A 59,156-nucleotide genomic window follows, 5' to 3' on the forward strand; every position below is an offset into this window, starting at 1 on the left:
CGAGACTGCAGAAGTCCCCACGGATGCGAACGTGGACGATGGGTCGACGTGGCCGGAAAGGTGGGGATTGATCAGGGAAGGAGAGGGTTTTGAGATGACTTTGAAAGAAGGGAGGATCATGGTTCACTGGCTGGCGGGGTGGGAGGAGGGACATGGAAAGGGGAGCTCTTAGCAGGACTGGGAGAGGTTGGAAGAGGCTGGGTCTCAGTATCGCTCAGCCAGAGCCCCAGAAGTGCATCCAGACTACTGTCGGTGGCCCTGCCCGCCCCCTGCCCCCGCCACCCCTTACTAGGACAATTACCTTCTCCCACTTAAAGGTTTATCGAAGGCTCACCTCTTCCAAGAGGCCTTCCCCGACTAAACCCTCATTTCCTTTTCTCCCACTCCCTGCTGTGACACCCTGATTTGCTCCCTTTATTCCCCTCTCCTCTCCCCCTCTTATGTACATATCAATAATTTATTTCTATTTCTATCTCCCTCTCTAGACTGTAAACTCGTCGTGGGCAGGGAATGCGTCTGTTTTATCGTTCTCTCCCAAGCACTTAGAACAGTGTTCTGCACAGAGTAAGCACTCAAGAAATACTTCTGAGTGATAGAGGGAAAGCAGCTTCTTTCAGCTTTCTCCTTGAACTGGAGGCATTCCATCGATTTGGAACGGAGCCCAAGGCATCCCCTTCCATGGGGAATCGGGAAGATCCGATCCACGAGCGGGTAGTGGCCTTTGTCGATTTGGGCAAAAACGGCTCGACGGCTCTTGTGCGTTTAAAGACTTCAGACTTTGGCAGCGGTAGGATTTTCCGTTTCCGGGAATGCAGTCGGGATTTGGGTTTTGTTGTCCCGTTAAGAAAATGGGGGTTTTGACCACATTGCTGTGCTGCGGATCTCCTCCTGGCTCGCTGCGCTCCGAGCCCCACGGGGACACGGCGGGCAGGGACGAGGAGAGTGAGTGGGGCCGCCCCACCCGTCGGCACCGGGGCCGTAGCCCCCGCGGGGGCTCGGTCCGGGAGACCTCGTGATGGGTCCGGGGCTCGTCCCAGAAGGCCCCATCCCCGCAGTTCGGCAGTGCCTGAGGGATTTCCCAGCATGGACACTGGGAGGCCCACAGGGCAAAGTTGTCCCTCGGCCCCCGAGGTGACAAAGTTACCTCCGTCAGGGGTTTTCTCTGGAAAAGGGAGGGGGCGACCCCCGGAGATGAGCTCTGTGGTCGCCGGGGACTAGAAGACTGACCCAAGGGAAGGGGAGAGGGTGTCCCCTGGAGATGTGCCGGGTGGCCGGCCGCTGGACACCGGAGAGAGGACCGATCCCTGGGAATTGGAGCCCTTTTGCTATCGGAGAAGGAAAGCATCGAAGGGAGACAGGCTAGAGGAGATCTGTCCGAGGGAAGCGGGTGAAAAGCAGGGACCCGGGACCCCCGGAGGATGAAGAACAGTGAAAGGAGAGTCAGGAGGAAAACTTTTCAGCTAATAATGAAAAAAAAAAAAAATGAAAAGTGGTTATGAAATTCAAGATGCGTCCCCCAGAACATTTAGTGGCCCGTTGGAGGGAATGGCTCCAAGCGTTTCCTCCACTGGACAAACCGTTACTGGCAGTCTCGAGCAATGCGGCTCGGTCTCCATCCGGTGCTCCCCGCCGTGCAGTTCACAGGGGTCCCTCACCCAGAGCGCCCAGCCGACGGGTGCAGCGGCTTCCCCGCCGCGGCTCTGAGGGGTTGAGGGGAAGGGGTTGAGGGGAAGGGGTTGAGGGGAAGCCCTCTGCGGGCAGAGCAGTGGAGACGCAGTCCACAGTTCATTCATTCATTCGATTGCATTTATTGAGTGCTTACTGTGGGCAAAGCACTGTACTAAGCGCTTGGGAAAGTACAATACAGCAATAAATGGAGACAATCCCTGCCCACAGTGAGCTCACAGTCTAGAGAGATCATTGCCCCCCCACCCCCCCCCCAGCGTCCCGCAGGCCACGAGCTGCCCCGGACAGACTGAAATGAGGTCCGGCACTGGGGCTTCCTTGAAATGAACAGACTCTAAGTGAAATGAAGACAAGACTACCCATTTCAGCTCAATGTCTCGGGGGGCAGTGTCCCCCACTGGGGATCGGGAGAGAAGCGGACGACGTCCGGGAACCCGTCCCAAGGCAAAGATCGTAGAGCTGGCTAGTTTCCGGCCACCTCTCGGCTGATCCGGGGCCGGCCCCGTCCTCTGGCTGAGGAGATTCTGCTGCTCTGGCCCCCCTTCCGAACCCCGAGCGGGGCGAGAAAAAATCGGAAGCCTCTCAAAGCGGCAGTTTCCGCGTCACCATGAGGCAACCGAATCCCCCGATGATGGGCCGGGCTATCGCATGTTTAAATCTACTGGGAATCGGAATGTCCAGCTGCAAAGGTTTTGCATTACCCTTGCAATTGGTGTGTCTGCCTTCAGAAGTCGCTAGTGTATACTATGCCTAGTACAGTAGCAGTCATCTTTCAGTTCCGAGACACGCAGCCGACACTGAGCCCGTGTCCGCGGGCGTGAGTGTCGTCGCAGAGTTGCCCGCCCACCATGCCCGTGAAAACACGGCCGTGCGCCTTTTCCGGCCTGTGGCCGTTTGGGTGTGCGTCGATCGGGCGCCGGGGGTCGAGCGGGGGAAGATGCGGGCGTGGCGATGGTGTGCACATCGTCTCCCCAGTATGGAGAATGGGTGCAGCCCTCAACCTCAGACCTGAGGGTCCCCGAGACCTCGGTGGCCGTGGGCACCGCCGGCACCACTGTGCCCTCAACCCATTCCGTCCGCCATCGTGGGGTGGAACGTTCAGAGCCGCTTACGGCTTGAAAAGCTTCTTTTCCGCTCTCTTGAAAAAGACGGGGGAGAAGCAGGAACAAAAACCCTGGAGTCGAGATAAATGATCAAGTCCGTCCAGATCGACACACCGTGTCTTTTATATCCAGTGGGATCGTTCTGTGGCACCGTTCCAGCCGAGTTCTGTGTTTTCAGCTCCAGCAGCAGGCACCAGAACTCTTCCTGGCTTTCTGGGCAGAAATGGCGGCGATAGATAAATCTTATCACTTTGTTTCATAGAGCTGGCGTCTGTGGAAGCAATGGGCGGTAAGGACTTGGGTGTATCTGGGCCACGTGTATGCGTGCGTGCCCGCAGGCGTGCATGTTGACCTCTGGTACTCAAAGAAGCTGTCACTAAAGGAGAAATATCCCACCCTCGGGAGGCGATAGGTCTGTGTCGTCTTTGCGGACTGGTGAAGGATTGCCCCAAGCCATTCACACTGTCCCACCCAATACTCCGGGGACTAACGGTACGTACTGGGGATCGGTTGTTTAGGGTACGGGTGCGGTCCGTGGCCGTCGACCCAGAATAGGTCTGGGTCCCTGCTCAGTAGCCAATCCTGCTGTGCCCCCGTCCTCTCGGTGGACGGTTGTTGAGCGAGACGACCCGGACTCCCAGACCGGAGCGACCGTTGGCTCCGAAGCGGTCGCCGACACGTTAATTCCCAGATGGGAATGATTAATAGGATTTATTTACAGTTTTCAGTTCTGACTCTCTCATCTTCCAGTGGCTCTAGGCATTAGGGAACGCTTTTCAAAACCAAACAAACCCCGAGCCTCTGCGAGTGATTGGTGGAGTGAAACTGGATGGGCCTCCCGGCCGTGTTCGGACACGAGGCTGTGTTTCTTTGAACTCGTTGACGTGGAAATTGTGGACGTGAAACCAAAACGCAAAGCAGGGACGCTCCGTTGACCGAGCGAGAGACCGGAAATACCGATCCCGAATTTTTAACGTTTTCTGAAGATAGCTTGGTGTGGGCGCAGATCACTTCGTCTCTCTGGACTAAAGCGGGCTCATCTAGAAAATGGAGGGGGAGCAGGGTGCCCGGTCCCGGGCTGCTGCCGGGACTTACCGATAATCATTCTGCTAGGCGTTTTCCCGGGGAAATGCTTCCCAACGAGAACACGGGCAGTGGCGGAGCGGAATCGGGCTCGGCCCCAGAACTGGACTCCAAGGAGCGGGATGAGAGGGAGGCTTTGAAAGCCCCGCACCGCGGGTGGACGGGGCGGTGTCCGCCACCTTCCAGGAAGCTCCGTCCGGTCCACGGCGTGGGAGAAGAGGTTTCGGGGCTCCTTGGAGGCTCCGTACGCAGAGGGGAGAGCGTGCGTAGTTCTCCTCCTCGGAATTCCCGAGTATTCTCGGGGAGCCTCTTTGAAATTTTTCAGAAACCCCTCCCTCGCCTCGTTTCGGACTGTGTCTGTACGAAGATCTCAGTCTGTATTAGGCTAACGAATGGCTCCTCCCCTTGCCCCTTACTAAATAAAGCCCGAGCACGGGGAGTCCTTGGAGCAGATCCCTCTCGCCTCGCCTCGGATCTCTTAAAATACCTCCTAGGGCCCCAGCCCCAGCCCCGGGCTGAACGACCGCGTGGCAGAAACGGGCTGAATCTCAGGGGCCGAAAACCCGAGGGAGACTCGGGAGTCTGAGTCACGGGTCCACGGGCGGGACGGAGGTAGAGAACAAGGGGCCGCTTATGCCGACGCGTCAGATCGTACTTAGAGGTGGGAGGCCTGAGGTGGCAGGGAGGTTTTACGAGTCAGATCCTATTTAGTGATTCACGAATGAAGGAGTTCCCAGCGGCGCACGGCCGGCCGTGGTGACGAGCGGGGCGTCCGACCTGAACGGAGCAGACGGCGGAGAGGCGGAGGCAGGGGAGAGGAGGGTCAGTGGGGATTAACCGGCCCAGGCCCCAGAAGGAACTTTCAAAATGGGAAGCAGTGTGGCCCAGTGGATAGAGTACGGGTCTGGGAGTCAGAAGGAACTGGGTTCTAATCCCTGTCTGCCACGCGTCTGCTGCGTGACTTGGGACGAGCACCTTCCCTTCTCTGGGCCTCGGTTACCTTTTCTGTAAAAAAAGGATTAAGACTGTGAGCTCCATGTGGCGCGTGGACTGTATCCAACCTGATTAGTTTGTATGTCCCCCAGCGCTTAGTACAGTACCTGGCACATAGGAAGTACTTACAGAATGCCATTAAAAAAAAAATTGGGCCTGGAAAGAGATGGATGCCAGATAGCAACCGCCAAAGCCATAGTGACCACAATCCCAGCCCGCTTTCAGGCAAGAGGAGTAAAGGAAAACTCCATCAGGGAATCAGAGGCTGGACGGTCCTGTCTGCTTCTGCAACGTGAGGAAAAGGAACGAGAGAGTGAGGGAGAGAGAATGAGCGTGTCTGCACGTGTGTGTGTTCTGGCAGGGGGAATAATGATGTTGATAATGTTGGTATTTGTTAAGCGCCTACTATGTGCCGAGCACCGTTCTAAGGGCTGGGGTAGATACAGGCTCATGAGGTTGTCCCACTTGAGGCTCACAGTCTTAATCCCCATTTTATTCATTCATTCAATAGTATTTATTGAGCGCTTACTATGTGCAGAGCACTGTACTAAGCGCTTGGGATGAACAAGTCGGCGACAGACAGAGACGGTCCCTGCCGTTTGACGGGCTTACGGTCTAATCGGGGGAGACGGACAGACGAGAACGATGGCGATAAACAGAGTCGAGAGGAAGAACATCTCGTAAGAACAATGGCAACTAAATAGAATCGAGGCGATGTACAATTCATTAACAGAATAAATAGGGTAACGAAAATATATACAGTTGAGCGGACGAGTACGGTGCCGTGGGGATGGGAAGGGAGAGGTGGAGGAGCAGAGGGAAAAGGGGAAAATGAGGGTTTAGCTGCGGAGAGGTAAAGGGGGGATGGCAGAGGGAGTAGAGGGGGAAGAGGAGCTCAGTCTGGGAAGGCCTCTTGGAGGAGGTGAGTTTTAAGTAGGGTTTTGAAGAGGGAAAGAGAATCAGTTTGGCGGAGGTGAGGAGGGAGGGCGTTCCGGGACCGCGGGAGGACGTGACCCGGGGGTCGACGGCGGGATGGGCGAGACCGAGGGACGGCGAGGAGGTGGGCGGCGGAGGAGCGGAGCGTGCGGGGTGGGCGGTAGAAAGAGAGAAGGGAGGAGAGGTAGGAAGCGGCAAGGTGATGGAGAGCCTTGAAGCCTAGAGTGAGGAGTTTTACAGATGAGGGAACCGAGGCACCGAGAAGTCAAGTGACTTGCCCAGAGTCACCCAGCTGACAGGTGGCGGAGCCGGGATTAGAACCCATGACCTCTGACTGCTAAACCCGGGCTCCTTCCGCTGAGCTGCGCTGCCTCTCCGCGGTCGGGAAGGAGTCTGTGGCCACGGCATTCACTCCCGCAACTGGGTGGGCCCTTCGTATCGTTTATTTTAATGCCTACCTCCCTCACTAGACCTTAAGCTCGTTGTGGGCAGGGAATGTGTCCGATCCGTTTTATCGTACTCTCTCAAGCGCTTAGCACAGTGCTGCGCGCACGGTAAGCACTCGATAGATGCGAATGAATGAAGGAACGGCGGATCCCGGAGAGCCTAGCCGTGGACATGGGCGAGAAGGCAAAGTTCACTGTACGAGCTGCAGTCGATGACCCGCCAGTCGCATGTAAAAACGGCGTGGCCTAGCGGAAGGAACACGGCCCTTGGAGTCCTCTGACCTGGGTTCCGATCCTGGCTCCACCAGTTGCTCGCTGCGCGCCCCACGCAGGACGGGAACTGTGCCCCGCTTACAGCAGTGCAGACGCATAGCAAGAGCTTAATGAATAAAATATGAAAAAAACAAACCCGCCTTTGCCGGGCCGATGCCTTTTCTGTTTCCGGCGGCCGTGGTGGTTTGGGAAGCTCTCCCTTGGCAGCCTGATCGTCCTTCGGACTCCGCTGGAGTAGAGCGCCCTTCTCCCGGCTGCAGCAGGCTGGGCTGTGGAGTTGTCCCCACAGCCTGCAGCTGGCCCGTACGGTCCAAGACCACGCATCATTATGCCTTTAGTGTGGCTGTTTGCGCCGTGCGGACCCGTTTCCATTCTCCATACGCAACCGCCGCCCATCCCGAATCCAGGCTGGCGGCGTGTGCCGGGAGCTAGGTCTCCCCTGCCTCCGCCCGACTGGGTCCCGGGCCCTCCCTAGGAGGGGCACGGGGGAACCCCGCCGGGTCATCCGACCCCGAGGGCGACGTCGACGAAGCCGTGTCGGCAGCCGGCACGTTTTCTGAGGTCGTTTCTGACCCCGTGACCTCGGAGAATCTTTGGAGACCTTCGGCAGCAGCTTGTCGCCTGGATCGTTGAGCCCCGACCCTCTCCCAAAGCGCACGCTGACCTCCTTGGTTCTGTTTTGGTGTCTGGACATCTGCGGGTGGTGACCTAGGTGGAGGGATTTGGGGACGCGTCTCCGGAGCACGGGGCCGACGCGTGCCCTCGGCCTTCGTAGGTTTGCCGGGAGCTGAGACTCTGTTTCAGAGTCGCCCCCCCCCCCCCCCGCCGTCCCCTCCGGCCCCAGTCGCCGGAGGCGGACGGCGGTTCCGGGTCACGGTCAAAGGCCTCCGTGACATTTTTGCCACCTGGCCGGTCGGAAAGCATCTCCCGGTCAGCAAAAAGCGTAATCCGATGCAGCTTCTGATCGCCTCTGCCAGCATGAGGTGTGGAGTCTCGAACGGGGCAGGGCGCAAGCGAGGCTCGGTCCCTCCCGCGCTCAAGGCAAGGGAGGGTTCGGTCGGCCGTGCCGGGGAACGGGGAGCAGCCTGAGAGTCTCAGTGACCCTCTCGGCACGGACCGGATGGCCTCACCTCATCGGGGCAGGAGCCCGGGCCTGATGACGGCTCCGGGGCCGTGGTGAGCTTGGGGTTGCCCCTCCTGGGGGCCGAGAGCTGCGGAGATCACGCCTGCCGAGCTGGGCTACGCTCGGACGCCATGTGGCCGCCCGTCCGGGGAGGGGCCGCCCGGCGATGTTCTTCCGCGGCCGGTCCAGAAAGACCCCCCCCGCCTGCGGCTCGCCGGCCGAAGGAAGCGGAGCACGCGGGCCCAGGGATCTGTTCGGTCTGCTTTTTTGAGGCCCTGTCGAAGCCAAGTTCCACCTCTAAATCTTTTCTTTTGGACCCGAGTCTCGGGGGATTTCACTCTCACAGTGAGCAGGGAGTTAATGTCAAAGGAGTCAGACTTTCAGAACAACTACAGACCCCCCAAATAAGTACAGAAAATAATAATGATAACTGCGGTCTTTGTGAAACGCTCACTCCGTGCCAAGCACTGACCGGCTCTAATTAAATATAAATTAATGACATTTATTAAGCGCTTACCGGCAGATGAAATATAGGCCGTCTGGACGCAGTCCCCGTCCCGCGTGGCGCATCCCGTTCCACCCTCAGCCCATACATACCCGTATCTGTGCTGGAGGAGCAGCATGGCCTAGTGGATAGAGCGTGAGCCTGGCAGTCGGAAGGACCTCGGCTCTAATCCTGGCTCTGCCACTCTGCTGGGTGACTTTGGGCAAGTCATTTCACTTCTCTGTGCCTCAGTTCCCTCATCTATAGAGTGGGGGTTAAGATTGTGAGCCCTCTGAGATACAGGAACCGTGTCCAACCTGATTAACTTTGCATCTGCCCCACCACTCAGTACAGTGCCCGGCACATAGTAAGTACTTAACAAATACTATTAAAAAATTATATGATCATTTACTCTAACATCCGTCTCCCCCTTTAGTCTGTAAGCTCCTTATGGGCAAGTAACGTATCTACAAACTCTGTACTGTTCTCTCCCAAATGCTTTGCCCACAGTAAGCATTCGGTAAATATCAATGATTAAGGGATTGATTTTTTTTCGGGTAAGGAAACTGAGACGATGAGAAAATGTCATTATTATTATTAATAATAATGGTATGTGAGAGACTTGCCCCAAATCATAGAGCTGGCAAGTGGCAGAGCCAGGATCAGAGTGCAGCCCTCCTGCCTCCCAGGCCCGGGTTCTTTCCACCAGGCTCGTGCTGCTTCTCTCACAGATCCGTGAGACGCCCATGTAGGGGTCATGCATGCTCACGAGGTTTTCAGGGCCGTCAGGTCTGGTTTGTCCAACGTAACTGGGGAGAGTCTGGAAAGGGGATCGGTATTGCCGTTTCAATCGCAGGGGAGCCCCTTCCGAGGTCCCCGTCGCCGGCCAGCTGGAGAGTAAAGGACCCGCTTCGTGAATCAGCCCGACTCTCGGCTTCGGGTTCAGGCTTCGAGATCCTCAGGTTGATCCAGAAGCTCCCCTCCCCCTTCCCCGCCCCGCCGGGGAGTCTCACGTGGCCGTTGCTGAGGTCCTGGGCTTTGAGAGGGCGGAGGACGGGGCCCTGGCCGTGGAGAACAAGCGGCTACCTCAGCACTGTTTCTCCACCCAGTCCCATAAACCAGAGGGAAAAAGTCATTAAAAATGGAGCCGGCTGGCTGGCTGCCATGGACGGTCTTCTGGGATCCTCCCCTGTCAATGATCAACGTGGCGGAGTGTGATTAGGGTCAGGAAGAGGGGAGTCGGGGAACCTACGTGTTCCTGCCGCTTCCCGTCCGGATCCCTGGAGGAGTGGCCACAGGAATGGGGTGGAAATTGACCCAAGGAAGGAAAGACTTCCTGCTTAATCAGTCGATCATGTTTATTGAGTGCTTATTGCGTGAGGGGGACTGTATTAAGCGCTTGGGAGAGTATAGGGTAACGGAGCTGATAGACACAGTCCTGAAGCAGCGTGGCCTTGTGGTTAGAGCGTGGGCTGGGAGTGAGAGGCCCTGGGCTCTAAACCCAGATCCGCCACTTGTCCGCTAGGTGACCTTGGGCGAATCGTTTCACCTCTCCGTGCCTCAGTCACCTCATCTGTAAAATGATGGGGATTACGACCGCGAGCCCCTTGGGGGACGTGGACCGAGTCCGGCCTGATTACCTCCTATCCACCCCATTGCTTAATACGGCAGTGGGGATTAAGAGTGTGAGCCCAGTGTGGGACAGGGACTGTGTCCAACCTGATTAATCTGTATCTACTCCAGTGCTTAGAACAGTGCTTGGCCCCTAGTAAGCGCTTAACAAGTATCATAACTATCGTTATTATTACGGTGCCTGGAACAGAGTAAGCGCTCAATAAATACCATTAAAAAAAGTAGCACCTCCATTTCTTAAATTCCGTGTTGATACTATTTCGAAACCAAAATGATGGTCTCGATCCCGTTCTTTTTGGACAGGCGGCCAGACCGTCCCAGCCTCCGACCACATTGGATTTCATTGGAAAATAGTAGTGGTGGGGATTGGGGCGGAAAGTAGTTAAATGCGCGTCTACTAGGTACAGCGCACTTACTAAGCACCGGGGAAGTCTGAGACAGAGAAGCGGCCTGTTCTCTGCCCACGAGGAACTTCCACTTTAAAGGCCGCTCCACCCTGGGAGACACCGGGAGACTGCGCGTATCCTCTCTCTGACGGCTTTTCTTGGCTGGTCCTCTGGGCCAAAAGGACCAGGAAGAGCAACTCATATTTAGGGAGTCTGGATGATGATGATGATGATGACTGTGTCATCTGTTAAGCGCTTACTATGTTCCAGGCACTGGGGAAGATACGAGCAAATTGGGTCTGGACACGGTTCGGTCCCACGTGAGGCTCACGATCTTAATCCACATTTTACAGATGAGGTAAATGAGGCACAGAAAAGTTAAGCGACTTGCCCAAGGCGACACAGCATACGACCCCGCGGACAGCCTCCTTGAGCTTATGTAGGGCCAACACGGAGTTCAGAAGGACTTGTGAATCTTGAGCTCCGTCTACTCGAAAGCGATCTTCGAGGCCCGTTCCGAAGATATTGACTTCAGCCAGCAGTCTGGGTCACGCGATGGTCATTTACCCTTAGTTTCGTAAGGACGGTCGGATCCAAGTCCGATAAATGATGCCCGAAGCTGACCGAGCAGCCCAAAATTATAAAATTAAATTTCATTCTTGTGAAGTGATTAGGACAAGAGGGAGAGACCCCCAAACAATCCCATTCTCAGTTGGGCCTCAGCTTCTGGCTTGGCTGGTGCTCATTTTCCCTCCTAATCCTCTTTCACAAGGAATTCATAGGACTTAATTAGGGATAGTAAAGTTCAATTTAACTAAAGGCACTGATGCAGACAATAGAATTTAAGGGCAAAAGATAATTCCGTAGATAAGTAGGAGCTCGATGCGTTAACCCTAAAAAAATCCTTTCACCATCCAGCAAGAAATGAAAGGTCATCAAAAGAGTGGAAGGTGAGGAAGGAGGAAGGAAGGAGTCAGAATGGATGGATTTGGGTAGTATTTCGTATCTCTTTGCTCTGAGATACTCAAGAGAGTTGACCTGACCTATGTTTGAGAGGTGAAGTCTTCCATCAACTTTGCTCACTGTTATAGGTGAGGATTTTTTTTTTTTCCCGAATCTGAGCGGATGAAAGAGTTGCATTTCATGAAGAGATTGCCCTGCTCCTGGCCTGGGTGAGAAATGTCTGTTTAACTTTGTGTGTCTGAGGGTTCTCATCTCTGTCGCTGACTGTCCGTGGCGGGAGGGCCAAATGATTTAGACTTGGTTTCTTCTTATTTTCTTTTGTCACACACAGAACATTTGCTCTCTGGTGTTTATGAAATTGGGGAGAAAGTTAAAGAGAAAACTGGCCTTGTGCTGGCCTTGTTTATGCTGCAGGAATGCAAGGGAGTGGACTTCCCTTCATTGACACAAAGCTGATTCTCAGAAGAAGTGGTCTCAGTGGGAGAGCAAACACTTAAACTAGAGGAAGATAAGGGGAAGGGGGAGCGAGTTTTTCCATCAATCAGTAAGTCAGTTGTAATGGAACTTGTTAATTGCTCGCTGTATCCCAAGCACTTCACTAAACACTGGGGCAGGTACAGGCTAATCGGGGTGAACTCAGTCCATCTCCCACATGGGGCGAAAGGTAGTCCGGGGGGGGTCATGGGTCACAAACAGCATCAGGTGTCATCATTGAGGAGCCAGGCTGTGCAGGGTTGGGGGTCCCGCTGGGAAGCGATAGGGAGCGAGCGAGCCCCCGGTCAGTTCGACCTTCAGGGGTCTGAGATGCTTTGTGACCCGGGTTCAAGTCAAACCGTGAAAATGCCGGGGGCTCCGGCATTTTAACTGCGTCGTATTGTACTCCCCGAGTGCTTAGTACGGTGCTCGCTAAATACGATGGATTGACCTCACTGACTCGGCTCACCTTGAGCTTTAGCAACATCGCGAGGCAACGGATTTCTGTCCGGTGGCCGCCGGGAGAGGACCGAGCGAGGACAGGAGCGGGGCCTCGCCTTAAGGCAGGAAGAGCATCCTCAAAGAAGGGAGGGTCCCCCCGCCCTCCCGCGCCGCTCTCCGGATCAGGGAGCGTCCGGGGAACGGACGTGAGCTCTGAATCCAGACGGGGAAATCCCCACCGAGGACGGACGGCCAGAGGTGTCCTCTCCTCCTTTCCCCGCCACCAGCCTCTCCGGCTTCCGCATACGCCCGAACAGGTTCGGAAGACTAGGTCTCTGGCAAGCAGAAACCTGCTGGGCAGCTGTTTCCAGAGCCTGAGAAATCCCTCGCCCCGAAAGGAAGGACGGAGCGACCGCGGTCAGAGAACGGGGAGCGGGAACCTGAGCGAGCGGCCGCCCCCTCCCCTCCGATTCCCTCTGTTATCGTTTCCTCCCAGCTGCCCGCGGCCCCCCTCCCCCAGCCCCACCACCGACGTCACAGAAGCTTTCCTAGGAACACGGGACTTGGCCGGAGCCGGGGAGCGGGAGCGGGCCTCGACCGGTGGTGTTTACAGCGCGCGTCTAGCGCCGACGGCGGTTTCCTGGGTCGGAGCCAAGTCGGGTAGGTGGCTCCCGGTGGTTGTGAAAGAACCGTTTGAGGCCGGGGGTTAGGGAAGGACAGGGACAGCAGAGATCCAGAGAGAAAATACCCGTCGTCGTCGTCGTTCCTGTTATCTGTTAAGGGCTTACTATGTGCCAGGCACTAAGCGTTATGGTAGATACAAGTAAATCAGGTTGGATTCAATCCCTCTCCCGCGGAGGGCTCACGGTCTTAATGCCCATCTGACGGATGAGGTAACCGAGGCATAGAGGAGTTGCGACTGGCCCAACGTCGCACAGCAGACGAGTGGCAGTCTCGGGATTAGAACCCAGGTCTCTCTGACTTCCAGACCCACGTTCTATCCACTAGGCCATGCCGCTTCTCCTATTTATGCATCTCTCCCATCTTGACACCCTCACGCTATCCTCATAAACATGACTGATTGACTGGTTGATTAACTGTTGTTCCCCGAATCTTCCTTCTGCTCCCTCCCTTTGTACATAATTGTATCTGTTCTGTCTCCCCCAGGAGACTCTATGCTCCTCTAGGGCAGGGAGCTCAAGAGAAGCAGCGCGGCTTAGGGGAAAGAGCACGGGCTTGGGGGTCAGAGGTCGTGGGTTCTAATCCCGCCTCTGCCACTCGTCTGCTGTGTGACCTTGGGCAAGTCACTTAACTTCTCTGTGCCTCAGTTATCTGTAAAATGGAGATTTAAACTGTGAGGCCCCCGTGGGAAAATCTGATCACCTTGAATCTACCCCAGCGCTTAGGACAGCGCTCGGCACATAGTAAGCGCTTCACAGATACCATCATCATTATTATTATTATCTTTCTTCTGTCGGTCTTTCCAAGTGATCAGTTGAAGTATTCCACACTCAGAAGGAATTCGTTTGGGCGTTTGACTGACGCATTGATCTGGTTGAGCCCAGAGACTGAACCCGAACTGATCTAAGGAGATGGGCAACATCTAGGCAGGGCTGGGGTGGCCTGGAGACCCTTTTCCCCACGCCCCTCCAGCCCTCAGGTCCATCGGGAACGTGCTGTCTTCTTTGGGTTCGGTCCTTGTCCCGAAGCAGTCGCCCTCACCTGTCCCTCCTCTCCGTCTCCTCCGCTTGCCCTGCGGGAGATGGGGAGGCCTGGCGGGGGGGGGGGGCGGCGGGCCAGGCCCGTGGGATGAGGCAGACTTGGCCGAAGGAGGTTTCTGTCCCGCTGCCGACTGCTGAGATTCCACTCCAGTGAGGACTTGCAGCTAATGCTCATATTTGCGCAGACAACAATGGGCGCACAGTGTTTATGGGCATACGTGCCGCACCCTCACGTTTACATATACACACTAACGCGCGCGCACGCACCGTCCGTGAACCGTTTATCGGTACCGGCCAGTCGCTGTATGCCGTGAACGTTTTTAGCGTCGGAAGAACTTTCAGAGGAGCAGCCTGGCCTAGTGGAAAGAGCAGGGGCCCGAGAGTCAGAGGGCCCGGGTTTGATTCCGGTCCTGCCATTTGCTTACTGCGTGACCTCGGACGAGTCACGTCGCTTCTTGGCGTCTCAGTTTCCCCATCGGCAAAATGAGGATTAATTATCTGCTCTCCCTTCTACCCGGACTGTGAGCCCCCTGTGGGACAGGGACCATTTCTAGCCTGCCAATCCTGTATCTACTATAGTTTAGTACAGCGCTTGGCACAGAGCAAGTGCTTAATGAATACTATATTATCATCGTCATTATTATCGTTACTACTGTGATAACGTACACCGGTGTACTGTCCTAAGACGGGCTGTCATGTTTTATTAACGTATTAATGTGACCGTGAATGTGTTGCTAGGTCACGGAAGGATGGTCACGTGTTCACATTTTGTGCAAAAACATTATCTAGGGTGTAAATAAATCCCGAAAGTATTAGTAGTTTTTGTTTACGCTTTTGAAGAACCAGACCCTAGAGATTGGGTCAGGCCGAGCGCTGGGCAGCTTCCGTAATCCCTAACCCCCGATTCATCTTCGCCCCGCAAAGCTTGCCGTCAGTAGGTCTGTGAGGATGGCCATCGATCGACCAACCGTGGGTATTTATCGCTGCTTCCTGGGTGCTCTGCACCGTACTGAGCTTCAGGGAGAGGTCAACAGAAGAAAGTCACACCTTCCGTACCCTCGAATAGCTTACAGTCGATTCATAACAAGTAACCACGAGTGATTCTAAGTTGGCTCAATTTTTTTTTCAACAAAGAAGAGTATCTTATCTGGGGGTTGCATCACAGACCCTGAAGATGCATGTGTCCCCCTCGGTAGTGAGACCCGTTTAGGCTCCATTTAGGTCCATTTGGGTCCTTTTGGACTGGATTTCCCCTTCGTCCTCCTCCTCGTCCTCCTCTTTGCTCGATTTCCTTCCTCCTCCTGCTCCTCTCCCCCCGGTAGCCGCTCCCTTCACTCTGGACCACTGAGCCCAGCTTGAGCCCTTCTTTATGCCAGCCCGTGCCCAGCTGAGGAAGGGAGCCCGGTAGTTCTGAAAACCTCAAACCCTGGGCTTGCTGTTGTCCCCATTATTACTGGGTTTCCACCCCGTATTGTGGAGAGACGCAGCTGGGGAATTGTATGTTCTTCTGACTGCGCCTCTCTGCTCGTCCTCCCGTGCTCGTGCTCGTCCGTCCCGTGACGAAGCCAGGTCCCCCAGGGAGCGTCGCTATGAAATGATTCTGCCGTCCCAAGGCCGGTGGCCCTCGGGATTCCGCAAGGTGTCAGTTCCAGGAAACCCCCACCGGAAACTCGTCATCGGAACGGTCCGCGCCGAGCGCGCCACGGAAAGGACTCGAGGTTTTTCTCGCTCCAGAACGGTGCACGGTTTCCAGATGGCCACGCCGGGCCTGAAAAACAAAGCCAGTCAGAGACTTTGCTGTACACGTTCTTCCGACACCTGCGCTCCAATACGAAGCCGCCGCGGGGAACGGCGATTCTCCCCCGCCCGGGCTAATGCCGCGTGGCCGGGTAGGCGGGCCAGTCCGACCGATCCATCCATCGATGGCATCTGTCGAGCGCCTACCACGCCCGGCACTGTACGAAGCACTTGGGAGAGTGCAGTCCGACAGAATCAGCAGTGGGGTTCCCCGCCTGCAACGAGCTCACAGTCTAGAAGGATCCGGTCACACCTCGTTCTTCCTTCCGGGGGGGCGATGGCCATAGACTGTGAGCTTCCCTGCGGGCGGGGAACGTCACCGTTCACGACCGTACGGTAGTTGGCTTAGCACAGTGCGCTGCACGCGGTAAGCGTTCAAAAAATACGACCGAACGAAGGAATTACACCGAGGGGCGGCGTGGGAGAGAGAGGCTCGGAAAGGAGGAACGCGAAGGCCCAGGGGCTTGTCCGAGGCTGGGAGAAAGTCATCCGGGGAGAGAACGCGGGATGGCGAGAACCGATTTCGTCCCCCAAGCGCCGAGACAGCTCCCTCCCCCAGCTCCCCTCTCTGGAAATGGCGTGACACCCCTTAGACTCTCTCCGTTCTGCCAACGAGGTTCCGGTTCCGTTTCGGTCATTAGAAACTCACCATTAGAAGAGCCAGGACTTATGCCTGCCCACCTGCCACTTCACAGGCGTGGTTTGCGGGGGCCCCTTCCGGTCGCTTAACTCTGTGGGGGGGGGGGGGGAAGGACAGTTTCAGGTTTAGCGGGCTCGGGGCCGAGCGGGAACAAGTGGCCGGTAGGAGACGGCTCTCCGCCCGCTTCTCTGCTGGGAAAAACGGGCCGTTGGCTCCGTCGGGGAGTTCCGAGGATGACGGACCGCTTCCTCCGTGCCGGCACGGTTCCGGCCGCGGGCCGGTTACGAGACGGACCGATGGGACGCGGTCCCTGTCCCACACAGGGTTCGCAGTCAAGCTCCTCGTGGGCAGGGGTCACGTCCAGCAACCTCGTCTTGTCGTACTCTTCCAAGGGCTCAGTCCCACCCGGATGACTGCATCGGCCTCCTCGCCAACCTCCTGCCTCTCCCCACTCCGGTCCACGCTTCACTCCGAGGGAGAGGGCACAGATCTCACCTTCATCTCGTAGGTCGCCCGTCCGGCCAGTAGGGGAGACGGAACCCGCGCCCCCCTCCCCCCCCGTCTACGTCCTCCGCCTTAGGCCACGCCGCCTCCCCGGCGAAGGCGAGGGACGGCGGCCGCCGGCCCGCGGCCGCGCCGCCGGCCCTCGCCGGAAGGACGGGGGGTCCCGCTCCGGGGAGGCGGGACCGCCGGGGGCGCGGCTCCCGAGAACGGAGGGAAAACCGACGTGGCGTCTCTCCGATCTGCGGCGAGACGCCGACTCCCCGGCGCCCCCGGGAGAGAAGGAGATCTCCCGTCGGCCGTGACGAAGCCGACGCGAGTCGGGGGGGAGGGCCCCAGGTTCTTCTGGTCGAAATAGGAGCCCGGGTCTGATACGCAGGCAGAGAGGACAGAAGGGAAAGGCGAGGCTCTGCCCGCCGAAGGACTCTGAGCCAGGCCGGGGAAGTCACGGCTCCGTTAGGTTCTCAAGGGGGAAGGCTAAGTCGGGCCGACGTTAAATAGGTGTCCGGGGTGCTCCCGCTTTGTTACCGTGAAGATTTCCACCGCGGCGCCACGAGCCACCGTTGCGGGGGGGGAGCGGGATCTTTTCTCCTTCCGCATCTCATCCTTTCGCATCTCACCCGGCCGGCGTCGAAACCCCGCGCCGCCGCCGCGGCTCGCGGGCCGAGGCAGCCTGGGAGCGGGCGTCGTCCGACTCGCCGTTTCCCCCCTCTCCCTTCCTCCGGGCTCCCTCCGGCCCACGCCGGGGAGCGGAAGGCGGCGGCGGCGCGGCGGCGAGAGCACGGGGCCGGGAGGCGGGAGACCCGGGTCCCGGGCCCGGCTCCGGCCGAGGCCCGCTCCCGACCCGGGGCCAACTCTGCCGCCCTCCCGTCCGTAGAACGGGCGCGAGGCGACGGCTCTCCCTGGGCCCCGGAAGGCGAACCCTCTGCGGTCCGGGGACCGCGGAGGCGGGGATTCCGAGCCCCCGGCTCTCGGCCGAGGACGTCCAAGTCCGGGGCGGTCGCGGGCCTCGCCCGAGGTCGCCCGGCCGGGGGCCGGGGGTGCGGAGGGAAGGCGGGGGGCGACGGGGAGTCGAACCACGTCTCCCGGCCCGGGCCCGGCGCTCTTCCCCCTCGGCCACGTCGACCGCCGGTCCCGTACCCGCCCGTCGCCCGCGGGACGGAGGCAGGCCGTGCCGGGGGGCGGGAGGAATCGACCGGAGCGGGCGGGGGACGGGGAGAATCGGCCGGGCCGGGCGGGGGGGACGGCCGGAGGGGGCAGGGGAAAGAGCCCGGGCCGGGGGGTCGGAGGTCACGGGTTCCGATCCCCGCCCCGCCGCCCGTCGGCCGGGTGACTCCGGACGAGTCACCCGACTTCTCTGTGCCTCGGTGACCTCGTCGGTCGAATGGGGCCGAAGACCTCGAGCCCCACGTGGGACGACCCGTTCACCCCGTATCCCCCAGCGCTCAGCACGGCGCTGGGCACGTCCCGGGCGCTGAACAGATACCGTCGTCACCGTCGTTATCATCCGGAGCGGGCAAAGGGAGGGGAGAAGCGGCCGGGGCGGGGAAGGGCGGCCGAGAGCGGGCAGGGGACCGGGAGAATCCACCGGAGCGGGCGGAGGGGGCCGGGGGCCGCGAAGATCAACCGGGGCGGGCAGGAGCGGCCGGAGCGGGCCCGGGGAGGGGGAGAGGGAGCCGGAGCGGGCGGAGGGAGGGGTGGAGGAGGGGGAGGGGGCGGGGGCCGCGTTCTCTAGCCCGTGGGGAGGAAAGAGGGGTCGGGGGGCGGTGCTCCGGTGGCTCCGCCCCCCCCGCCCGGGCTCCCGGCTCCGCCGGGACACAAAAGGCCCGAGCCGGTGCAGGCGGAGCCGCGGGAGCGGCCGGCGACCCCGGCGACCCCGGCGACCCCGGCCGGCGGCCCCAGCAGCTCCAGCAGCCCGGGCCCGGCCGGGGGGTCGGAGGGCCGGAGGGCCGGAGGGCCGGACGCCGCGGGAGTCGCCTCGCCCCTCGGTACGCTCCCGTCCCTTCCCCTCTCCCCTCTCCCCTCTCCCCTCCTTCCCCCCGTGGTATACGGTCCTGCCCCTTCCAGCGGCCGAGCCGGGGGCAACCTGAAGAGGGCGCTACCGCGCGCAGGGGCGGGCGGGGGGAGGGCCCCGGGCCGCCGGACGAAGGCCGCCGGGGCGTGACGGGCCGCGCCGGCCGGGGGGCGGCTGTCCGGGGGTGCGTGCCTTCGGCCCGATTTATCCGGCGCCCGCCCTGTGCGGAGCGCTGGGACCGGGGGCGCCTACCCGCGAGCGGGCATCGGGGCCCGGGGCCGCGGGAGGAGGCGACGAGGTCGTCCCACGTGGGGCGCACGGTCCCCGTCCCCGTTCGACGGTCGGGGTCGCCGAGGCCCGGAGAGGGCAGGCGACGCGGCCGAGGTCGCGCGGCCGACCGGCGGCGGGGCCGGGATCCGAACCCGCCGCCTCACGACCCCCCGGCCCGGGCTCCCTCCGTCGGGCCGACGCGCGTGAGCGGGCGTACCCGTGGGTGGGCGCGGGCGTCCGGGACCGGGCGGGCGGGAGGGCGAGGGCGCCCGGGACTGGGTGTCGCGCACGTGTGGGCCGGCCCGTGTGCCCGTGTGATGTCGCTGCGCCTCCGCGTGCCGACAGATGAGCCCCGGCTCCGCCGGGCCGGCCGCGTGCCCTCCCCCGGGGCGTCGTCCTCCCTGGCCCCCGGGGGACCGGACCGGTCTCCGACCGCTCAACGGGCGACGCTTCCCCGGAGCGGGAATCCGGGGCGGCGGAGACTGCGGAGGAGAGGGGGGGACGGGGAGCGGGGAGGTGCTCATTTGTCCGTCACGCGAAAGCGGAGCGGAGACGCGCCGCCGCCCTCCCCTCCCGCTCGTCTCCGCGCCCCCCGCCTCGTCCCCGACGCCCTCGGCCGGCGCGGCGGGGACCGGGGCGCGCGGGGGCCGTGTCTGTGGTCGACGCCGCTGCGCCCGAGCGTGTCTGACCCCCGACTGCGTGTCGCTCGCTGCAGGCGGAACGGAGCTCGGTCACGGCCGAGCCCTCCCCGCTCGTCGCCTCCTGCCCGCGGAGCGCCGAGGTCCCCGCCGGAGCCCGCCGTGCGGAACGGGGGGAGACGGGATGCGGTGGAGGACTCGGGTGACCTCCCGGCCGAGGGCGGGAGGGGGTGGGGATCGTCAGGGGTCCGGGGGAGGCGTGCGTCCCGGTTGTCCTTCGTGGAGGGTGGCCGCCGTTCCATCCGCGGCGTTCCCCCCCCCCCCCCCCGACACCCCCGGCCTCGTGTCGGGGCGGGGGGGGGGAGCCTTAGTAGAAAACGTTTCGGGTGACTTTTAAAGCCTGATACTCTCCCCTTGAAAACCAACCGGGAGAGGACTGTGTGACCCCCCTCGGACGGGAAGTTCCGTGTCGGCCGCGTACGGATCGCCGCGTGAATGTAGGACTCGGAGCGTGTTTGTTTTCGGAGCTGGAGAGACGGATCCCCCCCCCCCCCCCCCCCCCCCGTTCCGCGAGCGGCCGACTGTTTCGAAAAGCTGTCGTTTCGAGAGTTCGGTGATGACGGACGTTACCCGGGTCCTCGGTGGAGGGCTCGGTTAGGGACGGCGACTTGCTGTGGCGACGCGCACCGTTTTGTTCTCGCGGCCGGGACCGCGTGAAGGTGGAGGGGTCGCGGGGGCGGGGCCGGGTCGTCCGGGGGGAGCGACGGAGCCGGACGCGGGCCCCCTCCCCTCCCGCGCCGAACCGCCGTCCGTTCCCTGGACGCCGCCGCCCCTCGGCCGCCGGTCGGTTTCCTCGCACGTGACCTCCGATCTCGCTCGGCCTCTTCTGCCCGAGGACGGACGTATTTTCCTCGGATTTGGCCAGATTCGGTAGGAATCCTTTACCTCCGACAGAGGCGCCGCAGATTCTAGCCGTTCGGGTCTTCCCGACGCCGAGGCTCGTGTCCGAGGCCTCGCCGGGCCCAGAAGCGGGCCGGACGCGGGCGGACTCCCGGGCCGCGCGGCCCTCCTTAGGCGCGGTGGCTTTCCGGCGGTTTCGTCTTTCCCGGGGGCTTTAAATGGGGGCCGGAGGCCTGCGGGGAACCGGCTCTGGGAAGGGCCGGGTTAAATCGTGCTCCGCCGCTCTCTCCGGGGACGCCGCCGTCTCGTGGGGATACGGATCCCGGAGGGTTCTCCGTCGACCTCGGGCCTCTCCCCGCGCCGCCCGGGTTTTACGCTCCCTCGCTAGAGGCGGGTTATTAGAGGGTGAATTGCAAGCGTATGGCCTGAGATGTTTTGCGTCTTAGTATCGGCTGATCCCGTGGTTGTCTCGTGCTCACCCAAGTCCCTGTCTGGGCCCTTGGGAGACAGAGGCCGAGGGTTTGGGATGATTAGATTTATGACCCTCGGGCACATCACGCCGGAGAGGTTTTGACAGGTGATTTTTATGTCGGCAATAAGACGGGGCGGATCCGCTCTCCAAGCGATAATGAAGCGTGGCATCAGAGGGAAGGTACGTGGAGTCGAAGGGTGCGGTTTTTACAGACTTCGAAAACGAATGCGGTGCGGACGAGGTGGAAGATGGTGGGGGCGGGGAGGAGGAGAGAGTCGACCGTAGGGGTCGGAGCGCCGGGACGGCGCCGGGGCCAAGCGGCGGCAGGCGGTTGTTTTTAGCTGCCCGGCAGGCTCGGGCCGGGCCGGCCGCCCCGTTCCGTGGGCTCCGTCCTATTCTGAGAATACCATCGCTTCTCTGTGGCCGCTTTTCCTTTGGAATATCTTGGCTCGGCTCACCCCGTGACGAGTCCTTTCCTTTCGGTCCTTTCGCGGCTGGAACTGAGCTCACGGGGAGAGGAGAGATTCGTCCGGTCGTATTTTTTGAGCACTTGTGGGCGCACGGCACCGTGCCAAGATGCCCCCTCAAGTCTCCTGGGAGCCTGGGCCCTCTCCCCCTCCCTTTGCCCCGGTCGAGCGTGAGGGTTCGGCGGTGCCACCGACTTCCCCGGAGGAGGGGGCGTCGGTGTATATTAAACTCTTGCTGTGTATTAAGGCTAAATGTCCTGAGTGCTGGGGAAAAATATGCAGGTGAAATTCAGATGCAGTCCCTGCCCCTCAAGGGGATCTCAGTCTAAAATAAGAAGGGGAGGGGAGGTGGGGCGACGGACATTAAAGGAAAGATGTGACAATAAAGACACGAGGACAACGATCTTAATAGCCAGAGGGCTCGGCCTCGTGATTACCGGAGCAGAGTTTTGGGCTCCTCCTGGCTCGGAGGCCCACGGTCACGTGGCAGCCACGACCTTCCCGATGTTCCGAAAGGGGAAAAGGCCTCAAGCTTCCACTGCCTCCTCGCTCCCGTCATCTGGCTGGAGAAGGTGGGGCTGGTGGAGGCCGGGTGGGGGGCGGGGAACCCCCCCCCCCACGCGCCCACTTTGCAGCGGGCCCCCGCCGTTCGCTGCCAGGGACTGGCCGAGGGCCCCTCGCCGCCGCCGCTTCCTCGCGCTTCCGGACTAGCGCTCCGTCCGTGCCCCGGGTCGACTCGCTCGCCCTCCCTGGGTCTCGGTTTCCTCATCTGTTGAATGGGAGGTCATCTCTTCCACCGCAAGTCTCATGTGGGACAGGAACCGTGTCCGGTCTGATTATGTGGTGCCTCCCTCAAGCAATCGTTGGTATTTAGTCATTAAGGCGAGAAACAGTAGCATGGCCTAGTGGAAAGCGGGTAGGCCGAGGAGTCGGAGCACCTGGGTTCTAATCCTGCCTCTGCCAGTCGTAACCTTGGGCAAGTCGCTCAAGTGCTCCGTGTCTAAGTTCACCTGTTCTCCCTCCTGCTTAGACTGTGAGCCCCACGTGGGACAGGGACTGTGTCCAACATATAACTTGTACTACCCCAGCACTTAGAAATAGTGCTCGACGCTTAGTAAGCGCTTAAGAAATACCGTAAAAGATGCTTGGCGAATAGTAAGCTCTTGACGTATCGGTTGAAAAAACGATGACTCTCGTTAGCGGCAAGAGTTCTCCAAGCATCGTGCTAGTAGTCATATTCTCCTCAAAGCAGAGGTGTTGGCTCTTTACTTTGAGCCCGGAGATGAGAACAGGGCGGAGAGATTATGCGGAGGAAAGACTGGAACAGGGTCAGGCCTCAGAGATCGAACGGGCCAGGAAACTACCACCTGGGGCCTGATGGGACATGCGTGGGTCTCATCAGAGAAGCCGGAGTTCAGCGGGGGGTTCGTCACCACCCACTCTGGGGGCGTTGAGTACCAGTGGGCAGAAGCGGCGAGGCATAGTGGATAGAGCGGGGGCCTGGGAGTCAGAAGGTCGTGGGTTCTAATCCCCGCTCCGTCACTTGTCTCTTGCGGGACCTCGGCAAGTCACTTCGCTTCTGTGCCCCAGTTCCCTCATCTGTAAAATGGGGTTGAGACTGCGAGCCCGACGTGGGACGGGGACTGCGTCCGACCTGATTTGCTCGTATCGACCCCGGCGCTCAGTTCACTGCCTGGCGGACTGCAAGGGCTTAACAGATGCCGCTATTGCTATTAGAGTTATTACTCGGGCTCAGAAGCAACTTCTGGAAACATCAGTCCGTCTTTTAAAATGTCTTCAGGGGTGGGTGGCCACTATTTATCTTTGTTAAGCGCTTACTGTGTGCAGAGCCCTGTTCTAAGCGCTGGGGTATACAGGGTAAAGAGGTTGTCCCCCACGAGGCTCACAGTCTTAATCCCCATTTGACAGATGAGGTCACTGAGGCACAGAGAAGTGAAGTGACTTGCCCACAGTCACAGAGCTGACAGGTGGCAGAGCGGGGATTAGAACCCATGACCTCTGACTCCCAAGCCCGGGCTCTTTCCACTGAGCCACGTTGCTTCTCTTTAAACCTGCTTTTATTCCACCTGTGGTCCGTGAGGTTTTAGGTGGAGCGGCTGAGAATCCAGACCGGTCACGTCATAATCCCGTGGAATCCCATTGTGGCCGGGGAACGAGCCTTCCGACTCTGTTGTATTCTTCTCTCCCTAGTGCTTAGTGCAGCGCTCTGTGCACGGTAAGCGCTCGATAAATACTGTTGATGAGGATGATCCCGATGGGCGGCGGTAGGGCCGAGGTCATCTGGGATACCGAGGCTTTTTCCAGATGAGAAGGGAAATTCTACCGAGTAGAATTGCCTCTCTGGGAAGTGCTTGGCCAGCTGGAGGGCTCCGGAAGGACAGGACGCTGGCACGGTCAGTGCCGGGGATTCGGTTCCCGCCGGAGAGAAGGGGAGGGAGCTGTTGAGGCCGGCGCAGCGTCCTGGTGGTCGGGGCCAGACCCTCCCACGCCCTAAGTCTTCCCCGGAGATCCCGTGCATTCCCTCCGGCAGCTCCTCCGGAACCGCCGGTCTGCGAATTCTTCCCTCTTGACCCTAGCGACCCATCCTGCCGGCACAGCTCTCAGTAGTTGGGCCTCTCCTCTCCCCTTCCCCCAGCTACCCGTAAAACATTTTTGCTCTTTTCGGTCAGAAGTGACCGGCGAGTGGACCGCGATGACATTTTGCTTGGGCCCGATGATAATGACGGTGTTCGTTAAGTGCTTTCTATGTGCCGGGCGCTATTCTAAGCGCCGGGGTGGATACGGGCAAATAGGGTTGGACACCGTCCCGGTCCCAAGTGGGGCTCAGTCTCAATCCCCATGTTACAGGCGAGGTGACCGAGGCCCAGAGAAGTGAAGCGATTTGCCCAAGGTCACACCGCGGACAGGCGGCAGAGCCGAGATCGGAACCCGTGACCTTCCGACTCCCCGGCCCGTGCTCTATCCGCTACGTGACGCTGCTTCCCGACGGCCGCTAGCCACGGTGCCTTATGCCGAGGTCGTCTTCACCGGACCCAGCGTGTGACTAGCAGTGGCCCGGTCAGTGATGGAGCGCGGTGGGCGAGACGGAATTCCTGACTGCCCGTCTCATTGCTGAGGAGGCCGTGCGCTCTCTCCTCATTACGGAGGGAACGAGACGGAATTCGTGCCTGCCAGCCTCATGCTCTGAGGAGACTTGTGTGCTCTCTCCCATTATGGAGATTCTTTCTGTCTTCGAAGCCTTTCGGCGAGAGAGGTCTCCATGCTCTCGAGGGTTCTGCTTGGCCTCCGGGAATGCGATCGTTTATTTCTAGGAATGTTAGACGGGTGCCGGCAGAGCGCATATCATCGTTAACGCAGACCCGCTATCCGAGTTACTGACCGTATCGGCTCCGTAAATCCCACGCGAACGAAACATGCGGGAATGTGCTAACGTTTATGTCCCGGCCTCTGGGCCTGGGCTTGCCAAATCCCTTTTTCTGGAATCCCGCCTGGACGTGGAGCTTCCGTGAAAAACACCTCTCCAAAGAGTTCCTGCCCCTGACGGCATTTCGTACAACCCTCTCATTTTTGAACTCCCGTTCCTTTTTACCGGGCGGGGTGCTACCGTGCAGGCATGAATCGGGCCCTCTCTGGGAAGCGTACTCAGTCATCCCTGCTGGGCCTCCAGATGAGGAAGCCGGGGCCCAGAGAGGTGAAGTGACCGGCCCGAGGTCACCCAGCAGATTGGGGCAGGATCGGGATATACGCGGCTCAGCGGAAAGAGCCCCGGGCTGGGGTCGGAGGTCATGAGTTCTAACCCCGGCTCGGCCGCTGGTCTGCTGCGTGACCTCGGACAAGTCACTTCACTTCTCTGGGCCTCTGTTCCTTCATCTGGAAAATGGGGATTGAGACTGTGAGCCCCATGTGAGACAACCTGATTACCTGGTATCTACCCCAGCACTTAGAGCAGTGCTTGGCACATAGTAAGCGCTTAACAGATACCATCGTTATTATTATTAGAATCGGGGTCTCGGTCCATCAGTGGTATTTTTTGAGCACTTACCGTCTGCAGAACACCGTACTGCTCACTTGGGAGAGTACGATATCCTAGCATCGGTAGGCACATTCCCTCGTCTCCCGACTCCCGGGCCTCCGCTCTTTCCACTAGGCCCCGCTGCCACCCAGGGTCCACTTTGTAGATCAGCCTTTTTCCAGACTCCCGACTGCTACCTTGGCGGTTCGAGGGAATCACCCTCCCTCCCCGAACCTGCCATTTTTCCCTTCTCTCTGCCTGCACGAAGCCCTGTTGGTAGAAAATGGCCATCTACCACCTCTGCCATTAACTTCCGAAAAGATACTACCGCCTCTGTCGCCGGGGTCTCTGGGAAGAGCGAGGGACTCTCCCTCTCTTTCTTCAGATCCCCGTCCCAAGGAGCGATCTCGGGAGATTCAGTTCGTGGAAGAGCGGAGGTTTCTCACCGCGACGGTAGTTGTGAAATAGCTCCCTCGACAAATTAGGAGCTGATTCGCCATTGCCCCACCGAGTCCGCCCCCACTCCCGGCAGCGGCATTCCCGTCGGCGGAGGTCGGAGGGCACCAGTCCAGAGGACGCTGGGAGAATCACTCCCGTCGGTCCACAGGAGTCACTGAACGCCCGCTGGGGGCAAATCGCCGTCCTAAGCACCTGGAAGAGTACGAGTCAGTAGACTTGAGCCCTGCCACTGAGGAATCTAATGGATCGTGAACTCCACGGGAAGGATAAATGAGGGTTCCTACCAGCGCGATACACCGGAGACCCAGAGAGCGAAGCTCTAGTCTCCCTGTTGGCCGTCGGCACAGAGCACCGGGTTTCTTGCGGTGGGAACGGTAGAGTTCCGAAGCCGAGTTAGGCCGCTTGCTCTCGAAGGTTATGTGGGGGCGAATGGTGCATTCCTTCCAGAAATGCATGTCGGAGCAGTGACCAACCGGTGTTCCCGCGTGTAATATTAGATCCCGCGGAAGCTCTGCGCTGGCGATTCTCAGAAGAGACTCCTAGCGGATGAGAATGGATCTGTGTAATCTCCGAGGCGAGGCTCCGTTAACGTTCTCTTTTGTTGGTTTCCAATGCCAAAGGGGCGACCGCTAGCAGGGCTCCTCCAGGAATTCTTGGCGTCGGTCACTAATATTCGAGCTGGAAGTCGATTGCATTATCAGCGTCTTTTTGCTTCTGTCCAAGCCGGGAGTGTGCGAGGAGGCGATTGGCTATGGCGGTCTGGCCCACTCTGAAGTCCTGCTATCCATCGATCAATCTTATTTATTGAGGTCTTACTGTGTACAGAGCACTCGACCAAGTGCTCGGTAGATACGTTTCCCTGCCCGGTCCTGGCCGGACCGGGCAGGGCTGGGTGGGGTTGGTGTCACTGGACTTGACCTGCTGGCGCAGAGATGATTGCCCTAGGGTCACCTGGCTCACTCCCCCACGAGCCCAGAGCCCCACGACGTGGGGTGGTTTTTCCCAGGGTTCAAGGTGTGACGTGGAGTGGGTCTGGAAGGAGAAGAAGGTAGGGCTAAAGACGCCGCGGGGGGCACTCGGGGGAGAGAATGGAGAGCCGATGGGGAGCGGAGAGAGGAGAAGCGACAGGGCAGGGAGAGAGGGAGTGCAGAAGGGAGAGGCAGCAACAGGGCTGCATTTAAGTGACTTGTCCAGGTCATGCTAGGCCAGTGGCAGAGGGAGATTGGAACCCGGCTTTCCCCTCGGCCTAGTGGAAAGAGCGTGGGCCTCGGAGTCGGGGGATCTGGGTTCTAATCACGTGGCCTCCACCTGAGTGCCGCATGGATTTGGACAAGTCACTTCACTGCTCTGGGCCTCAGTTTTCTCACCTCTAAAACTGGAGATTAAATACTTAGTTTGCTTCTCGCTTATACTATGAGCCCTGAGTGAGGCAGGGATTTTGTTTGATCTACCCGTTGCCTGTCTACTTGTTTTGTTTTGTCGTCTGTCTCTCCCGTTCTCGACTGTGAGCACGTTGTTGGGTAGGGATCGTCTCTATCCGTTGCCGAATTATACTTTCCAAGTCCTTACTACAGTGCTCTGCACACAGTAAGCGCTCAGTAGATATGATTGAATGAATCTATGATTGAAATCTCAGGTTTCAGTAGAGTGCTCGATCCAGAGTATGCCCTTAACAAATGCCATCATTATTATTATTTTTATTCTATAATAATAATAATCAGATCCAGGCCGATCCCCTCGCTCCCCACCTCCCGAGGAGTCTCGGCAGTTTAGGCCAGAATGCTGTCTAAGCAGCCTTCGTTTGGGATCGTTTTGTCGTGTGGGCTCGTGTATGAAGTTGAAGGGAGTGTGTTTGAACTCTAAGGGTTTCATCCGTTCAGCACGCTAGAGAACATTTCTATGAAAATTATAATCCTAGAGTAGTGATTTAGTCTGTGAGTAGCTGCATACATCTGCATTATTAGGGTTTGATGATTTATGTGACGCTGTGTAACGGATGAGATTGCCCGGTTCGGGAAGCCCACGTTACACAGGCACTTAAAGCACTTACCCAGATATTGAGACCTAAAATGAACTTCGCATTAGCTCCGCAGACATTTTAGTCCAAACAAGCCGTGTGCCGAGAACATTCAGGCCAAAGTGTGTGTTTCGGTCTGGTCTACGTGGCTAGCTTGGGTGCACCCGCTCACAGTTTGATTGTGGAAGAGAGGAGACCAGCGGCCAGGACGACGAGATCGGCCACAGTAGCGGCGGTGACGGGGACGTCGCTCGACCTGCCGGGTGTGGGGTGTTTTTCTGGGTTCCTACTTGTGACACAGCCGAGCCCTGTGCTGAGCACTCAGATTTAGAGAAGCAGCGTGGTGTAGTGGATAGAGAAGGGGCCCGGGAGTCAGAAGGTCATGAGTTCTAAGCCCGGCTCAGTTACTTGTGTGACCTTGGGCAAGTCACTTCACTTCTCTGTGCCTCAGTTACCTCGTCTGTAAAACGGAAATGAAGACTGTGAGCCCCAAGTGGGACAGGGACCTGATTACCTTGCGTCTACCCCAGCACTCAGTACAGTGCTTGGCATACAGTAAGCGCTTAACAAACGCCATCATTATTATTATTACCTCCTCCGTTTTCCCATGGATGGAGAGGAGGCCTGGGTTTCTTAAGGCTCCTCGTCACCGAGCTGGGCAGCTGACTGGGCCCGGACGGACTGCCTGCCCGTCACGCCCCTTTTCGTATCGATGCGGTGCCCTCATCTGAGTGGTTCGGCACCCGGTGAAGCGCCCCGGCTCCCCTCGGGCGCCCTGGCAGCCCGCCCACTGTGCTCCGCAGCTGGCAGTGCCTCCCACGGCATCAGGCATCCCGTCTACCACTCTCAGGGGTGGTCTGTCAGAGTCTGGGAACTAGTCTGTCAAAGTCAGTCAGCTTCCGCCAGGATTGGCTGATCTGCGGGGTCAGGAGCCAGATTCTCGGGGGAATGCAACGTGGCTGGCGGCGACGGACGGGACTGAAGCAGAGGGCCTCTCCGGAGTTATCATTTGAATGGGATCCACGCTCACCATGCGCCAAGCACTGGGCTGAACACAGATATAGATGACATGGAGGACCCAATCCCTATTAATCAATTGTATCGAGCACTTACCGTGTGCAGAGCACTGTACTAAGTGCTTGGGAGAGTACATCGTAACAGAGTTGGTAAACACAGTGCCTCCCCACAACGAGTTTACGGTCTAGAGGAGGAGACAGACATTAATAAAAAGAAATTACAGATATGTACAAAAGTGCTGTGGGGCTGAGGGAGGGGTGAATAAAGGGAGCAATTCAGGGCGACACGGAAAGGAGTGGGAGAAGAGGAAACGGGGGCTTAGTCGGGGAAGGCCTCCCGGAGGAGACGTGCCTTCAATAAGGCTTTTAAAGTGGGGGAGAGTCACCGTCGGTTATAAAGAGGGAAGGCGTTCCAGGCTAGAGGCGGGGGACATGGGCAGGAGAGATTGGCGGCGAGATAGATGAGATCAAGGTACAGTGAGTATGCTGACATCAGAGGAGCAAAGTGTGCGGGCTGGATTGTAGTAGGAGAGCGGAGAGGTGAGGTAGAAGGGGGCAAGGTGATTGACTGACTGCTTTAAAGTCGATGGTAAGGAGCTTCTGTTTGATGCGGAGGTGGATGGGCAACCCCTGGAGATTCTCAAGGAGCGGGGAAACGACTGAATGGTTTTGAAGAAGAATGATCCGGGCAGCAGAATGAAATGTGGACTGAGTGGGGAGAGACAGGAGGCGGGGAGGTCAGCAAGGAGGCTGAGGGAGTAATCAAGGTGGGATAGGAGAAGTGCTTGGATCAAGATGGTAGCTGTTTGGATGGAGAGGAAAGGGCAACTTTTAGAAATGTCGTGAAGGTTGAACTGACGGATTTAAGCGATAGATGGATTACGTGGGTCGAATGAGAGATGAGTCACGGATGACGCCAAGTTTATGGCCTTGTGAAATTGAAAGATGGTGGTGCTGTCTACAGTAACAGGAAGATCGGGGGAGGGCGGGGTTTGAGAGGGAAGATGAGGAGTTCTGTTTTGGACATGTTAAATTTGAGGTGTTGGTGCAACAGCCAAGTAGAGATGTCTTGAAGGCAGGAGGAAATGCGAAACTGCAGAGAGGGAGAGAGATCAGGACTGGCTTAGAGAGGTCCCTACCCCTCAAGAGGATTGCGGTCCAAGAGTCAGTTACTTAGGGAGTGTGTTGAGGGGAGGTGTTTTTTTGGTTGTTATTTTGGTCTTCTATGGTATTTGTTATGCACTTACCATGTGTCAAGCACTGTGTTAAGCACTGGGATGGATACAGTAGTTAGATGATCAGGTCTCACGTGGGGCTCACAGTCTAAGTAGGAGGGAGAGCGGATTCGATAATCCCCATTTTGCAGATGAGGGAACTCGAGGCACCGGGAAGTGAAGTGACTTGCGCAGTGTTCGGCTCTAAGTGATCTCCCACCCGTGGCCAGGCCAGGGTCATCCGGTCCGTTCAGCCCCCTCTGCCGAGGGCTGCAGAGGAGACGAGGAGTTCTCTTCGCGGGCAGGCACCCGTTCTCCTATGGCCGAGGGGGCCTCTTCGAAGACATTCAGCTTTGCCGCTCCTCACCCAGCCCAGCTGGCCCCGCGTTTCTCCGCACGCGCCCGACGTCTCCACCGCAGTTTTCCCACCCTGAAGAGAAGAGGATGCCTTTTGCCCTGGTGTCGCACAGGGCTTGTGAGATGATTTAATCCCTCGACTGGAACCCACTTCCTGCCTTCGTGTATACGCAGGGCTGTTATAAATAGCATCGGTTTGGCTTCCACCGCAGACAGACCAAGGGAGAAGAGACTTGAATTCAACCGGGAAGCTGTTGGGTAAAGCCAGAGCAGCACAGTGAGTGTATTGTCCAGGGGCTCACGAGGCCGTGATCGCCCTTGCCGTAGTCTGCCCTGCCTGCGCTAAGCCCCCATTTCCTCTTCTCCTACTCCCTTCTGCGTCACCCCGACTTGCTCCCTTTATTCTTTCCCTCTTCCAGCCCCACGGCACTCATGTACAAATCTGTAACTTTATTTATTTGTATTAATGTCTGTCTCCCCTTCTAGGCTGTAGGCTCGTTATAGGCGGGGGACGTGCCTGTTATATTGTACCCTCCCAAGCACTTAGTATGGTACTCTGCACACGATAAGTGCTCAATGAATACATCGACTGACTGACCGACTGACTGCACTAGAGACCCTTGGCGTTGCAGGGAAGGAAGGGGAAAGGCAGTTTGCCAGTTAGCTCTCCTTCCCCCTTTCTCATTCCAGCAAGAGAAAGCTTGCACAGAGATAGCCTTGGACCACTTTAACAGCTAGAGGCTCTTAGCTTTTTTTTTTCTTTCCCCAAGTGCTGTAATTAGGAATTGCCATTCTATTTCTGTCCCGGCCAAGGGCTTTTTTTCTCTTTAAAAAAACCAACCGAACAAAAAAAACCATCATCCGGGGATATTGTCGTTTCTACACTGTGATGGTATAGCCCGGCAAAATGGCTCCCAGTGAACAAGGTGGAGAGGAGGAGCCTCCAAAGAAAGGGGAAGCCGAGGACGGCGCCAGCCGGCTTCCCCACGGCCGGCGGACCTTCCGGAGGAACCAGTGGAGCCGAAGGGCCTGACGTGAATTTTCCCCCGACTCGGCTTCCGCCCTCGCCATCGGTGGACCACGACTAGGCCGTGCTGACTGGTCATGCGGAAGTGATGTGCCCCAGGATGTTTGGCCTTGCTTTTCCCCCTAGCTTTATCCCTTGCTCATTCCAAGTGCCATTGCCGCTGAGGGTGCCCGCCCTCCCTCCCCTCTTCCCCTCTGCCCCCTGGCTCTTCCTTGGGAGTAGCTGGACGGAGCGTGGGGAGGCACGTGTGCCCACTTGTCTGTGTGATGACGAACCAGGCCCCTGTGGTTCCAGGTCATTCCTGGCCTCCGTGGTGTGGGCCACGGGAGCCGCCCGCGGACGGACTCTTGGACTAGCCAGCGGCTGTGCCAGCCCTCGCTGCTTGGGAGGAAGCCGCCCCAAATTCCTGGTCCTGTGAGTCCTTCGTTCTAGATCGTGGGTACTCGGGCGGGACCGGGCAGGGCCAGGTTGGACTGCTGGGATCTGAGATGGCAGGGCGGGGCTGGGCTGGGCGGGGAATGGTAGAAGAGGGAGGAGGGAACAGTGTCTCACTGACTCAGTGACCTGCTGGCACCCGTGGAGTCCTGGCGGTCTGGGCTCGGACCTTGTTCCGAAACGGTGACCTCATCTGCTTCAGGTGAATGTACAGTTCAGATTCCCATTTTCCGTTCCTAAGGGCTTGCCCCGCGGGCACGGCCCACCGCCCCCCCGAGACTCGGGACACCTTGTCTGGGGCAAGCTAGCGGAGAGCTGCTGCCCTCGCGATGCCTGGGGGCTGGTGGTTTGGGAAATGCTGATGGGGGCATGTGGGGGTGGTCACCGGTAGATATAGGGGGTGATTTCCGTAGCGTACGCTGAAGATAACTCACCGCCTCTGAATTGGCAGGAGTTTGGAGAACGTTTCCAGAAGGAAGTTTGCATCATCGTCCCAGTGTCTGGAGCAAGGGTGTCCCTGGGCCTGTGTTTACGATGATCCAATTTTGTGTCCGGTGGAAACGAAACCATTTCTAGATAGTTCCCCACCCAATGCAGAGTTTTCGTGACTGCCGGAATCCGAAATGCGGGCGATGGTCCCGAAAGCTGCATTCTCCCCATTTTGCTGACAAAAGAATCGGGGATCCACGCGTGAATCCGCGACCCCGAATCTGCCAACCGGAAGCTGCCCATCGGGCGTTGAGTCTCGCCCGGGACTTCGGCTGATGGCGGCACTTGTCCCAGGTCCTAAAACTAGCCTGGTTGGAATTTCTCTTCCCCGGCCGGCATCTCGGTAGCGTGACTGTGTCCGTTAATGTGTAGCATGGTGTCCGTATCGCTTCCGGGCAAGATTGTGAAGTGTTTCGATGCATACTTTTCATGTTAAACTGGACTTTGGGGAGGATGCTAGGAAAAACTGAAACTATCTGGTAGAGTCAAATAATGACATAGTTTATATTTCCTAGGACAATTACAGGATGACAAGGGAATGATATTTCCTTAGTGCTTGACAGTCTTAATTTTACAACCGATCTGATTAGAGTCTCTCTCTCTCTCTCTCTCTCTCTCTCTCTTTAGTGGTGTAATGAGACCCGAGGATCAGGCTGAGGTACTATGACCCTGCCAGAGATTCAGTTATAGAAATAGTGACCGTCTTCCCCAACAGGCCCAGTCTTTTCTCTGGCTGCTCCTCTGATGTGAGATATCTGCAGTTAAGATGTGCACCTACTTTGACCAAGCTGCAGTATCATTGAGTAAAGAAGGGAGGATCAAGCTGACAGCCAGTCAGAAAGCTCCTTTGTAGTAAATTTGGTTTCCACCAGTCAGAAACCTCGCCGCCCTGCCCCGTCTGTATCTGTGTCGTGGAGTCAGAAGATCGTGGATTCTAATCCCGGCTCCTCCACTTGTCTGCTGCGTGACCTTGGGCAAGTCACTTCACTGGGCCTCAGTGACCTCATCTGTAAAATGGGGATTGAGACTGTGAGCCCCATGTGGGACAGGGACCGGGTCGACCCGATTTGCTTGTATCTACCCGGGCGCTGAGTACGGTGCCTGACACCACATTATCATCATCATCATCATTATTCTCTCGGGAAGCAGTAACAGTGCAGCTACCCTGGTGGGGGATTTTGGGGTTTTAAAAATCTCTGTTTTTCCTGACCTCTCCACATCCTTAAATTATCCTGTTTTTGGTCTCGCCAGCTGTTCCTTTTCTCTTGCTCCAACACCGCTGGGCTCCCTGTGGTCTGGAAGGCAGAGAGTAGAGCAAAATCAGTCAGCCAATCCCTGTGATGGATTGATCTGTCACCGTGCCCTGGAAAATTTCAGACCACTGGGTCCCCAGCCTCGGTCACCCCGGGTTCTGCTCTCCCCTCATCTCAAGCGAAAGGATGGTGCCCCGTTTCTGTAGGATGTCAGACAGGGGTCGATATTTGAATCAAAATTTTCAGGACCAAGTCGCATGTCCCTGGGCTAATTTGAAAAAAAAAAAAAATTACATTTCTTACAGCGACTTGGTGGAATGAATCCGGGGAAAAATTCTCAGTACCTACCATTTCCCTAGATTCACAGCTCTCTCTCAGCAGACGGCTAAATGATCCAAAGGCAGCTGGGGGTGGATTTTCCCCAGTTGAGTAGCCTCCATTACAGGGATCTCTTTGCCAAGCGTAGAGTCCATGCAGTGAAACTTCAGCATGCCCAGGATGCATGCCCAGCATGCACTCTCTGACATGCTCGCAGGCCTGTCCAAGGCCTTGCACACACGTGGATCTCCTCGCGCAGAACCGCAGACACAGCAGTGCCTCTGTGGAATGCTCAGGCCCCCTCCACCTGTGCTTCCGGGTCCAGGAGAGGACTGCTAATCAAGCCCGGGTGAACCTCCAGGCAGATGTCTGGGATTTCATTCCCTCCTCCTCTTTGCTCTTGTTCTTAGAGGTCTTCGTCCTCTGCGGGGCTCCAAATTCTGCTGCCGAGGTCACCCTCAGAAGAGAGGCGGGAGCAGTCTGCTGATTGCTGCATAGTCTCTCCCGATCAGCGCTCCTCCACTGCTTTCTCTGACTGACCTTCTCCCACCTGGGTCAGCTGGGGCTGAGGATTAACTCGGACAGGCGTGCTTTGGCCGGAGGCTAGGGGAGGTTCACGGCCCAAACCTGGCCCGGAGAGGTGGGAGACATCTGGGTGGGGAGGGCTGGCGATTAGAGACGTGTCCCTTGCAGGTCTTCCTCAAACCGGGGCTAAAGAATGTTCCGTCACGAGAGGGTGGCTGAGATTTTAAACCAATTTTCCTGAAGGTGGGGTTGTAGCAGAGCCCGTGACTAGGAAAGAAGAAGATAAAATAAGCTCAGATCGGACCCGAGGACCATCACGAGAGTTCTGAACTGTGCAGAGGACACGCTTTCCCAGAAGCCGAGAACAAGATTTTAATTGGAAGATTGTCAGTTTGCTAGAAAGTGTCCAGTGAGTGAGAGCCTGTGTGCCGTAGAGGGCGGTTAATCGAGCCATGCTTGGATGAACTGCCGTCCAGAGTGGAATATTGGCTGCAGGGGCCCGGACACAAATCGCACGTCTCGGTGTGCGTTAAAAAACTGGAAAAGGAACAGAGCAGCAGCTGTTAAAAAATGAAATGGAACGGATTTCTGGATCTGCGTCATCATCCTGGGACGGAAAACCATCTTGACCCTAGAGTCAGTCAGTCAGTTGTATTTATTGAGCACTTACCGTGTGCAGAGCACTGTACTAAGCACTTGGAGAATACAGTAACACAATATAACAGTCCCATTCCCTGATCACAGTGAGCTTACAGGCCAGAGGGGGAGACAGACATTAATATAAATAAAATTACAGGTAGAAATCTGGAAGAGAGAACGAGCCAGTGGCCGCGCCTCCTCGGGTCCACCGGGCCTCCTCGGGCCCACCGGGTATCCTTGGGCCTTTGGGAATCCATAGCATTGGTCCGGCGGTGGATGGAGGCCACCGTCGGAGAAACGGCTCGTGTGCCGGCTTTGGCATTGGCCGTGGCGGTGGGCAGCAGTGCCAACTTCTCTTCCCGTGAGCGCTGACCAGGATGCAGCCCTCCTGTTCTGGGACAGCTGGCGGGGGGACTCGAGACCGATCCTCTGGTCAGTTCTGGGTGGGCTTACAATGGGGATCTGGATCATAGCGTTGCAGGACTGAATGGTCCCCGAGAGAAAGACAGCCTTTGACTTTTGCCAGAAATTCAAAAAAGATGCCCTCCCTCTTCCCCACCCCAGTGTTTTCCCTCTTTCATCTGACAAATGACCTGGAGGCCTAAACATTCCGTAATGTGATTTAATAGAGTCATGAAAATAACGAGAAGGCATTGCCGAGCCCACACGCGTTTTCCCAAGCCTCCTCCCGCCCCATCTCCGGAGGTGGGTCGGGAGTGAAACCGGCGTTTGTTCCCTCGACCATTATCAGCGTGCCAGGCGAAAGGTGGCTGTGACATCCTTGTGTGTACTGGACGGTCAGCTCTGTGATGCACCCCTCACGATGCACCCCTTATGATGGCTTTGAGGCTCAGGTGTTTAGAACAGTAGTCCAGTGCCTAGAACAGTTCTTGGCCCATAATAAGCGCTTAACAAATACCATCATCATCATCATTATTATTATTTTTGATGGGAGGCCACCCCTCCTTTCCCCCCGCAAATTATTATCCGCCCTTGAAGACTGGGAAGGACCTCACCTAAAGGGATAAAATATCATGGTGCCTTTAATTCTCAGTTAGTCTATCGTCAGTCGTATTTATTTAGCGCTTACTGTGTACAGAGCATTGTACTAAGCCCTTGGGAGAGTACAATATAACAAACAGATATGTTTCTTGCCCACAATGAGATTACAGTTTACAGTCTTAAATTCCAGGAGCTCTGGGCACTTAACATTAAGCCTCTGGTCACGCTCAGCATAAAGGCAGCCGACACCCTTCCGGGAGCTTTTCCCATGTCCGGGTTTTCGCTGCCCTCGTTCCCTGGACCCCGTTTGCACATCGCAGCGAGACCCGGAGGGGAGAGCGGGCCGGCCCAGCAGCATTATTGATGTAGGGGGCGGAAGCCGGCAGTCTGTGACGAGAAGGCTTCCGCGGAGCCCGGCGGCTCCAGAAGTGTTTCCCATCCAGATTCCTCGAGGGTGCCAACCGAAAAATGATGCGCTTTCTTTATTGGGGGGAATCGTTGCTTCTACTGAAATCTCTACTTTGTAGTTTCAGATTCATTCATTCATTCAATAGTATTTATTGAGTGCTTACTATGTGCAGAGCACTGTACTAAGCGCTTGGAATGAACAAGTGGGCAACAGATAGAGACGGTCCCTCCCTCAAAATGGGAATCCTAGAGCAGAGCTCACCCCCCGCTCCCCCAGGGTACAGGACCAAGGAGCGTGTTTGGAATTCAGCCTTGCTCATCCCCGGTTTCAGGGAGAGGGCTAGACTGGCAGTGAGTCTCTTCCGGGGGCACAACTCCAGGCGGACAAGTCCGTGTTACCGCGTAAGCAGCCAAATGAGGCTCGGGCCAGCGGTTCCCAGTCGTCGGCTCTGGGACGGCACAATCGAGCCTCTGAGGAGCGAGCGAACCATTGGGAAGCCGGAAACGCCCGCCCTTCCCTCTCGGCGCCTGGCAGCCAGGCACCAGGCGTGACTACGCCGAAAATGGGCAACAGAGCTTCTCTCAGGAAATATTCTGACATTCCTCGTTTCCCCCAGAAAAGTAGAACAATAGCGCATTCACCACAAATTGTTCAGTAGAAGAATGTAATCCGTGGAACCGCAAGGCAAACGAGGTAGCCGTATGAGCGTGATTAAACATCTGGGGAAATCAATGGGAGTCCTTTGATCCCAGCACAGACAGACTCTGTGGTGTGACCCACAGCAGATATTCCATTCAGTGAGTTGCCTTTACAATCCAGAGGGCTTCAGAACATAATACCAAAATAGTAGGGGTTTTTAATGGACATTGCTAAATGCTCTCATTTCCTCTGCCTGTACCTTCCCACCCTCCCTCCCTCTTCCACTTCATCTGTTAATTTCTAGCTCCATTAAGTCTGTCCTTCCCATTAAAGGTGAGACTTTTTGGTGGCGACCGAGATTCCGTTCCACCCTGGAGCCCGCAGAGATTATCCTTGACCACGGTGAGGAATTTCCCATTTGCTGTTCTTGGATGTGGCTGTTGGTGCCCCAGTCTTCCTGAGGCCACCAGCCAGACAGAGCTCCAGGCTGGCTGGTCGGCCCCGGACAGGGGTCTCCCAGCATAAACAGTGGGGTTCAGTGGAAAGGACACGGCCGTGGAAGTCTGAGGATTCAATTCTCAGCCCAGCTCTTCCACTTGCCTGCAGGGTGACCTCGGACAAGTCACATAACTTCTCAGTGCCTCAGTTTGGTCATCTGTGAAATAGGGATTCAGTGCTCGGACGGTGAGCCCCATGTGGCACGGGGACCGTGTCTGACCCGGGTCTACCCTGGAGCTTAGTACAGTGTTTGGCACGTGCATAATTATGAATATGTACTGAGCACCTGCTGTGTGCAGACCACTGAACTAACCACATGGGAACATACAGTAGAGGTAGAAACACTGATCCAGTCAATTATTTGTATTTATTGAGCGCTTACAGTTTGCAGAGCACTGGACTAAGTGCTTGGGAGAATACAATATAAAAATAAACAGACACATTCCCTGCCCCCAAAGAGCTTACGGTCTAGAGGGGGAGACAGACTTTAATATAAATACATAAAAATTACAGATATGTACTAAAGAGCTGTGGGGCTGAGAAGGGGGAAGAGTAAAGGGAGCAAGTCAGGGCAACTCAGGAGGAAATGGGAGAAGAGGAAAAGGGGCCTTAGGAAAGCCTCTTGGAGGAGATGTGCCTTCAATAAGGCTTTGAAGGGGTGGGAGAGTAATCGTCTGTCCCTACTCTATCCTTAGGAACTCACAGTTTAGTGGGGAGGTAGATGTAAAATAATTTACAAATAAAAGAAGTATTCAAATACGTAAATTCAGGGGATCGTAGCGAAGATGTGATATGAGAAGAAAAATGCACCGGTGAAAGCGTTCTGGAGGAGATGGGATTTCAGAAGGGCTCTGAAGGTAGGCCTAGCCGTGGTCAGGCAGATTGGATAGGGGAGGAAGCTTGGGCACCCTTGGAAAGAGGAGCTGGGGAATGAGGTTGGGACTCCGGGCCCTTAGCTGTCCGACCTTTGCCATGAAGCATTCCCTTTGCCCAGCAGTTTTCAGATTGTTTATCCACCCCAGCCCTGGGACACGCTTCCCCTTGCCCATTCCCGTCTCTGTCGGTGTCCCTGTTCTCTTCTTCCCCCTCCCCTCTCCGGTAGCGCCTATCGGGAAGCCGACAGTGCCGGGACATCGCAGCCGAGGGCCCGCGCACGGGCCGGAAAGGATCGTAATCGCCAAGGCCGGCTCGGGGACCGGCCCGGCGGGCCGCCGTCGGCCTGTAGAGCGGTGAGCGGAGAGGCGGGCAGGTGACCAGCACGTGAAGGGCGTTAGGTGTGGCTGGTTCTGCCTTTCCTATCCTGGTCTGGTGGGTGATTGATGAGATTTTCACAGTGGTTTCTCCTTTTACTCTTTCAGTCGATCAGTGGTACTTATTGAGGGCTCGCTGTGTGAAGAGCACCGTACTAAGTCTTTGGGAGAGTACAGCATAACAGAGTTGCTTTCCCATCAGCTGAGGGAAGCGGATAGCCGGAACGGCAGCCACCCCCTGTAGGGTTCATTCTCTTGTTCCAGGATCGCTTCCTCAGGAAAGGGAGCCGGTGTGGGTCTCTGCTGTTGTTCCGTGAGGTGGGAAAACAGAGCAGAGTCGCAGCGATTAAGCTCTAATTTGGAAGGCTTCGTTTCCTGAGGGAAGCGTGGCCTTGAGCTTGCAGCCGGCCCCGGCGGGTCCGAGGTGACCTTGGGCTTGACTTCGTGCTGTGGGCGGCACTGCCTCACAGCGTGCTGGGCTGTGACCTCGGTCCACCGGGTCACTCAATAAGAGCATTAGGGAATTCCTTTCTGTTGGAATCCACGACTCCAAGCCTTGTCGCCGCCCCAGCCGCCATCCCAGCTCAAGTAGGCGGGTTTCTGAGGTCCGTCTGAAAGGTGACTCGTTTGGGGATTCGTCTTCCCCTTTCCTGAGTGGATCAGGGAGACGTGGCATCGGGCCTGGGGAATCGGGAGAAAGCTTGGACTAAGTGGACATAGACTTACCGGAGCAAGGCGGCAGAGCCGGAGTCCCAGTGATGATGAACTTGGGAGAGTTACTCTTTCCGGATGGGAAGCAGCGATTATCCCGGTATCTCGTGTCCAGCTTGAACCCTGTAAACTCGTCATTGCATTTACTGAGGCTTACAGGGTGGATACGCTGTGCTAGACCCTGAGGCCAAGAAGACATAAATCATTCCGGCCCCATCCCTGTCCCCGAGGGGCTCTCGGTCTTGGCGGCGAGGAAATCAATCAATCGGTCAATCGTATCTATTGAGCGCTCGCTGGGTCCGGCGCAATCCATCAATCAATTTTATTTACTGAGTGCTTACTATGTGCGGGGCACCGTACGAAGCACTTGGGAGAGTCCAGTAAAACAGAATTGTTAGAAACGTTCCTGTGCCCACAGAGAGCGTACAGTCTACGCAAGACATAGAAAAGAGGACGAGGCGGTAGAAAACAACCGCGGACATACCAAAGGGAGCCTCTGAAACCTAGAGGGGATCAGCAACTGCGAAGGGCACGGGGTGATCTCAGAACAGAAGCAGTCTTGGCAGGGACTGGTCCTGAATTCTCTCTCCTTGCCAGACCTCGGGTAAGAAGCGAGGTCCTCACCCCTCAGAATTGGGGTGTGAGTGGGCCCCGGCAGGTCGCCGGTAAAAACCCCCCTTCTCCCCCCCGCCCCCCCCCGCCCACACACACCCTCCCTTCCCCGAGTTCCATACTAGGGCATCGGTATTGTTGTTCCAACAGAGCCGTGTGAATGAGCTCATATCTCGTGCGGCTGGATTTCGTTTTCACCTTCCTCTTGTAGAGGTGGGAGGGGAAGGGCTCAGGAGTTGCCTTCCACGGTTACGGCGGCGGATTTGGCCAGAGCCATTCTAACCACAGGCAGCCCGGCCTTCGGGCTTTTGCCCAAATCTGGGCGTGTGGCGATTTTAGCCGCCGAAGGTGGACCTTCCTTTTTTCTGGGATGGCCGGTTGAAGTCTTAGATGCCGGGACGGAGGCTCGTGTCTTTGGTGGGGTGAACGATTTTTCCATTCTGCATTGGAAAATATACCGGTTTTAGCAATAGGTCGTGAAAATCCAACATGAGAAGGCCGGATTGTTGTGGTGGTGGATTTTCCGGTTAGGATTCTGTGGCAGTGACCCTGGCATTTTGGGAATATGTGTTCAGCATCCGCAAGGGCCAGATACAGATAAGGACAGTCATGTCCCATGCCTGAAGGAATGTATCAGCCAAGGGTCCGGCACCGTGTCCCTACAGCGTGGAAACGCCGGGCTAAAGGGAGATTGGGCAGCGAGGTGGCAAGGTAGGCTTGGGCCATGGCTAGGGCAGGAGCTGGCTCAAAGCACTCTGGGCCGAGCTTCAAAGCGCACGCTCTATGACTCACCGAGATCCTTTCTCTGCGCCATCTGTTTACGGAAACATCTGGTCCTTGCTGACTCCGTCCTGCCGTCCCAGGGAGTCGTCCACAAGCTGGATGCCCGACGATAATAATTACTCTACTTGTCAAGTGCTTACTATGTCCCAACCGCTGTTCTAAGCGCTGGGGATGATACGAGTTGATGAGGGTTGGACACGGTCCCTGTCTCACATGGGACTCACACTCTTATCCCCGTTTTACAGATGAGGTAACTGAAGCACAGAGAAGTTAAGTGACTTGCCGAAGGTCACACAGCAGACGTGGCAGAGGCGGGATTAGAACCTGCCTCTTCTTGAGTCCCAGGCCCAGGCTCTATCCACTAAGCCACGCTGTTTCAAGTCATCGTGTTTTCGGTACTGATGAGAGTTCGGAGCTTCCCACAGCTTTCGGTGGCTTGTTTGGGTTGTAGAGCGGGGGCCTCGGAGTCAAAGCCCATTGACCTCAGCCCCGCTTATGCCTGATGGGGAAGAGCTGGCTTGTGACAAGGCAGAAGGTCAGATTCTGCCCGAAAATCAGGGCTTTTCCCATGAGCCTCTTCCCGGGGGGAATTCCAGGTCGGCTGGCCTAACCCAGGCCTGTCCAAACAGGAATGCCAGGAACGTGGAAGGCAGCATCCTCCCGAGGTGAGGTTGAGTCAGGAAGCTGGATGGATGGAGCTCGGCCCGGCGGTTGGACGGGGCGGCCCCTCGGCACCCGGCTCCGGGCTCCCCCGCTCACCGCCCGTCTACCCCGGTGGCGCATTCACAAGTGAGAGGGCGAGGCAGCTGAGCAGGGGCCAGAGGCTCGCGAGGAAGATCGAAAAGACCGAGGGACCGGCACTCCCTCCCGCACCGTCTTCAAATGAGGCCGGAGGCCGGCCGGGTCTCTGTCGCGACGACGGGTTTGGCCCGTCTCTGTTTTCCCCTGTCTCTCGGGAGCCCCGATCTCTAGACGGTAAGCTCCCAAGGGCGGGGAACGTGTCTACCGACTCTCTCGTGCTGTGCTTTCCCAAGGGCTTCGTACGGTGCTCTGCGCACAGTAAGCTCTCAGTAAATACCACTTCTCGATGAGCGGATTTGCAGAGCCTTCACTGGAGGAGACCTACTGCCGTCCCGACGGCTATCCGCCGGGCCAGTCCGCCCATCGCGCCCCTGCCGCGGGCTCCCAACGTCCCCCTGCCGGGTGGCACACCCCTTCAGGATGGACTCCCCTTGGATTTTAGGCCATTCGATCCGTCGACCTCTCGGTCCGCCATTCCGCAGCCGCTCGGGTGTCCTCGTGCCCCTCGTCGTCACTCGGACGGTGACTCGTCCGGTGGTGGAGGGCGACCGGGGGTGTGAAAGGGCAGGGACTGTGGGCGACCAGTGGGAAGAGCCCCACGCCGACCCTCCAGTGGCCATCTTTGAAGTCTTACAGCATCAACGAGTTTTCTACTCGTCACTGTGATTGCCAAGGTTGTGAAATAACATTTTTCACCGTTAATTCGAAGGAGCTTCAAAAGATTTTTCCCCTTCTATTTGAGATGAGCCTTAGCAGCTAGTTTCCTTTCGGAAAAACGGTTTTCCCTCCCTCTATCTCCTTTTCGGCCTCGGGGCACCTAAAATGAACGGAACTGGCTTCCTCATAAATCATACGTGCTCTGCGGTGCTTTCACAGAATGCTTAATGTGTCTGGGGAGCTTACGGGAGGCTCTCCCTCCCTCTCGCCATAACGAGCCGCTTTATAGGAGTCTCGGACCGACCTTGCCATATGACGGGAAGTGTGAACGACACGTATGGTGCAAGGTTTGGCGGTGCCAGGGGTTCCCCTACCCGGACCTCGTGAAGCCCGGTAAAATTCAGCTTTAACTGTTGTAGTGTTTTATGGATGCCCTGATTTTTGACTCGTTTACGTTATTTAGTGTAAATGGGTTGAGGGCAGTAACCCTGCGTGAGTGAGAAAATGCATCCCTTTGTGAAAGGTGTTCCTAGGTGTCCTCTCTGTGCGACTGGCTGAAAATGTCCTCCGTAACCCCTAGATTCGGTTTCCCTGGGCGTATTGAAAAACCAGCCCCATCTGCCTCTGTCTCTCTTGCTCTCCTCCCCCCTCCCACTCGGCCGCAGTTGCCTCACGGGCTGGCCCTGCTGCTCTTCTCTCCCCACAGGTGTCACGAGAGGGTCCAGAGGCTGGGGGTCTCACTTGGGACAGAGGAGAGGTTTGGGGGGCCGGGATAGAGAGAGAGAGAGAGAGAAAGAAAGAGAGGGACATCTCGAATGTTGCATAAAGCTTCATGCCTCACTGTTGCCAGACTCGGAATGTCCAGCCTCCCCGAGCCATGCTCGATCTGCTTTTCTCTTAAATCATTTCATCACTGAAGAGCGCACTGCCTAATTTCCCAATGGATCGGAGGTGTACTGGGATTCCGGCTTCCAGACACCTCGTTTTCACCCTCAAACACGATGGCGGGCGGTTCCGAAACATCGTCAGTCAATACGGTACACCCGTTGGTTTGTATTCCCGGTCTGTGGAACACCTTTTCCATCAGCAAAGGCCTGAGATTGAATTAGCGCATCATCCAGGGAGAACACCTTTCACCTATTAAGAATGCCAAGCCACACATAGATTTCCAAATTTATTCACTGGAAGTTTATTTCCACGTGCCCTAATTGAAAATAAATTTGATATTTTTTCTCTCTTTGAATGCCATCTCCTCTTCTTTACCTGTTTTGTTTTCGCCGCCCTTTCCAGTTAGTGCCGAAAGGGCAAAGAATGACTCCTCGTTAGCCTCGGAACATTGCCCGTACATTCTCTTCTCTTTACCAAACTAATCGTCATCGTTAATTATACTCTGGAAATTAAATTGGAAATTCACCAAGTAAGCGCGGCATTGTTTAACGCAGAATGAGACCATTTATGGATTTGCGATCCTGTTGCCTCAGCACTGAAAGTTTTGGGCACCTGTCCCTCTCCCTTTCCTCTCGCCGAAAGGTTGTTGGCCTTTCTCTGCTGTGTTTGCCGGTGGTTACCTCCGTGCTGCTGGCCACGAGCCGAGTGGACGGGAAAATAGCCAATAAATTCCGCTTCCATCGCAGTCGTCCTCCTCCGTTGAGCTTTCGGGCCAAATCGAGGTTGCCGGTCAGAAAGCTAATGTCAACCGCGTGGAAAGGGCACTGACCCAGGAGTCGGAAGATCTGGGTTCTAATCCCAGCTCTGTCAGCTGTCGGCCGGATGAGCTGGGGCGAGTCATCTAACGGCTCTGTGCCTCAGTCTCCTCGTCTGTGAAGTGAGAAGTCCTTACCCACTGTCGCTCGTGCTTAGTCTGTGAGCCCTAAGTGGGCCAGGGCCCGTGTCTGACCGGACAATCTTGAATCTACCCAGCATTTGGTTCGGTGTTTAGCACGTGGAAAGCGCTTCTCAGATATCACAATTGTTATCATTCGTTGGGTTCGAACGAATGACCGCAGTTGATGCCTGCACGGCCCCTCCCGCCGGGGTCTCCTGTCGCTGCCTGCTTGGAAGGGCTAGATCCACGCTCGGGGGTCACGGTCGAAACATCCTCGCCGGGCCCTTTTTAAGTAGAGCTACTCGGACTGGATAGAGAGGCCCTTCGGGGGCTTCTGCTCCAGCGGGAAATTTGGGGTGAGGCCTGGGATTTTGCAGAGTCATGGACGCCAGGCAAGAGGGTCTCCCCGTCCTCCCCGCCGCCCGCCCCTTGCCCTTCTCTTGATGGACAAAGAACTCCCGGCGGGAGCGGAGCGCGAGTCCTCCGCAGCGTCGGGGGAAGCTCCCGTGCCTGCATGTGCCTGCTCCCCCGCCCCCTCTGGGCCCAGGAAGCATCGAAGGGGCCACCGGGCCGCACCCTGCTCCGGGTTCGGGTCGCCTAGTGGTTTTCCCTCGGGAGGTAACTGTGTTTGTTTTCGTTTGTGTCCCCTCAGGCATGGGCGGCCGGGAATCTGCTGGACCCCCGATCGCCTCCTGACCACGTTCCTGTCCCGGAGAGGCGTGGGAAGGGGGATCGGGCCTGAGCCGGGGGATCCCGCGGGTCTCTCCTCCCCTCCGGGACCGCCAGCATGGAGCCCCTGTCCCAGGACTCTCTGTTGGAATGCCAGATCTGTTTCAATTATTACAGCCCCCGGCGGAGGCCCAAGCTGTTGGACTGTAAGCACACCTGCTGCTCGGTTTGCCTCCAGCAGATGAGGACCAGCCAGAAGGACCTCCGCTGTCCCTGGTGTCGCGGCGTGACCAGGCTGCCCCCGGGCTTCTCCGTCTCTCAGCTGCCCGACGACCCCGAGGTCCTGGCGGTCATCGCGATCCCCCACGCGTCCGAGCACACCCCCGTCTTCATCAAACTCCCCAGCAACGGCTGCTACATGCTGCCCCTGCCCCCTCCCAAGGAGCGCGCCCCGCTGCCGGGCGACGGCGGCTGCCGCCTCCTGCCGGGGGGCCGGCCCAAGTCCGTCGCCGCGGTGACCGTCCCGGCCGAGCAGCTGCCCCTCCGGGGGGCCGCCCCGCCGGCCCCGGGGGAGGAAGAGCAAGGGCGGCGGGGCGGAGCGGGGAAGAGCGCCACCTGGTCGGGCGTGTGCACTGTGATCCTGGTGGCCTGCGTCCTGGTCTTCCTGCTCGGCATCGTCCTCCACAACATGTCGTGCATCTCCAAGCGCTTCACCGTCATCTCCTGTGGCTGAGCCGGCGCCTCCGGGGTGGAGTCTCGGGGCGCCAGCTTAGGGGTGGAGACGGGGATGACGGCGGTGGTGGCGGCGACGGAGGTGGTGGTGACGGCGGCGGGGAGGCGGAGAGGAGATGGGGGGGCGGCGACGCCGGTCGATTGGTTCGGAGCACCGGGCGGCCGCCTGGCGGTCCGATGGCCGACGCGCGGGGCGGTCTCCCCTCGGGCTCCCCCGGGCCAGCCGGGGACGGGGCACGTCGGACCGGGAAGCCGACGACCCACGCGTCGAAGAAGACTGCATGCATCGCCATAATCATTTATTCGACGAGTGGTGTTTTGTAATGGTTTCGATCCCGGTTCGAGGTAGGCGTAGTCCACTTAGCCGTCCCGATACCGTGCGAGGCCGACGACGGAGGTCGGCCGCGGAATGCGGCCCGGGGAAATAGAAACGCTCGCGTGGGCCCCGGGAATGAAATGTGAGAAATCTACGGAAGATCGGCTAATGACGTGTGTCGGAGCCCCCGCCTCTTCTTCTTTGCTTTCACTGAGGTGAAAAATCACGTGAAAAACAAGACTCTGTCTTCGCTCAGTTGATATATATTGAATGGCTCTGAGTAAAGTGCAATGGACGCCGGGTTTCCAGAACCGATGCTTAAAAGGTGTCCCGTCTGTCTGTGTGAGTGTGTGGGTACGCGTGTGCACGTGTGTGTCTGTGTTATGTACTCTCTCCTGAGGGAAGAGTCCACCCCGGCAGTTAGAGTTTTCTTGGGGGTGATGGGAAGAGAGGGGTGTGTGTGTGTGTGTTTGTAAGTGAGGACTGAGCAGGAGAAAGCTATAAAGGGAATTGGGAAGATTACCTAAGTTTTCATGATACATACTTGTGCATGAACCATTTGACAAAGATGGGGCTGGGTGTGTGTGTGTTTTATGTGTTTATGCGTGCATGCCTACCTCAGGTTTCTACATCCTTTCCGAAGAGGCTCTGGGAGTGAAGAATTGTATCATGGGATTGGTGACTTGATAGACTTGACTTCTTCCAGGGAAGTATCAAGAAACACGTTACTTTTACGCCGCGTCTCCTCTTCACGTGAATTTGTTATATCTTGAGAAGGGCTTAGTAACAAAATTGGAAACCGAGTCAAACGATCACCAGCTCGAGAGTGGGATGAGGCCAGCAGACGATCCAAGAATAAGCTATGGGGGATTGACTCTCGGAAGCCCGTTTCTTCTCGATAGGGAAAATTAATTGAGAAGACGCGGCCATCGTGCTCCCTTTCGACGGTCCGGTTGGCCCTGGAAGTGACTCGCGTGGCCAATTCCAGGCTCCCAAGATAGGGTGGGTTCCGGATCCCAGCCGCAGCCACTCGGATCCCGAGGGATACCTGGGAGCCGTCTGCTTCTGTGGAATGCCTGGCGAGGGTGCGGATAGGAATGGGAATGCGTTTCCCTGGTTGGACTTTGTTTTGTCTTTTCGCGGGACAGATAGGGACGGGGACGTGGAGAGGAGCCCTGGTTGTCCCGCTGACAGAACAATGGCGGGAAATCTAGAAGCTGAGCGTGTTTCTGGTTTGTCTGTGCTGGGGCTGCCTGCAGAAAAAGCATCCTCTGCCGGAGCAGGAAATTAGATCCTAGGGACCAACCATCGGCCAAAGAATCTGTTAACGGATTTTTGCCGGAAAAAATAAATCGGACACTTAGTCTTTCAAATTCCGTTGCTCTTAATATCGGAACTTTAGTTAGAAGAATAAATTGGAAATTAGATTAAAGTGCCATGTTGTGTAATTTGCTGGGTGTTTTCCAAATAATCTGGGATTATGTGCTGATAATTTGGGATTCGTGTTTTCGGCATACAGTTCTGCATTATGTAACATAATATAATTGTAATTGTGGTATTCGTTAAACGCTTACTATGTGCCGAGCGCTGTTCTAAGCACTGGAGTAGATATAAGGTCATCAGGTCGGACACGGTCCCCGTCCCACATAGGCCTTACAAGTTTTAATCCCCGTTTTACAGACAAGGTAACTGAGGCACAGAAAAATGAAGTGACTTGCTCAAGGTCACACAGCAGACATGTAGCTGAGCTGGGTTTGGAACTCTCTGACTCCCAGGCTCGTGTTCTTTCCACTAGGCCACACTGCTTCCCTAATGTACTATTGGACATATACCAAATGTTGGTAACTATTTTTCATGTGATTTGCCTAAATGCATGTCTGATCCACTTTCTAACCAGATGTTGTCTTGTTTCTATTCTCCATGTGGACTCCATGAATTTGGGGAACCGTATTAGTGTTTCATTTCAGATGACCTTCGGAAGCCCTACTTTTCGTCAGTTGCAGGGTGTGTGTGTGTCTGTGTGATTCCGCGCGTGTTTTAGCGCTGGGCCACGCGAGATATGCCACGGCAGGCTTCTCCCTGAACGTGAGCCATCTCTGGAGGGACCACCGGGAGCGGGAACAGCTTCGCTCTGCGAGCCAGCCTCGCCGAGGCCAAAACCTGCAGCGGGATGGATCCATCCTTCTGAGTTTCTTGGGGTGATGACTGGTGGCAGAATATATTCCCTGAAGAAGCCCGAGGCAGACAGACCCCAGCGAGCAACAGAGCCACCCACTCACCCACACTGGCTCTCTCTTGGATTTTTGACCCCGGGCGCTGCTGCATTAATCACCTGAAAGAATTCAGATTTTTTTACGAGTCCGCTCCCGTTGATGAGGTGCTTTCTAGACGGATTCATCTTGCCGATGGGGCGGCTCCGGAGAACTCGTGTTCCTTTAGCCTTGCAATTATGTTCTTGAGATCACGCTGCCTGTAAAAATTCAACTTGACCCACTAAATTAGCACTGGCTCTTGCCTAGATTGACCGAGTCACGTCCTAGCCGCTCCCTCTCCCCTCCGGCTCTCCGTGTCCCTGGGCTAAGGAAAACAAGCCTCTTCCTTTCCTCACCCCCTCGGAACGGGCAAGAGTAGGAAAGGGAACTATTTCCAATTTCTTTGGAGCGTACCGCTCACTTCTCCCTCAACTCACCCTGATTTCTTTTGGGGCCGTGTCTGTGTCTGAGGATTGTTCGCTGGATGACGCATGTCACCTGCTTACTTCTGTGCAGCTTTTATTTTTGGGTTTTGCTAACTACCCGACGAGCACACTCGAATGTTCATTTGATGAGGAAGAAGTGAATTAAAAGAAAAGTGTTTTATTATGTAAGTCTAGGATGCAGGCTTTAAAACCTGGCAATTAGTGACTCCTCCGGGTTTAATGATATGAAAGATCAGAGGTGTTGAATAACAAAAAGCAAGCAGGAATGTGAAGTTCCATCTTTATTGCTGTCGGTCCGAATAAAGTATTAACAGGAAGGCTTGCTTGAGGGTGGGGGGTGGGGGTGGCGGGTGGATGACACCCAGTCTGAAGCTTCCTACCACCTTGGTTGGTCAGGATTAATGTAGGGCCGCTTTATGCTGTTTTTGACCATATGTGGATTGTGGTGGGGTTTTGAGATCCCTCAACTTGGCCAGCTGGACTGCATCTTCTGTGCCATGCGTGATGACGATGGTATTTGTTAAGTGCTTATATCTGTCAAGTACTGGTCTAAGCGCTGGGGTAGATAGAAGCTAATCAGGTTGGACACAGTCCCTGTCCCACGTGGGGCTCACAGTCTGAATCCCCATTTTACAGATGAGGGAACTGAGGCCCAGAGAAGTGAAACGACTCCCCCAAGGTCACAGAGCAGACGAGTGGCGGAGCTGGGATTAGAACCCAGGTCCCTCTGACTCCCAGGCCCGCGCTCTACCACTTAGACCGTGCTGCTTCTCTACGTGGGCAGTGCCTACAACCTTCAGGGGGTCAGTTGGAAAAGAAATCGTCCTTTAGCATTTTAGGAGAGAGGTTTAGAAGATGAATGGCTTTTGGTCGGTTTCATGTTGCACTCGTTAAAATAGGAATTTAAGATTCCAGTTTTTTTCCTATCACCTATTTCCTTTGCTTCGATCTCATGTCTTATTCCCCTCAAGGATTCTGACTCTTGAGGAGAAAAGGCCGAGGGGAAAACTCATGGGTTGTGGGAACTAGAGCCAAAAGGAAGAGCACTGTTAGATTATCAGTCCCTCCCCCAGACGTTTGCTCAGTCCTGCCGGCGGCGAGCAGGTCTCTGCGGTACTAAGAGGCTCGGACACCTGAGGGGAAGCGGAAAACTCCCTCCCGGCAGCGTGTGTCTGTCTGGAGAGCGGCTGTGTACGTACGTTTGGAGTTGGACATGGCTTGAGTACCAAAGTGACCCTTTCTCTAGCGAGAAGACACCCCTCACTCGAGACCGTTTGGGGGCCCCAAGCCCTCCCTTAGTATCGTCTGCTGAGGTGCTGTCCGGGATGCGAAGGGAGACGGCCCCGCCACATCTCTGAGCGAAATTTCTCAGGGAGCCCAAGGACCGGAGAAAATTCCGTTGTGGAGGGGTCTGGCGGCTCCTCTGGGACCAGCCTCTTCCCACCGCGAGCTGGCCCACCTCCATGACCCCGAAGATCCCAGAGAGGGCAAGCGTGTTTGTCCTGAGAATTTTTCAGGAGATGAAAATCTGGCTTGGGGTCCGAATCTGCCCCGGACAAGCTTGAGGAGGAAAGGCGGCCGGACGTCGAGGGATCGGGCCAAGCAATCAGAGCCACGTTTTCGGAGCTGCGGCCTTACCGCCTCTCAGAACCTGCCCCGGGTGGCGGGCACGTCACTCGGTAGAAGGTCCCAGCCCCGCTCCCCTCCCCGCCAGCTCCCTGTCCGAACCCTGCTCCCCCTTTCCTTTGTCCCCCTTCCCCTCTCCCTCATCCCAATTTGCTTAAGGTAAGTGAAGAAATCCAAAGCCTTCAGCACCTTGGGAAACCACTTTTAATCAAGGCAAACCCGGAAACCCACACCAGTGCTGAAACAGGGCTGTTTGCCCCCACGAGCCATCGTTTTCTCTGGCGGTGCGGTCGGGAAGAAGACTAGCACCGGCAGGTCCCGCCACTGCCGGTGTCTAAATGGACTAGGGGCCGTCTACCCGGTGCCGGAGAACCAGCTGCTCTAACAGCCACACCCTGCCTTGGACAACAAGCCCGGGCCAACACAGTCACTGGGAATTTCCCCAGCCCCAGGCTACAGTCTAGTTAGGATCAACTGGAGAAGCTTTTTATCTGCCACCCCCTGGAACGGGGGCCTCCCCGAGAGTTTTGGATTGAGCAGATCTGTTGTCCGCGGCTTTCCAGATAGGCTCAGCTGGGAACTGCAGACTGGCCTAGTAGACGCTGCCTTTCTCACCATGTCCTCTTCCCTCTGCTCGGGACAGATCGTGCATTGTGTTTGCCTGGGTCTCCTTGGGAGATTAGCATCCCGAAGTTTTCCACAGGAGAGCTACCTTGAGGTCTGCCAGAGATGGCCACAGCAGATGTCCTTGGTGGGTCCTACAGAAGGGACAAGCTTTCAGTGTTTCAGAGGAACATAAGGGCGCAGGAAATGCCCCCAGCTGAACGGTCAATGTCGTGGCCTGTTTTTTCACAATCGAACAGAGTTTCTTTTACTATTGTCCACCCTCGGTCTGTTTTAGTTCCTTTGCTTGGGGAATCTTGACTGGCCTATGTGCTTTTTAACGGAAAACAGTTTACTGAGCAGAATCGTTTGTCCTCTGCGGCACCCAAAGTAACCACGATCGCTGTCCTCCCCCCACCTCATCCGCCATGCAAGTCTCCTTCAGGTCTTCTTGCAAGTCCCATCTCTCAGGCAGGAAGTTTGGCTTGGAAAAATCATCCTTGTAGCGTCGGCTGTCCCGAAGGGTAGACCGATTCGGGCAGTGCTTCATTTCTGGACCGCGAAGCTCAGCTCGTCTGACACGTCAGGGCTGCCGGGTACCAGATGAAGGCCGTCCCCATCCCTGCCAAAGTCAGTATCCTGGTTCTGGCAGCATCCACACTTGAAATAGTGTGGACCCATACACGGACCAGCAACAGAAAACCATTGCTTTCATGTTCAGTTAAGAATTAAAGTAGCTCAGCAATTGTGAAAACTTACCGTGTTCCTAAAAGTCAGCACTGGCAATGGCAGTGGTGTTGTTGACGCACCCTCTTTCGAGCGGCATTTACTGGAGGAAAATGAAAGAAGCCCAGCCTTTGGATTGCCAGTACAAACCTAGGTTCAGCATGTGGCCGTGCGCTTTAACTCTCCCAAGTGCTTCAGTAGTGAAAAATCACAGTGTCACAAATCAGTGTGTCACAACTTGTCAATCGTGTGGAAAATGTTGGTGGAAATGAGGCCATCTTAGATAGCACTCTAGACTGTAAGCTCGCTGTGGGCCGGGAATGTCTCTGTTGTTATACTGTACTCTCCCAAGTACAGTGTACAGTGCTCTGCATACAGTAAGTGCTCAGTTAATACGACTGAATGATCTCGAGCCGGGCCAGCCCCCAGGACAGGCCTCTGGGATCACTTTCACCCCATCGCCTCGGACACGGCGTCTGACTGGGGTCCCGGTGGCTGTTCTGCGAGGCCGACCTCCCCGTCAGAAGGGACAGGGGCTGAGCTCCAGGGGGGTGACTCTGCTCCTCTCAAGCAAGATTTCCCCTCATTCAGAGCCAGTGGCTCCAGAAAGGTTTGTGCTGTGAGGTTGCTTGACTCTAAGTAGCTGGGGGCTCGCTGGAGGATGAGGGGTCTTCTTCCTCCAGGAAGGAGGCTGTCGGCACAGTGAGCCACTGGGAGAGGTGGCTCTTTACAGTCTCATCTGGCCTTCTCTATCATAATAATGATGATGTCCGGCAAAGTTGTTTCGGGGTAGTCGTTGGACCTTGGCTTCCTTCAGCTTAGGCCCTCTTTCAAGGACTCCTGTCACCTGGTTCAGGATCTGCACAGTTGCCACTTGGAGAATAGGATTCCCTGTCTCTGTCTGGCACCAGGGCTGAGGGGTCATAGCGGGGAGAGGAGGGCAGGCCGGTTAGCTCATCTCGGCCTTTGGGCAGGAAGTTCCAGTCGGTCCTAAGTGGCTGACCCCTTGTTTGAAGCTTGTTGGCCAGGAGCCCGGCACTGAGTGGTGAGAAGAGGATGGGCTAGAGGGATGTAGCCTTTCGACCCTAGTTTGTTTTGGACTGTTTTCTCTCTCTGAATCCCAAAGGAAAGTGGAAGTCAGGAGGCCTTCAAGTAGTCCCGAAAGGGATCTGTTAGCAGGGAGGTGGAAGGTGAGTGAGCAGTCGGGTAGCCCCCCCGGCCACCCTCCACCCCCCAAGCCCATGTGTAGCATGCACGAGTAAGTACATGAGTGCCTGTGCATATGAGATGTCAGTGGTTGACTGTGTTAGCAGGGAGAGGTATAGTCCTTGAGGTCAAATGACAAAACCTGGAGTGGACAGAGAAGCTACCCTGAGGTAGTTTATTTGCAAAGAAGGGCCGCCGGCTAGCAGATGGCTCAGTCAACCAATTGGTAGAATTTTTATTTTTTTTACTGGTATTTGTTAAGTGCTTACTATGTGCCAGGTACTGTCCCACATGGGGCTTACAGTCTTAATCCCCATTTTACAGATGAGGAAACTGAGGCACAGAGGAAGTGAAATGACTTGCCCAAGGTCACACAGCAAGCGTGGCAGAGTTGGATTAGAACCCTGATTATCCACTAGGCCATGCTGCTCCCCGAACATTTATTGGGCACAGAGGACTGTACTCTACTCGGCTGTGGGGAGGGTAGAATATAACAGAATTGGTAGACACATTCCCTGCCCACAAGGAATTTACAGTTTAGCCGGGGAGACAGATTCTAAAATAGATTCCAGATATGTACAGAGTGGCTGTGGGAAAGAGGGGAGAGTGAATATCGAGAGCGTACACATCCAGAAAGGTACCCATCCAATCTCACCTGGTACTAGTTCCAGCTTGGAGCTTGACTGCCTCACAAGGAACCAGCTTCGGGCGAATACCTGCTTCTGAAAGGTTGAGTCCAGAGCCGTTAGAAACCGCGTGGGCTGATCGAGACAGACGAAACCGGCCCCAAGTCCCTGGTCTCCTGCATTTCGAAGAGATTCTCCTCCCTCACACTGCCTTCCTGGCACCTTTCCCAGACAAGGCTGAGAGGGGCTGCCCTGATCAGTAGAGATGAGCTTCAGGGACAATTTCGGCAGCCAGCCCACTCCCTTGGGGGCACAGAGGTGGCCTCTTTCAAGAGATTAATGCACTGGAAAAAGCCCTCGGATATTTTGGTTTGTCTCCTCCTCCACACCTGGGTTATCGGGGTTGGGCCGGCGCTCCGGCGTTTGGTGGTTTTGATGGTCTCTCCCCCGACCACCCCAGGTTATCAGGGTTTACCAGCTTCCCGGTGCTTGGTTCTCACCTACAGCAGCATCAAAATCCACCTCGGCAGCTGGCAGCCACTCCTTTCCCCGACACAGGACTCTGTCGGGTCAGACTTCCTAGCTCCCGGCTACTTTCTCCAGGTGATAATCCTCCTGGAAGTGGCTAGATTAATCCTACTGAGCCTCTTCAGTCCTTGATGTGTTTCACTCGCAATAATGTGTGTAATTTATTTCGGGAGCTTTTCCGTAGAAAGCCAAACAGCCCTCCAGATCTACGAGCTGCCGGGCTGTGTACAAAATGTTCTGGTGTTGCCAAATATTGACTTTGTAAAGGGGATATCAAGCTGCTGTTTGTAAATTGAATGTCTTAAAAGCAATCTCTGCTTGCTCTTTCTGTCCTAGATGGCGTCTTAGAAAGTCCCGTGTGTTTTTTCCACCGACTCCCGTTTTAATATTCAGTATTTTTGTATGCAGACAGATAGATGTCTTGTCCTTTGTATATGTGGTAATGTTGGTTTCTGAGAACTGTTAAAGCCCATTTGTTACGATTAAAAGTCTCAAAACGATCGCCGACGGAGTGGTGTGTGTTGTGTGAATGGGCCGCTCTTTCTATCCATTTGCTCTGCTAGGGATTTTCGCCGGCAATGTGCCGTCCTAACCCAGTGTCTCTGAGAACAGAGGCGTCTTCAGAGCGCTCGAAGATGCCAGAGAGCTTTCTCCACGAGCTCTGGAATGCCGAAGCGAAGCGTGATTGCCGGGCCTCTCTGGGTGGCAGGGGACGCCCGGAGTGCCGGAAGGGAGGGCCTGCAGACCAGCTTTTCCTCGCGGGCCTTGGGACCTCTGACACCCCGTGTTCTGGCCATCTGGAGCTGTGGGGAGCGTTCTGATGGTTTGGGAACCTTCTCGAGGCCAAGATCGTGGTGGGGAGGTGCCACCATTGTAGAATCTCCTGAAGATCGATGCCACTGGGATCTGACTGAGTGCCCGAAGCTAATTAAGATGTAGAAAGCCTGGGCCAAAGCCCACGGAGGCAGCTGGGTGGAACCTGTCCCCTCCCTTGGCCTGGCCTGTGACTGACTTCCCTAGGCTCCGGAAGCCTGCAGGAGGAGGAAGAGGGAGGAAGCCCCCACAAATCACTGGTTCCTGCCCACAGATCACCTCCCTAGTCCAGCTATGGCCCAGGCACTGTGTTTGGAGCTCATGCCAGAACACTGATGGGCTCCCAGAAGAGCGGCTCTGTTTCTGAGACTTAGACAGCTCTGACCTAATAATAATAGTAAATAGTGATAATAATAATTGCGGTATTTGTTAAGCGCTTACTATGTGCCAGGCACTGTACTAAGTCCTAGGGTAGATACAAGGTAATTGGGTTGGACACAGTCCCTGTCCCACAATGGGCTCACAGGTGTTGGGCAAGAGGGAAGTCTAGGGCTCAGGCAGCACTGATTCTGCGCCGCCACCCAGACACCCTCAGGGCCCTGGATTTAATGGCATGTCTGGTTGTCATGGAGATAAGATGGAGGAAGGGGGGGGCTTTGGGGATCTATTGTGGAGGGGCTGCTGGAAAACCCAAGCTATTTGTAAATCTGTGTTTTCATTTCCAGCCTGAGTTCCCTGCACCTTTGGACGAGACAAAAAACCTGGCGCATCCCCATTGCTCCATCAGCGGGGGCACCGGGGGAGGGAGGTGAGTTCTTCCATTTAATAGTAAAATGATTGTAGTGATTTAATAAGTACTCTATGCCAAACACTATGCTATGTGCTGGGATAGATAGAAGGTAATCAGCTTGGACACCGTTCCTGTCCCACGTGGAAGTCAGCTCAAGAGAGAGGGAGAGACTGGCATTTTGTTGCCATTTTACAGATGGAGAAATTGAAGCCCAGAGAAGTCATATTGCAAGTCAGGAGATGGCAGAACTCGAATCCAGATCTTCTGACTCGCAGTCCCTTTTCTTTTCCCTAGACCACTCTGGGGTACAAGAGAGATGAGAGGAGCTGAAGGGGCCTTTTTCAGGTAGCAGTGACAGGTGGCTGGTGCCCAAAATGAGTGTAACTCAAGCTGCCACATTGGTTGTGGGGAAGGAGGGGGAAGGGAGAGAGGGAATTGTTGGGAAGCCCTTGTTGCTGGATGTGTGTGGGCTGGGAGGCGGGGGGGAGGAAGGGGGGCAGTGTGTGCATATGTATGTGCATGTGTGGTACATACTCAGCTATATGCACGAAGGCTGGTTTTACCTCAACGTCTTCCCTTGTCATCAGAATTCAACCAGAGTGCATTGACCAAGCCCCGTGTCTGGTTGCAAGGAAATTGTTCATTCAGTTCATTCATTCATTCGTGTTTATCGAGCACTTGCTTTAAGCAGAGCACTGTACTAAGTGCTTGGGAGAGTACAATATAATAATAAACACGTTCCCTGCCCAAAGTGAGCTTACAGTCTGGAGGGGAAATGTGGTATTTGTTAAGCACCTACTATGTGCTTGGCAGAGTACCATATAACAATAAACAGATTCCCTGCCCACGATGAGCTTATAGTCTAGAGAGGAAATGTGGTATTTAAGTGCTTACTATGTGCCAGTCACTGTATTAAGCACTGGGGCGGATACAAGCAAATCGGGTTGGACACAGTCCCTGTCCCATGTGGGGCTCTTAGTCTCAATCCCCATTTTACAAATGAGGTAACTGAATCCCAGAGAAGTTAAGTGGCAAGCCCAAGGTCACACAGCACACAAGTGACAGAGCTGGGATTAGAACCCAGGTCCTTCTGACTCGAGCCTCTAGGTCATGCTGCTTAGTGGCCAACGCAAAGGTCCGGGGGAGTTGACCATCCGGGGCATGTGCCAAGTCTGGTGGGTGGCTTGAGACATCTGCACTGGGGGTGTCCGACGGTTTTGGGGTGCCTGGCTCTCGAGGCGAGGCCGTTCTGGAGTCTCAGGTGGTGGTGGTTGGGGAGTGAGGTGGGAGAGCCCTTCCCAGGGGCCTTCGTGGGAGCGCGGAGGAACCCGGCTCTTGGGCCTGTGAGCCGTGAGATGAAGCCCCACACTGCACGAGGACGCTCGCCCCATCCGCACGCTTCAACAGCCGCCGCGCTTGCACACAGCCGGCGGCCCACCAACGCCCCACAGCCCAACGGCCTGAGGGTGAGCATGGCCGACGATGACAGAAAGAGAGCCGGGACCGGCCGGCCCCGGGGTGTGAACTAGGCCCGGTCCGGCCTTCGGATCTCCTCACGGAGGGGAGGGACCGGTTTCGTTCACCTCAAGCAGTGTGGCTCAGTGGAAAGAGCCCGGGCTTGGGAGTCAGAGGTCGTGGGTTCTAATCCCGGCTCTGCAACTTGTCAGCTGTGTGACCTTGGGCAAGTCACTTAACTTCTCTGTGCCTCAGTTACCTCATCTGGAAAATGGGGATTAAGACTGTGAGCCCCACGTGGGACAACCTGATTACTTTGTATGTACCCCAGCGCTTAGAACAGTGCTTGGCACATAGTAAACACTTAACGAATACCAACATTATTATTATTATTATTTATTGAGTACTGACTGTGTGCAAGGCACTGTACTAAACGCTTGGGAAAGTACAGTACAGCAATAAAGGAGAGACAGGAGTTCCTGCCCACAACGAGCTCACAGTCTGGGGTGGGGGAGACAGACGTCAATACAAGTGAACAGGCAGCGGTATAAATTAATGAAGTGACCGATACATGCACAAGTGCTGTGGGACGGGGAGTGGGGAAGAGCAAAGGGAGAGTCAGAGTGACCCGCAGTCAGGGTGAAAAGTGGGGCTTAGTCTGGGAAGACCTCTCTTTGAAGGGAGGGGAGAGTGTCAGATCTGAGGAGGGCAGGGGGAGGGTTCCAGACCAGAGGTAGGACGTGGGTCAGGGGTCAGACAGAGGCGACCCACAGCCCTTATGTAAATATGTATATATCTATCATTTGATTTATTTCTATTGATGCCTTTTTACTTATATTGATGTCTGTCTCCTTCCTCTGGACTGTGAGCCGGTAGTGGGCGGGGATTGTCTCTCTTTATTGTTGTATTGTACTTTCCAAGTGCTTAGTACAGTGCTCTGCACACAGTAAGCACTCAATAAAAACGAGTGAATGAATGAATGACAGGCTAGAGTAAGCAGCATGGCTTATGGCAAAAGCTTGGGCTTGGGAGTCAGAGGTCGTGGGTTCTAATCCCGCTACCTCCACTAGTCAGCTGTGTGACTTTGGGCAAGTCACTCAACTTCTCTGGACTTCAGTTGCCTCGTCTGTAAAATGGGGATTAAGACTGTGAGCCCCACGTGGGACAACCTGATTACCCTATATCTACCTCAGCGCTTAGAACAGTGCTTGGCATATAGTAAGCGCTTAACAAATACCACTATTATTATTATTATGAAGGTACAAAGAGAAGGTTAGTGGCAGCAGAGGAGCAAAGTGTGCGGACTGGGTGGTGGAAGGAGAGAAGTGAGGTGAGGTAGGAGGGGATAAGGTGATGGAGAGATTCCTTACCGCTCTGGACACATCCAGGTTGCAGAAGGAGCGCGTCCCGGTTTCGTGGTGGGGTATGTGGGCGTGTCCCCATGTGCACCCCCATTGTTGGCCTACACACCGGGGACGAGGGCAGCGAAGCCCTGGGTGCTCGTGGGCGGCCGCTGCCGCCCGGCCCGGCCCCAGCCGGGACAGAGTGAGGGAGGGCATCCAGGAGGTCCCCCGGGGGCCACCGGAGGCAGAGAGGGTTGAGGGACTGGGTGGGTCAGCAGTCAGACCCAGTGTGGTGCACTCCCACTTTTCATCCCACCAAATTGACAGAGGAGCCCCTCAAAGTTGGCACAACTGGCTGCGCCTACTGTCCCGGAAGGTGGGCGAGCTTTGCTCTGGGGCCATGGGTGGTGAAGAGCTACCGCTGTTGGGAGGGCTCTCTGTGGGTGAGGGGCTTTCCTGTGCCGTCGCCACCAAGGGGGCAGCCCTGGGCCCCTCGGACCTTGACCAGCTTGCCCTTCCCCACTCCTGCCTCCCAAATTTGTCTCCCAGCGGGCCAGGGCCCGGGGGTGGCAGGGTGATGCCCCTGGCTGCGGCCCGGTCGTGTGGGCCACCT

General features: G+C 56.4%; 1 protein-coding gene and 2 long non-coding RNA genes across 3 annotated transcripts; 2 read left to right on the top strand and 1 right to left on the bottom strand.

Annotated features, from left to right (window-relative positions):
- The first annotated feature begins 12,562 nt into the window (after positions 1-12,562).
- LOC120638125 lies at positions 12,563-15,536 on the top strand. The gene is made up of 2 exons (XR_005659615.1): positions 12,563-12,683; positions 15,314-15,536. It is a non-coding gene; the product is annotated as an uncharacterized LOC120638125 (long non-coding RNA).
- On the bottom strand, positions 14,846-16,549 carry LOC103167790. The gene is made up of 2 exons (XR_485239.3): positions 16,191-16,549; positions 14,846-15,512 (listed from the first exon to the last, which is right to left on the bottom strand). It is a non-coding gene; the product is annotated as an uncharacterized LOC103167790 (long non-coding RNA).
- Positions 16,550-18,602: 2,053 nt separating this feature from the next.
- On the top strand, positions 18,603-47,685 carry RNF152 (ring finger protein 152). Its single transcript, XM_029053684.1, has 2 exons — positions 18,603-18,670; positions 45,065-47,685. The coding sequence occupies exon 2, from the start codon at positions 45,200-45,202 to the stop codon at positions 45,812-45,814; it is 615 nt and encodes a 204-aa protein (XP_028909517.1). The 5' UTR covers positions 18,603-18,670; positions 45,065-45,199; the 3' UTR covers positions 45,815-47,685.
- The last annotated feature ends 11,471 nt before the right edge of the window (positions 47,686-59,156 follow it).

Source organism: Ornithorhynchus anatinus, chromosome X3 (assembly GCF_004115215.2).
Source record: "Ornithorhynchus anatinus isolate Pmale09 chromosome X3, mOrnAna1.pri.v4, whole genome shotgun sequence".
In the NCBI taxonomy this organism is placed as follows: Eukaryota; Metazoa; Chordata; class Mammalia; order Monotremata; family Ornithorhynchidae; genus Ornithorhynchus; species Ornithorhynchus anatinus.

Excerpts from the sequence above, each read along its gene's own strand:
- RNF152 (XM_029053684.1), top strand. The coding sequence starts at position 45,200 with ATGGAGCCCCTGTCCCAGGACTCTCTGTTGGAATGCCAGATCTGTTTC.